The 66411-nt window shown below is 40.0% G+C and overlaps 1 long non-coding RNA gene across 1 annotated transcript; it reads right to left on the bottom strand.

Annotated features, from left to right (window-relative positions):
- Window positions 1-5764: 5764 nt before the first annotated feature.
- On the bottom strand, window positions 5765-56155 carry LOC307112221. Its single transcript, XR_013814682.1, has 3 exons — window positions 56114-56155; window positions 20104-20350; window positions 5765-5885 (listed from the first exon to the last, which is right to left on the bottom strand). It is a non-coding gene; the product is annotated as an uncharacterized lncRNA (long non-coding RNA).
- Between the last annotated feature and the right edge of the window lie 10256 nt (window positions 56156-66411).

Here is a 66411-nt window from a genome sequence, read left to right as displayed (position 1 = left end):
GGTGAGCTTTAGAAATACCAATAACGTTTCAATGCTGAATTCTGGTGACTATATATTTGTCTGTTTCATCACAGGGATAATTTCATCCACTCGCCAGATCTGAAAGACCGGCATGGATCACGATGCTAAGGGACTCTGACTTTCTGTGGCATTGCTTCATCGGGTCTTCTGCTGCCCCTGGGACTTGGCTCTCATGGATCCAGGAACTGTTTTCCCATCTGCAATCTCCTCCAAGCTCTATTGATCTTATGCCATATGTCCTGCCCCAGGTAACACGGACAGAGCACCCTCCAGCTCTGAAGATCGAAGATCGGCCCTGAGGACGTACCTCTCTCCACTTCCCACCCTCAATGTTGCTCTCAGCCCCAAACACTGACTCCTACAAGGTTTTCTGCTAATGTGTCAGCTGGGTCTTTGGTGATGAACATAGAAATGGAAGCAAAATGCCTCCAAGGGTGTAGATACCTAGGAGTGGGGAATTCAAAGGACGGGTATTCACATCTCAGGGCAACAGAGGAAATGAAATCTCACTTCCCTGCTCTTTCATGTTCTACCCTCCTGTCTCCCATCCGGTGTCAGTGCCTTCCAGCTGCCCCCACAGCTCTGCAGCCCTTCTCAATACTGGTTGCTTCCCTATGAAAGAGGCTCCCTTCTTTTCTCTTTCCCCAGCCACTGTGCTCAGAACATTCGACTGCAAGAATCATGCTGTGATACAGCTGTGACTCTCAGCTACAAGAGGTAGAAACCCAACTCACACTTAAACCACGAAGGGAATTTACATAGATGGGAAGTTCCAGGGCAATCTAACTCCAGGAATAGATGGATCCAGGCTTCCGACAATGTCTCCTGAGATCTATTGCTAGTCCTAAGCTCTGCACTATGGTCTGGGCTTCATTTTAGGGTGCTGCTTCCCTATGGCAGAGAGAACCACCAATAGCTGTAGATTTGCTCCACTCTTACAGCTAGTGGTCCCAATAATTTGAGTGAAAATCCTAGGTGGGCTCTGATTGGCCTGGCTTAATCATGTGTCATTCCCCCAACCCTTTATCATGGGTGGATTGTGGCAGTTGGGATAGAAGACATTGTTTCCCCGCTGCTGGCTTATGCACTACCGTCTAACTCCCAGTTTGGGCATCAGTTTAGTGCCTCCCATAACTTCTCCACCACCCAAAGGCAGGATGTGACATGGTCTAACAACACAATACAACCACTAAATTTCTGTTTCTCAAAGTGAACCATATGGACAGCCCAGGTGGTTGTTAAAATGCTGATTTCTGGGTCCCACCTCAGACCTATTAAATCAGAATTGGGAGAGAGTGGGACCTGAGAGTCTCTAGTTTAACAACGCCCCCAGGTGATTCTTGTGTACTCTGAAGTTTCAGATCTACTGCCCAGATCTCAGGGGCTGGAAAATGGCCACTAGTCATTTTTTCCTCCCCCGTCTCTCCTCTGGCTCAGTGCGAGGACTCACCTGCGCCCCCTACCACATAGTCGGTGAATGGGCCCGAGGCAAATCTCAAGCACGCCCAGAGGACACTGAGAGTGAGGCCTGGAGATGAAGGTCAGCAATTGGTTGTTAGGAAAAGGAAGTCTGGGGTGAATACAGGAAGCTAAATTGCTGTCATAAAGGGGGTTGGAGCTGGAGAAGCAAAAAGCAAGCCACTTTGATGGCTGTGTGGCCACAACTAGGAAAAATCTGGCTGAATTCCAGAGATACAGGGCAATGCTAGCTGGCTTTTGTTTTGTCTTTTTAAATTTGTTCTGACTGGGTATTTATGTATGACTAGCTTATGTTTGCAGAAGCAAAAAAAAATAAAAATAAAAATGTGTTTATACAGCAAAAAATTGTGTTTATACACAATGTAGAGAGAGAAGAAGTTTCTTATTTGTTCTATTGGGACCTGGAACAGAGTAAAAAAAAAATAGCAACAAAAAGTTTCCTAATAAACAGAAAGAATAGATACAGAATTAAAGGATGGATACTGTAAGAAATATAACTAGGAATCAAAACAAGTATCTGACCAGGCACTCACACTTTCTTAAAGGGGACAGGTCTTCTCTAATTTTATCAGGTTTGCTCTCCACTTGGTCACACTCTGACTCTTCTGGTCCTGCCAGTCTCCTTTGCATTCTGGCTTATGGTTCCAAAACTTTAATGCACCCTAGCCGGTTTGGCTCAGTGGATAGAGCATTGGCCTGCAGACTGGAGGGTCCAGGTTTAATTCCAGTCAGGGGCACTTACCTCAGTTGCAGGCTCCTCCCTGGCCCGGCCCCTGGTTGGGGCTTGTGCAAGAGGCAACCAATCGATGTGTTTCTCTCACATCGATGTTTCTCTCTGTCTTTCCCTCTCTCTACACTCTCTAAAAACCAATGGAAAAATGCTCAGGTGAGGATTAAAAAAATAAACAAACAAAAGTTTAATGCTCCTGAGAATCACCTGGAGGGCTTATAAATCAAGGTTTTCTGGTCTACCCACAAAGTTTCTGATTCAGGGGGACAGGGGTGGGGCCTGAGAATTTATTTTAAATTTATCTTTATTGTTGAATGTATTACAGATGTCCTCTCCCCCGCTCCCCATAACCCCCACCACCCTATTTCTATCCATACCCCAGGCCTTCCCCACTATTGTCTGTCCATGGGCTATACATGTATGCATATAGTTTATTGGTTAATCTCTTCTCACAGCTCCCTTCCATCTGAAATACATACATCTGTTGCAAACTTCAATGTCTCTGGATCTTTTTTGTTCAACAGTTTATTTTGTTCATTAGATTCCACATGTAAGTGAGATAATGTGATACTTGTCCTTCTCTGACTGGCTTATTTCGCTTAGCCTGATACTCTCCAGATCTCTCCATGCTTTCTCAAAGGGTCAGAGATCCTTCTTTTTTACAGCTGTATAGTATCCTACTGTGTAAATGTACCACAGCTTTTTTTAAAAAATATATTTTATTGATTTTTTACAGAGAGGAAGAGAGAGGGACAGAGAGCTAGAAACATCGATGAGAGAGAAACATTGATCAGCTGCCTTCTGCACACCCCCCACTGGGGATGTGCCCACAACCAAGGCACATGCCCTTGACCGGAATCGAACCTGGGACCCTTGAGTCCGCAGACCGACGCTCTATCCACTGAGCCAAACCGGTTTCGGCTGTACCACAGCTTTTTAATCCAATCATCTACTCATGGGCATTTGGGCTGTTTCCAGATCTTAGCTGCTATGAACATATGAGTGCATATATTCTTTCTGATTGATGTTTCTGGCTTCTTAGGATTTGCATTTTTCACAAGTTCCCAGTGCTGCTGCTGCTGCTGGCAGGGTCCTCCTTTTGATTAGCACTGGCCTAATTTCATCCCTTTAAGCCACTTAACCCCTTTATGCCTCAGGTGCCTCATGTATACACTGGGGATAAGAACACCTATTTGATATGGTTTTTGTGAGGATTAAATGAAGTTGTTCCTCATAAAGTGCTTGGAACACTTTCTGGAATTTATTAGTCCCTCAATACCTGTGGACCAAATGAGAGGGGGCTGTGATAAGGATGCTCTCAGCTATGTGTGCTATAAAATCCTCCACACTTGCTTTGCAGAACTTAAGTGGTCTCTCCAAATGGGTTCTTTTCTCCTCCTTGCCCTCATCAATACATCCTTTCAAACTATCCTACCTAATAATCCTACCTAATAATAGACAAATATGCAAATTGACCGCACCTTTGCGATACCCAAGCCACGCCCACCAACCAATCAGGATGAGTATGCAAATTACCCCAACAAAGATGGCGGCTAATTTGCATATCAAGACAGCGTAGAAAGAAGCCAAGAGCTGCAGAAGGGAGCAAAGCTGCGGAGAAGCAAGCAAGCCGGGGGGAGGAGAAGGGAGGAGTGGAGGCGGGGCTGGGGGAGAAGGGAAAAGCAGGCGGGCTGGTGGAGAAGGCGGGCCGGGGGACAAGGGAGAAGAGCAGGCGGGGCGGGGTAGAGTGCAGCAGGAAACCCTATTACAGGATTTTTCCTGCAACGGGAACGCTAGTACTACAAATAACACCTAAAAGTGATTTGGTACCCACTATGTGCTAAGAATATGAAGCACTTACCATGCCTCTTTCTGTCACCTTCACAACAATCCTGTGTGACGGGACTACCACCCTACTGCTGTAGGCAAGGAGAATGAGGCTGCAAAAGAAACTAGGTGTCTTAAGCATGTTGCTCTATGTTTCACAAGCTCTAAGTGGCAAAGCTGGGATTTGAACCTCCTAATAAGCCCATTGTCTGCAGAACCCATGCCCTTCACCACCCCAGACATAGCAAATACTGGTAGGTTTTATTATTCAGTCATCCCATCTGCTAGCAGCTGCCTAGGGCACAGGATTCTGAGGCCTAAATATCCTGACACAAGGGAAAAGATTGCTGGAATTGATTAGAAATATCTAGCTGCCATGCAAGCTAGAGAGGGGTGTCAAAACATAGACCAGATATTTGCTGCCCCTGCACTTTGCTATGGCAACACAGATGGGGGTAAAGGTTTCCTAATTGTATTGAAGATTATATTTAAATACACACAAATCAGGTGAATGCTCCCAGGAGGTGCTAATGATTTCAGATCTGTAGTCCAGCTCCCCTGCTCACTGTAATTGAATTCGAATGCTATGTCAGTGCACACCAACGAAGGCAAATAGCTGTGTGACTATGCCATATCTGTAGGTGATCCCAACCCATTTTTCTTTGGTTTTAGAGTTTTAGTTTTGGTTTTAGTTTTCTTTGGTTCTAGCAGGAATATGGTGCTTTAAAGTTGTCTATAGACTAACTGACGTGATTGATAGAGACTCTGGCAAGTTTCTGGACAGTACACATGGATTTAAAGAGGAGAGAGATATTGCATTTTCAGGTAAAACCTGAAAAACACCAAGGCTCTAACTTTCTGAAGGTGACTCCTGATTGTGTGAAGGTATTTTCCACTTCCCTTAAGACCAAGGTTCTCAAACTTCATTGTATGGGAAAATTGGCATTAGGAAGTTTGTTTAAAAAACAGATTGCCAGTTCCCTGCCTTATCAGGATTGTCAAGGATGGAGCTGGGCATTCTGTACTTTAAACAGGTACCACAAGGTCTAAGGACCATACCTGGGAAGCCCTGCCTTCAGCAACAGAACAGCAATTCCCTGTTTTTTCAATATGAGGAAACCGTTTCTACTCAAATTATTTCTCAGATATCACTTGATAGCAGTTGAGAAAATGCAGAATGGCAACAAAACAAAACAAAACCTGCCATTCATTTTGTAGACTATAAATAAATGTTCTATTTACCACAATAATGTGTACATGAATATTTGAATATGAGTAGAAACTGTGTATAAGGTAGTGTTCAATCCATCTATATGCAATGTTCAGTGCACATACAGATTTAAAATATTTGCAGATAGCCCAGTCAGCGTAGCTCAGTGGTTGAGCGTCAACCTATGAGCCAGGAGGAGGTCATGGTTCAATTCCCAGTAGTAGGCTCGACCCCCAATGTGGGATGTGTAGGAGGCAGCTGATCAATGATTTTCTCTCATCATGGATGTTTCTATCTCTCTCTCCCTCTTCCTTCCTCTCTGAAATCAATAAAAAAAAATTTTTTTAAATATTTACAGATAATTCTGCAAACCTTTCATCTACGCCTCTCACAATCATGCCTGCCCACAGAGGTCCACAGGCCAAGATGGGGAACCATTGGCTACAGTTTTGATTCCTCTTACTCTTTAGCATGGCCATCACTCACCTGAGTGGGAGGGGAGAAGAAAAGTCACAGTCATTGGGGACTTATATGGCAGGAGTGGATCCATATTAGCAGCTTTACATACATATTTTCAACTTAAAAGCAGAAGTCCAATTCCTTCTTCTGTCATCTACACTAACAGAGTAGAAACACAAATTTGATTAATACATTCTCATTTTACTATAAAGTCAAATATCTCTATCTCTTATATCTCCATTCTAGTAATTATGCTTTATGTGGCTAAAACCCACACTTGTAAACAACATTGAACCAATGAAAGATGTTGGGCATCTACTGTGAGCAAAACACTATACTGAGTACCATAAATACCTCATTAAAAATTAACTTGGGCTGAATACAGGGGATTCTCATCATTAAAGAGGTAAACATTTGGATATTTTTGGTTGGTACCTCGTCTCTGTTTGCCAAATTCAAAACTTTTATCAAGTTTAGAAGCTGAAAAACAGGAAGGCAGGATTGTCTTTCCTTACTAAAAAGTCACTGGTTCTAACAGATGTGGCTTAAATAAGATTATGATCCCAATCGCCTTTTGCTTAAGCACACGTTCAAATTCCCTGAGAAATCCCTGAGTAGATGGTGGGAGATACTGGTCTCCAATTCAAAATTCACAGAGAAAGTCTATAAAGCACATGTGGACAATAAAAAAATAAAAAAGCCCAATGAATATATGTATAAGACAAAGAAAGATACCACAATTATCAATATCCAAGAAGTGTTTGCTCAGCGTCATGGTCTTGCCCAGCACTGAAGGACGGGCTCAACATTACTGCCTGTTTGCTTGATGTTTTCATAAATGGTAACAATGAGGACTGGGAGTGTGGTAAAAGCACAAACTTAATAACACAAGGACAAAGGCACTCAGAAAGCGGGCTTCATCGACTCAGTTCTGATCATTTCTAGCGAGGCTACGCTTGGATTTAAAACCTAGATGATTGAGCTGTAGTTCATTAAGAAATGCTTGGAGGGTGATGAGAAAGGAGAAAATGAAAACTGCTTCATTGGGAGAATTTTTTTTTTAATGCCATTTGTCTTCGTGACACCAAGGAGAAGCACAAGGAGATTCATCGGCTGCATTGAGTTCGCAGTGACCTTTCACCTCTGTTGATCTCTGACCCAGCTGTTTCAATCACACAGACACAGAAGCTAGGACGCTCGACAAGATGTTTTAGGAGACGGTTTTTCTTTGTCGCGTGGCGGAAGGGAAAGAAGTTGAGTAGAAAATCTCTCCAGCAAGACAAATTGCGCCTGTGTGTTAGCAGACAAAGGGTTAACAGGACATCAGGGCCAGTTTCCTGCTCGGCAGTTTAATTGCTGCAGGCCAAGGAAACATTTGAGGGAGAGAGGGCTGTTAGTGGGGACCTCATTTTTCAAAGGCCTGTCAGAAAGCTAGTCTGCTGAATGGGTTTGATACAGAAAACAAGAATTGGGTCTGTTTCCCAAATTCGAAAGACTAGGCCCCTACTGACTTGTCCCTCGCAGGAATTCGCTAGCTGGTGGCTACCATCGTTCTTTCATCTGTTAACAGATTGTTTTCCAAAAGAGGTATACCGAAAAGAGGGGTGGGGGCAGGGTGGGGGATGTGCGTGATTTGTAAAGCAGAGTTCCCAAAATTGAGCGGGTGTCAGAATCACTTGGAGTATTTGATTCAGTAGATGGGGTGGAGCCCAGAGTTTGCATATTTAACAATTCCTTGGTGGTGCTGCTGGGTGTGGACTTAGAACCAGTGTGTGAGGAACTGGTTCTAAAATATACTTCCCAAGTCCTCTTTCTGCCTTAATAATCACACTTACTCACGCACACACCAGCATAATAAATGCTGCATATTATGTTATAAAATATCAATTATGTCCTAGCTGGTTTGGCTCAATCAGCCTGGGAATGAAAGGTCCTGGGTTCTATTCCGGTCAAGGGCACATGCCAGGCAGGAGTTGCAGGCTTAATCCCCAGTAGGGGGCATGCAAGAGGAAGCTGCTCAATGATTCTCTCTCATCATTGATGTTTCTATCTCTCTCTCCCTCTCCCTTCCTCTCTGAAATCAATAAAAATATATTAAAATATCAATTATTATTATTATTATCACTGTTATTAATGGCTACTTTGAGTAGCAACTGTGTGCCAGTGTTAATCTTCTAAGGCAGGTATTATTGCCCATTTTACCAATTAAGGCCTGATCCAGCCCAAATATCACTCCTAAATTCATGCTCTTCACCACTTTAATACTCTCTTAACAAGTAATAAAACATGAGTCAGAATTAACCAACCTATAAGTAAATGAATTTTCTATATTCTAATAGAAAATATACTAACTCTAAGTGGAAGAATATAAACTTTCTTTTTCCTTATGTCACTTTGAGCTAAAAGAAGGAATATCTGAAGAATACTGCAAAATCAGCCAGCCCCCAAATGGGTACTGACTTCTCCCTAGATGCTTGAGGACCACAGGGCAAGTCAGCTTCCCCACCCACGACACCTGAAACAATATGGGCATAGTCTCCAAGGTCAGTGTCAATGTCAAATAGGAGTGCCACAGGATCTTTCTTCTTTTTCCTTTCTTGCCTTGACACATAGTAGTTAATTGCAAGAGATAATGTGGCACCAAAACAGTGTCTTAGAGCAGTGTTTCCAAGCTCTGCCCCAGCATCAGGCCACCTGGAGGGCCAGCTGAAACTCACGCGCTGTCTCCCCAGTTTCTGATTTCGCAGGACTGGTGCCGAGCCCAGGAATCTGCACTTCCCAAAATTTCTCCAGTAGTGCTGAAGCTGCTGGTCCAGGGACCACATTTTCAGAACCATTGTTTTAGAACAAGCCTTCCTGGATTCCGACCCGTCTTTATTCATTGATTCGGGATAGACTGCTATGTGTGAGGCCCCTTTCTAGCTCTGAAGATAAAGCTGCAGCCCAAGCCAACAAAAGCTCTGCCCTCACAGAGCTCACCATCTAGGAGGAAAAACTGACCAGAAATGAAAATCCATAACGTAAGAAGAAAGACAAAGCAATAAACCTGGGCAGATGAAGGGATTCTGTCTTAGCAGTGTGTTCACCCGTCTGAGGGGATGGTATCCATCGGAGCATTCACCTGAAAGGTGAGGGGGCAGGCAGTGTGGATATCTCAGGGAAGAGAGGGCCAAAGAGGAAGTACAAAGGCCCTGAGGCAGAAATGTGCTCAGTGTGTTTAAAAAGAAAGGAGACCAGTGGCAGCAGGGGAGTGTGCAAGAGAGAGAACAGTAAGAGAGGAGACTCAGATTTAATAGGAATCTGCATTGTTAAAGAGCTCTGCAGGAGCTTTGGAAATGACTTCGCAGATGCACTTATTTCTAAAGTTCATCCAACTTTCCGTAATGTGCATCAACACTATTTTGGTACCTGATCTGAGAGTAGACACAGCTCTGGAAGAGGAAACAAAGAATGCATCCTCAGAGGGTAAGGCTTTTTGACCATGCCCAGGGACAGTTTTGCATAATTTTTATTCAAAGAAATCCTTTCTCTCTCTTAAACAAGAGCCTGAGCCAGCCTTACATATTGAGTGTGGAAACAGAGGAAAAGGGCTGAATCCAAAGAGAAAGGAGCAGCTCTTGGTGACAAACAGGATATGGAAGGCAAAGGGGGGAAAGAATGGCTGTGCATGACTCTGAATGGGGATTTAGAGAAGGAACGGAATTCACATGGATGAGGATGAGTCTGATTTTATACGTGTCTATGGGAATCAAATAAGTGTGTGTGTGTGTGTGTGTGTGTGTGTGTGTGTGTGTGTGTATGCACGCGTGTATTGGGGTGAAGGTGAAATACTGAGACTTGGAAAAAAGGTCATGGCTGTACACAAATAGGTGACAAATGAAGCCCCAAATTAAATAAGTTCCCTGGAGATGTAACTGCGGGATGTGGAGAAGGGAAGGCCAGGACTAAGCCCTGGTGGGGAGATATGACCAGGAGCGAAAGAAGAGATACAGGCTCAACAGCACAGTACAAGACAAGGGCAACAGCCCACCAGCCTGTTAGCCCAGATGACTGTTTCTGACAGAGCTGCAGCAAACACAAAACGGGCAAAGGTCAGTCCTCCTGTCCGTCAAGCACATAGGTATGCAGCCAGCTGGCTTTGTGAAAGGGAGGTTGCATTATGCAGAACACTTTACCCCATAAATAAGTCAGACTCAATTATTTTATATCAAAACAATATCTTAGCTTTTAACGAGCACAACTGCCAATACCCAGAGTCACGCATTATAAATCACTATTTGCTCCTTCCTACACTTTCTAATTTCATGCTAAGGAGACAGGGCTGAATGGGGTCATTAATCTGAATTAGAAATACTGTGACCGGCTCTGCACTCTGCTTGCTAACATTGTGCGGCTGCGCTGGAGCTGTAGGGGTTTTACTTCCCTTACAGTTCTGGGGAAGAGGTGGGGAGAGGAAAATGCTGAGCTAGTCTTAATTTTTAAGCCCTTTTTCATTGCAGACCCCATTTGGGCATCTCACATTGGGCTTTAAAATCATTGCTATTGTTGCAATGCTTTTCCTGAAGCCCTGGTCCAATGACAAGCTTTGCTCAGCCTCTCCTGGAACTCTAGAAGACTCACCTATGCAGCCTAAACTAATGCCCCCCTCTATGAGAAAATGGGGGGGCTTGTATCTTTTTCTGGCAGAAATGACACTACTCATGGACGTTTCACTGATGAGGCCGTGGAGGGAAGGCTCTGAATGAAGCAGGAGCTTCTGCAAGGCAGCCGTGAGTTCAGTAAGTCTGTCCACCACGGCCTGCTTGCTTTGGAGGAAATGCAATGGATGGTCCTTGGAAAAATGTAACTGCAAAGCCGTCAGTCAGAGCTTTCAGATATTTATTTCACTTACATTAACTATTTACATGTGGGTTGGGAAAATAGACAGAAAACTCAAGTTTGGGAAAATAGACAGAAAACTCAAATAATTTACCTTCTTCTTTAGGATTCTGTTAAGAATATTGATGAAACTGCTGGGGCTAACAGGAATCGGGAAGTATCTGAAGATTCAGAGGAACATCAGCCTTGTGCTCCCCACTCCCCTGAAACAGCACAGATGATAGCAGACATATAGTACTGCAACTTTTGGTCAAAATATGCCTTTCTTGACTCACCCCATCTTGTTCTGACCCCTGATTGGTCACAGTCATTACTGCTAACAATATTATTAGTGGAAATGCACTAAAAATGAAAGTGGGTTCCAAAAGGGTTGGATACATTTCCAGCAGGCAGGTCTGTTAGGGTGTGTCTGCAGGTGAAGCTGAAACTTCTAAGATCATCATGGAGAACATCTACACCTACACACACCACCCCCCAAGTCACATGTCCTCCAAGACCCAGAGTGCAGAGCTGAAGGAACTGGGTCTGAGCTAAGGGTCATTCATTTGTCTGTCCTGTCCGCTGGGCCCCATCACAACATTCCAGAGTCCTTGGAAGCTGGGAGCATGGGATCCTCAAATTTCCTTTATGGCTTGTGCTTGGAAAATGTTCCCTCTGACTCATCTCCTGACCCCCACCCTCCCTCCCATGGTCCTGGATAGTGAGGGGACTGAAATAGTCCCAGTTGCCACTTTGCTCAGAGCCTCTCAAGCTGACCGGCATGCCAGTGCCCCCTCCACCTGTCCCACCTCCTCCTGGAAGACCCACAGATGACTGTAGTCAACTTGCTTCGGAGCCTTGTCAGAGCCTTGGTTGGGCTTTGGGTGTTTTGTTGCTGCTCTAGAGCTATGGAAAATTGGAGTAATTTTCTGTGATCACAACCCCAGGGTCCCAAGTCAGTGTAATTATAAGTCAATCACTTCGCCTCCAACTCGGGTTCCTCTTCCCTTTGGGCAGGTAAAGTCATTACCATAGCTCCTTTCTCCTTGCACAGGCCATTTACCTCCTGTTTCATGACTCTTCTCAACTGAATGTTATTGTGGGGAGGGGAGAAGTGGTATTTATTTATTTAACTCAGAACAGCAGAAGGCCTATCTGTCATCCACTTCCCCACCCTCCACAGCCTAGGGCTCCTTCCGCTTCCCTGAATGTGAGTGCAGGGCAGGTGATACCCAGAAAGAACCCTTCCCAAGGCACAGCGCTGAGGCCCCAGCATGCAGCCCTCAGCCCACTACAGTCAGGACTGGAGAGGAAGCAACACTCTTTTCCAGGGAGGCACAGGGCAGGACCAAGGCAGAAGGCTTTATGTACACTGAGAAATGTGAAGATTCCCTTCCAAACAGGTCCCCATCTCCCTCATACACTAACAGCAAAGAAAAGAGGGAATGCCTTCTCGAATTGAATGAAGCAGTTCCAAATACAGGGTGGGCATTTATGAGTTAGTTTTATTGAGCCAGAATCAAGGGAGCTGTTTAAATTCTCCCTGGACACCCCCTAATTTTCTTTTCCCTCCCTGCTCCATGAGTGATCCCGCCAAACAACCCCACAGAAAGTGTTCATACTAAGACTCTTCATGAGGAGGAAGGGATTCCCACCTTGGCCTAAATCCAGCCCACAGAGCTCAGCCCTGGGGAAGTTCTGTGCCTGGAATGCCCCTCCATCTCTGAAACTTTAAAATCCCCCTGTGAGGTGCATTTCCCGGCTTCCAGGTTTGCAAGTTCCCGTTTCTGATGGCACAATTTTGCAGTGAACTTGGAACTGAATTCACTGTCCATTCCTGCCCCTCTGGCACATACCTCAGAAGCTTGTTGCATTTTTAATTGAGTAGGTTAGCTGCTGTCAGCATTTCCACAATCATTTCTCATATCCTTCCTTCTGCATTTTACAGTATAGCAGCAATTCCCTAAAGATGATGTCAATAAAGCAGCAGAAAGCAGGAGAGGATGGCCACAGTCTGGGGGGCCTGGGTTCAAATCCCAAGTTAGCAGCATATGAACTGTGGGGCCTCAGGCAAATTATTCAATCTCCCCAACTTCTAGTGTCACCATGAATGAAATGGGGGTGATACCGGTACCTACCTCATGGAATAGCTGTGAGGATTAAATAAGAAAATGAACAGAAATATTCATCCTGGGTTTGGAGCAGCACTACCCAATTGATATAAAAATGTGAGCCACATATGTAATTCTAAATTTTCTAGTAGCTTCAATTTCTTTTTTAATAAAAAAGGAGAAGCAGGTGAACTTAATTTTACTTATATATCTATACTAATAAAAGGATAATATGCTAATTAGACCAAGCATCCTTCTGGAAGTCCTTCCGGAGAAAGCCATGGTGGCAGGGGTCGAGGCAGAGGCGATTAGGAGCAACCAGGCCGGCAGGGGAGGGCAGTTAGGGGCGACCAGGCAGGCAGGCAGAGTGGTTTGAGGCAATCAGGCAGGCAGGTAGGTGAGAAGTTAGGAGTCAGTGGTCCCAGATTGTGAGAGGGATGTGGGATCAGGCCTAAACCAGCAGTCAGACATCCCCCGAGGGGTCCCAGAATGGAGAGGGTGCAGGCTGGGCTGAAGAATCCCCTCCCATGCATGAATTTTTGTGCACCAGGCCTCTAGTTATAAAATATTATCATTACAAAACACCAATATAAAATATATAAGTGAATCTATCTTTAAATTCTTTTGGTGTACTAAATCTTTTGAAATCTCCCATGTGTTTTATCCATCCCAATGTGGACTAGTTACATGCCAAGTACTTATGGATGGTGGCTACAGTATGGGCAGCACAGGTCTAAAACCTGGTAAATATTCAGTAAAGGCAAGTTCCTCTCACTGAGACTGTCTTTCCATGCCTCGGAGTTTAGAGGTATTTGGAAATAAACTCAGATCACCTTTACCCCCAGTGCTGAAAGGCTGTCTTTAAGTTTCAATGTTGGTCTTTTCCTGCAGGAGAGCAGGCAGACTTGGTACCCAGCCACCTCTATGAAGATAGAAAGTTTTGTGGATTCTCTGCTCTATTCTCCTGATCTTGCCAAATGGGTTGCTGTTGTTACTGTCCTGGTTTTCTGGAGCCCTGTCCCTCCGTGGTCTAGACTAATCTCTTACTGGATGCCCAAGCACCTTATACAAAGCCTATGCTCATCCCTCAGCCTCTTGAATGCTGCCAGTGATGAGCAGCTCACCACGCCTCTGGGAATGACCTTTCCCTTTCAGATGGCCGTGGTTATAAGAAACCTCTTTTAGAAACTCCTTCTTCTCTGTACCTTCTATTCATTGTCCTAATAACCAACCACTGGAGAGAGAAAGGTCAAAGTCGTCCTCCGTATGACAACTCTACCAATATTTTAAGTTGGCTCTCAGGTACTCTCTAGTTCCCACTGTGTGGAGGATAACCAGCCCCAGTTATTTTCATGGTGACTGATAGGACAGTATGTGAAAGTCCCTCTTCATGCTACGTGTATGTGGTAGTTGTTATGTGTCCTTTGCAAAGAGCAGCCCCCAGAACTAAACATAAAATGTGCAATCTGGGCCTTACAGACAAATGTTCCTGATTGTGGGCAACCTCGTCACCACTGCCATCTTTGCCACAGCCTCACTGCACCCTCAGCACCTGGTGGCAGGCAGCCTCTCAGCCCAAATGAGGCCCTGCATGCCCAGCTCCATGCCGGATGCCAGGCACTCTCCACCTACCAGCTGGAGTGTTGCCCTGAGGCTGGCTTCTCTCCCTTCCAGCCCATTGCAAGGAGAACCAGTTCCACCTCTCCTCCCACATGCCGGGGTCTCTGAGCCCTTTCCAGCCACTTCACAGTTTCACACAGAGGCAGGGAGCCTGGAGCTGCCTCAAAAAGTCCTTTCTCTGGGGGCTTAAGGTTGCACCCCTGCACTCCTCTGGCAGTGGGCAAGCCCATGGCCAGCTTCCCTTATGTGATATGGAGATTCCTGCCTTGCCAGGATCCCAGCACTGGGGCTGCAGGTTTGGCCCCTCCTCTTTGCGGGAGTGGGGGGGTGGTGTCGGGGGGTCTCTAGATAGCTCTCTGCCACCATTAAATTCACACCAAACTTCTAGTAAGGTCTAGTTCAAAGAGTGGGGTGAGCAATGTGCAGGGATGTTGGATGAAGCTAAACACACTTCTTCAGAGATGTGGAAGAAAAGGAGCAGCTGCAAGAGAAGATTAAGCTCAGCCTCGCTCCCATCAATCAATAAATCAGTCAATCTTTATTGAGCTCCTCTGCCTGCACATGCTCATTAGCCAGCATGGGCCCAAGAGTTACAGCTCTGATTCTGGGATTTGAGGGGGAGGAGAAGGCCTCTGGTCAAAATATTTTCACTTCCCAAAGGTCAGTGGTTTCCCTGTAAGGTCATTAGCTAATTCATGCTAAGGTGTTAATGACTTACAAGCTTTCATCCTTTCTAAAGGGACTTCATCTTGGGGGCGAGGGGCCTGGGTAAGGATAAAGGATGGAGAAGTAAAAGCTAATGGCAAATGTCTCTTTCTTGCCATTTTCTCTAAGGCTTGGCATGCTGAATTTTAATTAGGATCAGAACAGAGAGTAGGGCCTGGGCTCTGGTAACAGTACTGTTTTCATTTCCCAGCTCTTCCCTTACCACATGGGACCTACAGCTGGCTACTTAGAGTTTTCAAGCCTCTGCCCTCTAACCAGTATAAAGGGAGTGTCTGCCAAATAGAGTTGGGAGGATAAAGCACTTAGTACACCTCTCAGTTTAAAACAAGACAAATCACGGTGGTTACTTTTGTTCATATTGAATTAAACCCAGACTAACAAGAGCTATGGCCTTCAGAAAAGGGGATGGATGCTGGATCTTCCCTGGCCTTCACCTATAATAATTCCTATCATCTAGGCCTCATTTGATAGCCTTTTATGATACTGCCATTTGCAAAATTGTCCAAATCTTTTTTTTTATATCCATTCCCATTCATTTATACATCCTCCTTAGGTTACCTCTTAATTAATGTCTCACAAGTTTATTGTTCTAAAATCACCTCCCTGAAATGTCAAAGGCAGTTTCCCTAGCCCAGTGTTTTGGGATTTGGTGACCAAACTGAAATTTTTTAATTTATAATTTTATATATTCTGCCAGTGTCTTAGCTCAGGCTTTTCCCTTTGTGGATCCTACAATGTGCCTACTTCATATTATTTATTCTTCATTCAACAAACATTTAACTGGGTTCCCTTTAAGTGTTGCTGATAAGGGAAGAACCACAAAGGTGGTCCCTTTCCTCAGAGTCATTACATACTAGTAGGCAAAGACAGACAAGAAATAGGTAAACAAGCAAATGAATAAAACAATTGCAGTGTAATGAAGGGTAAAAAAGTATGATGAAGAGAACAAACAAAAGGCTGAGATGGAGCCCACTGGAGAGAAAGTTGTCCCCACTAAGGAAGAGGTGAAAGAGCTCCTGAGACACTGTAACTCAGGGGCCTACATCCCGATGAGCTTGGGGAAGGAAGACAGCGAGTGGGGTGAAGGGATGGGCTGGGGCCAGATTTCAAAGAGCTTTGTATCCAGCTTCTCTATTTATTTTTCAAAAGGAGCCTGAACTTTATTTTAAACGTGTTGAAAAGTTGTTGAAAGATTTCACTCATGGCAGTAACACAATCAGATGCATGCTCTGAAAGACTAGCTTGGCCATCAACTGGAACATGGGTTAAGTTTGGAAAGAGGAAAACATTGTAAATTTGGAGTCTGTTGCTGTAATGTAAATGAGAGCTGATGGTGGCTGGGACCAGGGAAAAAAAGTAGGTAGCTTTCCAGGCACACTTCCGAATCAGGAGAGGACTGACAGGATTCGCTGATGGAAGGCCACCAAGCAAGTAGGTTGAGTGAAAAAATGATCAAGGAGGAAGCAGGATGAGGGAACAAACTATCAAAGGTGATTTCTGAGTTTCTCCATGGAGTCAATGGGTCAGTGTATGGCGGTGTTATTAATGAGATGGGAAAGATACAAAGCAGAGGGTAGAGAATCAAGTGTCCTTTTTCAGACACACATTAATTTTGCGATGTCTGACAAGTGTGATGTGTCACAAAGGTGGATGGGTATGTGAGTCCGGAGCTCATAAACCTCACCAGACATGAATTTGGAAGCCATAGCATGAAGATGACCTAGTAATCCACAGGAGTTGATCCCCTCACCTCCCTCCTGCTAAACCTTTCAGCTCCTCTCCCTCCCGAAGACACAATCCAATGCTATTATATTTGTTGAGTGGCCACCAGGACTGGGCTCACAGTCCTGGTATTTAAACTGAATTACTTGAATTCAGTTTAAATACCATATAAACCTTAAGTGTTTGTATTTTCCCTATGAATACGTTACTGTTTCTGTTAGAAAGATTTAAGTTCTCATTTATTTCTTTGTACCTAATCTCTGCCCATTAGATATTTTTTAGCTTCTGATGTTTGGTAAGTTGCTTACTCTCTAAGAAGATTTCTAACACATGCCAATTTAATATAGACATTTCTAATGTATTGATTTTCTAGTTAACATACAAAGAAAATGTGGGTGAAAGAGAGATTTCTTGATCTTTTTCTTATGGTAGTACATGTGCCTAAGCAAGCCAGAAGCTAAAATTAGAAATGTTCTCTCTGACTCCACAAAAAGTACACAAAGTTTATAAAAGGCCTGGGAATTGAACAGAATGGGAATAGAAAACTAACAAGCCATGATAAGGAAACACTTGATGGCCTGGCATCAGTTTGTGGAGATGGTTGGGTTCACTCTAGTTGTGTACAAATCCCTCTTGCTCTCCTGGTTTCTATCTGAGATGTTGATTACAAAATCATAATCATAACATGCAGGTGTCTCAACATAATTGTGGGCTTTTCATTTCAACTCCATTAGTGGAAGATTTTTTTTTTCACAGTCAGAGAAGAAGGAAGCATACTATCCAAATCATCCAAAAGAAAAACAAACAAACCCTTTAAGAAGTATCTCAAGAAACTTTTCTCAGAAATGCTTCTTGACACAAAACATCTTAATAAGAATATCAATTCAATAGTGGGTCAGAGATAAAATGATGAAACAAAAGTGTTAAGAAAAAGAAAATGAAGACCTATGGAAGCAAATTGAAAACCAGAGCAGTATGATTAAAAAAATAACCAATGGATTGGAAAAAGCAAGGAGCTGTATAAATACCACTGATAATCAAATTATGGCATAGAATAAAGGCTTGAGATAATTAAGGTACATGCATATTTAAAAAGATAAAGCAATAAAAATACAATTTATATAAGAGACATAGGATAACTGATATTACTGAAAAATACTAATATGTGGATTAAATGTTAAGTATTAAAAATACAAATTTAAAAAGAAAGTTTATCTGAGTTGAAGAAAAAAATTTAAAATTATCTATAGTTGGAAAGAACATGTGTTCTGAGAAAATGAAATACAAGACTCTCTTCACCAAGAAACATTCTGGTTAAGCTCCTGAATTTCAGGAATAAAACTATTTCAGGCATTTGGACAGAAAAAGAAAATAATCTACAAGGGATGAAAATCAGGCTTCCTTTGATCAATGGAACAATTGTTCTGAGGTGAAAATGGCATGACCCAATAATGTTATACCCAAGATGGCAATCAAATATAAAAGCATTATGAACTGTGAAAGGACTAAGGGATCATGCTGAAACAATCTAGATAATGAAAACCTGCCAATTCATTTGTAATCAAAATTTAAAACTCAGAAATAGAGAAGGTCTGATTTTAAAAAAATACTTATGGTAAGCATTCAGTCCACGTAAATATTAACTAATAAACATAGGTAAATTAAAGTTACAGGGAAAAAATGTAATGTCATAAAGCCAAACAATGTAAAAATAATAAAACACAAAAATTAAAGGTAAAAAAACCCAGAAAAATTGTGAAAATATGTGACAATATTATTCTCCTATTCTTTCATTGCAAGGAGTAAGTTTAAAATGTTGAAAATTAAAATATGTAACTTTAATATTTTTAATTCCAACATCACTATTTTTCATGTTTTCTTAACTTTAGAAAGCCCTCTTGTGAAATATTTCTTGAGATGAGGAAATAAATATTGGAAGTTCAATAGCTCCTCTAGTCTTAATTTCTATAGATTTAAGTAACATTAAATTAAATAATTTGTTATTTTAAAATAGCATTTATAATTTTATAAACATAATAATAAATTACTTTTATTTTTAAAATGACTGGAAGCATATATGCCAGGACATTATCATCTTTTTAAGTAATAAAATAGAGATTATTTTATTTTTGCTCTTCTTCTGTAATTTTTTTAATTAAAAAAAAATTAAAGCAAGAGTTAGAACTGTACCAGAGGTATCTGATAAAAATTTTCTCTGATTTTTCCCAATTCTAGGGAGAATTTTTGAGCAACTGAGGAACTTGTAAAGCTAATTATATACTTAATCATGCACATATTATAATATGTATGTATGTTTGTATAAATGTTTTTACTACTGGAAAAAATAATTTTTCATTTAATGTCTACTCCTCCTACTCTCCTCCACTCTTCAAATCATGACTTATACCTGTTCTTTCCTTTGTTCAGTGGATTGAAGGAAATACAAGGTGGTATAATGAAAAGGTTGGCTTCCTACTTCCTCACTTAGCCTCAAGTTAGTAGCTTCTCTTTCCAGGCATTCTGCCTCATCTATAACAATGCCTGATGATAGGACTTCGATAAACTACTCTGAAAAGACACTTGGGTTGGAATTGGGGAGCATGAAAAAGAACTGAATATTCTCAATCAGACTACATATCCAATCGGCCACAAGTGGGGCACCAGGACCATTGGTAGGTAGCTGGCTTGTAGCTGAACCAAGATGCTTAGCCCTGAAGATGAAGGCCAACAGCACAAACACATTGGTTACTTTTTAAACTCTTAAATTTTCCTATTATTTTTCTTTCTTTTTTGACTTTAGTAGTACATTTAATTTAATTTCCTATTCTTTTTGAAGGACTTACAAGGGGGTAAGATTGGGAGGACATAGTACAGAAAGCAAGAAAGCATATTCCATAGCTTTATTATTATGCAAAGAAAAGAGAATTTAGGGAGGGACAAAGGTGCAAAGTAGCCATTTGAGAGCTCTTTCAGTAAAATCCTTGCTTAGCTCAGGACTTCACCCCTGCACCTTCCTTTATCCTCACGACAAAGAGTTAAAGAGAAGTGTCATCACTGTGGTCCCCATTTTACGGTATAAATAACAGGGGCTCAGCCCAGTCAGGGATTTCCCCAAGGTCACTATGATAGTGAGCGAGATAGTAAGGATTCCAAGCCAGATCTGCTTACACCGAAGCTGATGCTCTTTCCTGTACTGCCGTCTTTCATAGATAAAGCCATTACAGCCCTAAGTTCATTTAGCAAATGAACAAAGCAGAGAACCTGAAGAAATACATGAAAACAGCTTTCCCAATTTCCTAGTCCCGTGTAGTGAAACCTCTCACTCCTGACTTGACCTGTACCTTTTTCTCCATGGAAAGCATTCCATCCACCTGCTTGGGAGTCCTCCACACGAAGTACACAGGGCTCAGCTGGAGCTGATGCAGAGGAAGTGAAATCGCTTGTGGGGAGGCTGTGGAGTCACACACATGAACTTGCCCCTGAGAACTTCATTCCCCATATCCTCTCATGTCCATATGTATATGACTTAATTGATCTGCTTGCAGCCTCGTCAGCTCACCAGTCGGTGCCATGGAATTATTCTTACATCTAAACAAAAGAATAAAGTTTTTAGAAAATATTGATGTGCTATATATTTCTAGGAAGCTGGGGAGAATTTAGTTCTCTGTCTTTTCAAGTATCCCTTTTACACAGGGGTTTTTATATTTTAAAAAAAAATAGATCCTAAGACCACAATACCAAGCTTCACTCACACCATGGCTTTTGGAGATTAAAAACCAGGTTAGATTAGATTAGACTCATTACAAACAAATTCTTTTAAGAAGTTAAATATCCATTATTTAATTTCTAGTTGGATCCCAGGTGAACAAATGACCTTTGACCTTGATTTTAGCACCTCCACCACCATGACACAACTAATTTAAATTGCACAAGTTTAGAAGCTCAATTATGCTTCCCGATATTATGCAAGTACTTAAGAATCTGATCAGTAAAGACTTTTACTTATTGTCATTTCCTTCTCTCTCCCTTTTTCTACCTGTTTCTAACTTGTGGCCTCATTTTTTAGCCAGCAAAGAGTCTCATGCTCAGAAACACCTATCAACATTAAGACATTTTCTTTAAAATTTTTCTTTTGGTGCCCAATTGATAAGGAAAGGCCAGCTAGAAATGGTGATGAAAACAGAATGGAAAGAGGATGGTAAAATTCAAATTTAGGAAGGATAAGAGTGAGACAAAATCCAATGAAAGGCAGAAAGTTTGGGGTCCAGATGTAGCCAGCCCTTAAGCTCAGTGTACAGAATTAGCATCATCAGTAAATTGAGCTGAAGATGAAGTTAGCCACTTAAAAATCCATTCCAATCAACTTTTTTACTTGGCCAGATAAGCACAAGCTGGTTGAGATTGCTATGAGGTTTCCTTCCCTCCATTTCTCATTTTCTACCTAATTTCTATCTTTGCCCAATATATTTCTGAGAATTGCTTTGGCCATTTTCAGATAGAGAGTGTTGTTCCACTGGGTCCTATTCAGAATTTCTATGAGTGCTTTGAAAGAAAAGGGGCTGGTTCACAAAGCAGAGTTTGGATTGATCTGGAGACCTTGGACTCATAATTGTGATATTTTGGTCTGGGTGATGTCAGAGGAGACAATTTTTTCTGACACAACAAATAGAGCCTTTCTACCTTTAGTAGATTTTCAAATGCCAATTGTACATTAAGTGGCTAAAAACTAAGGCTGATAAACTCTTTATTCTCCCATAACAACAACAAAAGTAGAGTACTCATAATAAAAAACTTCAGTATTCAAATGTCATTTTCTAAGAATACTATGTCCTTATAATAAAAAAAAAATTAAGAAATGAACAGTACACCAGAGCTATTTCTTCTTTCTTCAAATTTTCCAAATATAATAAAAAGACTTTCATGTTTAGGTTTGCCTTCTTATAGTCCTGAAATGATTCAGTCTGCCTAGTTTACATTCCCAACCCCACCTTCCGGAACCCCACCCCACCCCCCACAATATAATGATTGAAAGGAAGTTCCTTTGCCTTTAATCTCTTTAGAAAGTTACATTTGGTCTCCAGATCTGCAGTATTGCATAGATGATCCCAAATATGTGTGTCTTATACAAGAGACAAACCATAGAGCAAGACCACTAGAAGTGTACCCCGTATTGATATTAAGCCAAACAAATCTCATTTCCTCTTTTACTTAACAAGTAAACATTTGACAAAGATGAAAGTTATTGTTCCCTTGGATGGCATCAGCAAGCTACATATTCAGGGAGGAATGCATTTGTATAATGTGTGGTTAGAGGTTAATCAATATTTCATTTCTATTTCATGGCAACCAAATGCTCACATAGGTTATTTGGTTGTTCTTCGGCATTTTTTAGTTAAATGAAATTAATTTATTCCACAACTATGTATTAAGTGCCTACAACAGTCATTGTTACATAGTAGGCATTTAGTCACTGTTGATTCATGGAGTATTTCTTGAGAACTTGCTAGATGCAGACTCAATACTGAGTTCCCTGGCTGAAATCATTCATAAGCAGGCATGAAAATGTTCCCCTGTCAGAGCCCAGAATCTATGACTATGAAATCATTTGCATATCGAGCATTCCTGGCCTCTTCCTTCTTCTACCCGCAGCCATTCTCACCACTGCTAATGAGACAAGTGATCTGATCTCTTGAGCAATGTGCCCGTAAATCCATCTCTAAGGCTCTGCTCTACCGTCTGTCCTCCCCTGGGCCCACTGCAGGAAAATAGGCACCATTTGAAACCTGAACCATCCGCTGCCATAGAAAAGCACATGAATCAAAAGCCCACGGCAAAGTCTGATGCTCGCTGGCTCATTCTCTGTGTAAGTCCAATCATGGATGTCAAAAGAGCAAACTCATCAAAAGCTACCACCCCAACAGCTCTTGTGCTACTGGGGAGCTTAGAGGTGAAAATAAGCCTACTACTCCCCTAGAGGATCTCCTCACCTGGGCGCCTTCCTGGACCCCCCTTTTCTTCAGCAGAAACCCATGTGTTCTTTGTGCCTCCCCCTGCACTTCAAAAAACTCTCAGAAATACCAATCATCACATTCTAATAAAATTATTTGTTTGCATGCTTCTTGAGAACAGGCACTTTGGCTTATTCATCTTTGAAGCTTCAGCACCTCACATGGATGGTTTTCAGATAGATTTTCTTTGTTCTTAATAAGCCAATGAACAAATATCTCTTAGCCAGAGCCCGTAAGCCATATAGACATTGGAGTATCTATTCAACCTGCTGCCTACCCACCTAACAGTCCTAAAGGTCCTTGCTATATCATCAAATTATGTAAAACCTAGAAAATATTTTGCTCAATTATGCTATTAAAATTAAACCACGTAACTTTTGAACAGGTGTGACCTTGGATCTACTACAAATCCCTTAATTACACAGATGAGGAATCTGAAGTCCCAAGAAGTAAAATCAAGGTCATACAGCTAATGAATGGCAGAGAGAGTATAGAATGCAATTCTCCCTGCTCCCTGCCCAGTGCTTGGCTTACGGTCCACAGTCCAGAATCAGCCTGTTGAGGTTCCATTTCTGAGAGGCTTGTGAAGGAGCGTGGGGAAGGCACTGGCAGTTGAGCTAGATTCACACAGAGGGAGACAACCTCCACCAGCTTCTCTATTTGTTTTTCCTTCCCAAAGGCATAAACACTGGCCAAAAAGCTGTCTTGGTGCAAAGAGTAAGAAAGAGGAGAAATCATGGAAATCTACATGATATGCAGCTAATGACATCTAAAGAGGCACCTTAGGACAGTTTCAGATTTATAATCAAGGATCAAGATGTCTGTCTCCGGGTCAGATCTTCCGTAGTAACTGAGCTCCAGAAGAGAACTTTGGACCTTCCCTGTTACGAATCTGTGTCCCTGAGACGGATCTAAAATGTGTGTAGCCCATAAACTTTGAAAAGTGAGAAGGAAACACTTCCTGAAGCTTTCATCATGCAATACTTCATCCCTCAACTCACCAAATGTCCATGGAGTATGTACTACCAGGCAAGGAGGTGAGCACTGTGGCTACAAAGATGAATAAAACAGAATCTCCCTCTGCTCTAGGGTGCTCATGGTCTGTGATATCTCCCACCGAGAACTCTTTAGAGAGCCTAGTATAAGTCACACATGTGCACACACATACACACACCTACACACACACATACAATGTATTAGAAAAACATTAGAGTCTCGCTCACAACTCACTATTTGATACTCAACACCTACACCCAGAACCCTAAGCTTTCTGTCTCACTGCTTAGGCTTCTCCATATCTCTTGTCCTATGTCTTATAAAAAAGGCAAGTGTGTCCGAATGCTGTGAAGGTTTATGGATTGTGTCGCTGCAGAGGTCGAAATGGACACTGCTTCAGAACAGAGGAGGATTTGAGCAGCAGAAGTCCTTAGGCAAGAGAAAGGGCAAGTTAATTCCCTTACCAAACCTTCCCTCTCAGACAGAATGAATGCGATCCTAACATAACCGAGAGGTACTGCTTCTCTTGCGGTACCAAATTGTGATTCTGGAGGTATTCACAATCAGCACTATATTTGAAATAGTCGCAGACAGAAGTTGAAGAATATTTCACATAATATGAATTTATCCTTATGTAGATATGGACATAATACATGTGAAGTATAATAAAAATTATATTGGCAACCAAATGAACATTGTGGTGTTTTTATATTTATAAAAATAGCCAAACATAAAAGTAAAATTTAAATGCCAGCTTTATCTAAAATTTGTTATTTTCATTGATTACAATTGGTTTTTACCTATTATTTTTAGTAAATCTTGAATATTTTAGGGTGCATGTAATTTTTAAAACATATGATAATTTTAATTTTTTTATCTTTACAATTACTCTAACTCATATTTTTTCAAAATGTAATGAAATTTTACACTATTGAGGAAAAATACATTTTATCTCTAATCCTTTAGTTTATTTCTATAAATAGAACTTTAATTATGAAAAATATTAAGTAAAACAACATAACTAGTGATTTTGCTATAAAGAGAAAGATATCTTACAGAATAAATACATTATAATTGATGAAATATGCATGTGTTTTATTCAATCAGACATCATTAGCCCATAATAGAATACCAGGACATACACAGTGATAATTAAATTTAGTCATCTTTAACATCATGCCAACTTTTTTATTATATAAAAACCATGGCTTCACCCACATTCATTTTATTCTGTTATTATGAAGGAATATCTGTCAAAGTAGAAAGAACAAATTTCATTTCACAGTTTGTTAGCTTGATTTGGAACCTCTGTGCATGTATGGTTTGTGGGCCTCTGTTTGTCCTCTCATCCCAAGTGCTGAAATGTTAGGGGCAGCCAGTGTATAAGTCACCAAAAGTTAACATAAAATGATTGAAGCTCCAAAGTAAGACAACAATGTCAGTAGGAAAACAAGCCTCTTCCCTCTTCTTGAAGTCAGGACTCCTTTTCTTGAATACTCAGAGTCTCAGGTGGAACCTCACAGGCACACAAGGCCACGGAGACTGTTACCTCATGGAGCCGGTATCAGAGAAAGACTGACTGGCTTTGCCTAGTGTTCCTGGGAGGACTGCTCTATGCAGACAGAGGTAGTTTGTGTGGTTTAAGGGTTCCACAAAGTACAAAAAAATGCAAATATAACTAAGGGATTTTCAGGTTTAGAGGCTCTGCCAGTGGTTGCCGTGTCCTGATTGCCCTGGGACTTCGGGGTGATCAGCCCTGGAAATCCCCAGCTTGGCTCTAATTGGATGGTCTCGGTGGGTCTGCTCCATTGCAGCTTTCACAATGATCTAAGCAAGGCTATAGTGAAACACAATTATCCCATTTTTTAGTTTTCATTTCAGAACCCTTGGAGAGAAATACATTAATCTTCCATTCATAATGTCTTACAGTTTCTTTACCTTTTATGAAGCTTTTGGTATGTTTCTTGACTTCTCCATTTAATCTCCCAAAACAACCTTACTCTTAGATTGTACCTCATTCCTCACAAACAGACATGATTAAAGTCTGGTACATTTTCTCTCTTTGGCAAGTTTTATACAGTTATTTTGAAGTTAGCTAAAATGTCTCTCAATGGACACAGGGTGGCCTGTGTCTGCTTCATGCCTTAATCACCTTTCACATTATAGAATAGAATCTTATATTATCAGGCACCCACTGATCTTATGAAAAATTAAATAAACAAACAAAAGAGGAAGAGAATAGCAGCATGAGTAAAAGGGAACCCTATTTAAATAGTGCAGGCAACACCTCCCTGCCCCCCTTTCACACACACACACACACCTACACTACCCCCCATCCCATACCACCCAAAGAACACATGCTTGAATGAGCCTGAGTTGGGAACCTTGAATCTGCCATGTCCCATGTACTGAATATGATTCTAGACATTATTTTCAGACATTATCCCTAAATGCAAGCCAGCCACACAGGAGAATCAACTGCAGAAGCAACATTCTGTTCCAAAGTTGGAGGAAAACGACCTGTGCTGAGGTAAACCTTTATGTAAGCTATGAAGTATAGTTCTTTTTAAAATATATTTTATTGATTTTTTTACAGAGAGGAAGGGAGAGGGATAGAGAGTTAGAAACAACAAGGTGAGAGAAACATCGATCAGCTGCCTACTGCACACCCCCTACTAGGGATATGCCTGCAACCAAGGTACATGCCCTTGACCGGAATCGAACCTGGGACCCTTAAGTCCGCAGGCCGACGCTCTGTCCACTGAGCCAAACCAGTTAGGGCTGAAGTATAGTTTTAAATGCAGCCCCACCTGCCTCTAGGACCTTAGTGAATAGCATCTGTATTTGATCCATCCTTTGTGTCCCCTTCAGCTAAACACAGTGCCTTGAACTGAGAGGTGTGTGTTTAGAGACACTGTTTTGAATGAATGAATAAAAAAATAACTTTCCAAGTATTGAAAAGTGTGTCTCTCTCGTGGCTTCGGTGATCCATGTAATGAAATGAAATGTTCATCAGATGGCTAATACAATATTGATACTAGCTATTTCTAAGATCCTGCTAAAAATAGCGTTTCTCCAAACGTGGTCACCAGATCAGCTGCTTCAGAATTAGTCATTTAAAATCAAATGCAGGGGCCCATCCTACGTCTCTTGATTAAGCAGCTCTGGGAGGGAGGCCCAGAGCTTGCGTTTCCTCACTCTCGCCCGGTGATTGTGGCGCACCGCAGAATTTGAGGCCCAGTGTGTAGGTGGCTCTCAGCAGTGTCTGTGCCTTAGAATCACCTTGGGAGGTTTTGTTTAACTAACAATACCTGGCCCACCGCAGACTAACAAATCAGAATCTCGGTGATGGGCCTGCCATCATCATCATGTGTTTAAAGCTTCTCGGTGATTCTAACGTGCAGTCAAGGTCTGAGAGCCACAGCTTCAGATGCATCTTTCTTCCACTCCAGCCCGCTTACAGTCTATAGTCTCAGCTACATTCAGCAAACAGTGGATACTAGGCGAGAACCAGAGAGGAACAAGGAAAACAAAACGTACAAATGTCAGAGTCTGTGGGAAAGCTCAACTCTGGGCAAACTGCCTCTCGGCGCAGGCTTTCAAAAGCAGTCAGCAAGACAGTCAAAATCACTGTTTCTCACCAAGCCAGTAAGAGAGCGACATTTGATCGAGGCACCGTAAAGAGGTTCTTTGATACCGTATGCATGTTACCTATTAATAATTAAATTGAATTCATGTCACTATTCTTTGGACTATTTCATGGTACATCTCGTTGAAATTAGAAAAGAGGAAAATTTAATCTATTTTAAAGGACAAAATGTTTAACTGTTCTCTGAAGAAAATAATACTTATTTTACATAAGCAGTTGGTATAAATCTATGTCTATTGCTTCTTATGAGCCTCCCAATCACTATGAGCTGTAAGAAGGAAATTGCTGCTGTCCCCATTTTAGACACAGTAAAACTCAAGTGGAAAAGGTTAAGTATCCTGCCCAAAGCCACATACTTAGCAAGTGTAAGAGACAGTATACAACCCAGGCTTCTGACCCAAATCAGGTTATTTCTTTATTCCATTCAAGTTCATCAATACTATCTTCCACTAAAAAAGAAAAAGGATTCAGATTATATAGAAAAAAATCCCACTTGCCTGCATCACCCTTATAATACTTATTACTTTCTGTTTTGCATTTTATAATTACTTACAGAGCCAGATCTGTCTTGCTATTCTGCTTACAGAGGAATGGTATATGTCTGATTCATATTTCTGTTTTCCCACAATGCCTAGCTCTGAAAAATCATAGGTGGTCAACACATTTTTCTTGGATAGTTAAATGAAAATAAGAATAAAAATTTTTTACATTTTCAAATTGCAAAGCCTTCATCCCAGAAAAAACATAATCCTGTTAATTACCAACTAATGTTCTTTTCTTTAAGAATATTCCTCTGTTTTCCTCTTACAGTGGTATTACCAACATAATTACTAATCTTGTTGTCAGCCCAAATTTTAACCAAAGATGGTAATTATATACCAGGAGTCAATATGGTTTAAGAAATCAATGTTTTAATTCCAGACCAAAATATTCTTTCTTTTATTTTTTAGAATTATTGAGGTATAACTGATTAATAAAATTATAATATATTTAAAGTGTACAACATGATGATTTGATATACATACACATTGTGAAATGATTCTCACCATAAATTAACATATGCATCACTTCAGATAATTACCTGTTTTAGATACAAGTTCTACTCTCATCTAATTTCAAGTGTACAATTCAGTATTATCAACTATGATTACTATAATATAATTAGATCCTTAGAACTTAACATCCTATAACTAGAAGTTTTTATCCTTTTACCAATCTCTCATTTCCTCCATTCCCCAGCCCCTGGCAACCACTATTCTACCCTCTATTTCTATAAATTTGACTTTTTTAAAAAAGATTCCACCTGGAAGTGATACCATGCAGTATTTGTCTTTCTCTATCTGGCTTATTCACTTATAAATGAATAAAAAGTAATTACATTTTCTTTATTCATTTATCTATTGATGGACACTTTGGTTGTTTCCTTACCTTGTGACTACTGTGACTAATTCTGCAATGAACATGACAACAGATACCTCTTTGAGATAGTGAATTTATTTACTTTGGATATATACCCAGAATGGGATTGCTGGATGAAATGGTAGTTCTCTTTTTAATTTCTTGAAAAACTGCCATATTGTTTTCCATAGTAGCTGTATCAGTTTACACTCCCACCAATAGTATCAAGGGTTCTCTTTTCTCTACATTCTTGCCAGCATTTATCTCGTTTTGTTTGTTTTTTCAAAATAGACATTCTAATTGGTGAAGGTGACATTGAGTTTTTGTTAGTTTTTTTTACTTGTTGCTTCCAGTTTTATATATTACATATGAGTGAAATCATATGGTTCTTGACTTTTATTGTCTGGCTTATTTTACTTAGCATATTCTCAAGGTCCATCCAGGTAGTCACACATGGCAGTATTTCATCTTTTGTTATGGCTGAGTAGTATTCCACTGGATATATGTACCATGTCTTCTTTATCCAATCATCTATCAAAGGATACTTTGGTATTTCCATGTCTTGGCCACCGTGAATAATGTTGCAATGAACATTATTGTGGTTTTGATTTATATTTTCCTCATAATTAGTGATATTGAGCATCTTTTCATATATCTGTTGGCCATTTGCATGTCTTCTTTGGAAAATGTCTACGCAAGGCCTTTGCCCATTTTTAATTAGTTTTATTCCTATTGAATTGTATGAGTTCTTTGAATATTTTGAATATTAACCCCTTATTGGATATGTGGTTTACAAATATTTTCTTCCATTTAATACATTGCCTTTTCATTTTGTTAATGGTTTTCGTTTTTTCTTTGTTGTGCAGAAGCTTTTGAGTTTTATGTACTCCTTCTCGTCTATTTTGCTTTTATTGCCTGGGCTTTTGGCCCAATATCAAAGAGCTTACCCCCTATGTTTTCTTTTAAGAGTTTTACAGTTTAAGGTCTTACATTCAAATATTTAATCCATTTTGAGTTGATTTTTGTTTATGGTTTGAGTAGGAGTAGAGAGTCATTATTTTGCCTGTGGATATCCAGTTTTCCCAGAACCATTTGTTAAAGAAACTATTCTTTCCCCATTGTATATTCTTGGCTCCTTTGTCTAAGATTAATTGACCATACATGCATGAATCTATTTCTGGGCTCTCTATTCAGTTTCATTGATCTGGTGTTTGTTTTTATGTCAATTGCATATACTGCTTTTATTACTATAACTTTGTGATGTAGTTTGAAATCAGGAAGTATGATACCTCCAGTTTTGTTCATTTTTCTCAAGATTGCCTTGGCTATTTGGGTCTTTTATGATTCCATACAAATTTTAGGATTATTTGTTCTATTTCTGTGAAAAATGACATTGGAATTTTGGATAGGAATTGCATTGCATATGTAAATCACTTTGGGTAGTATGGACATTTAAACAATATTTATTCTTCCAATGCATGAATGTATGAGCACAGATGATCTTTCCATTTATTTGTATCTTTCTTCAATTTCTTTCATCAATGTTTTATAGTTTTCAATGTACAGATCTTTTACCTCCTTAAATTTATTTATCAGTATTTTATTCATTTTGATGCTATTGTAATTGGGGTTTTCTCAATTTTTCTTTCAGATAGTTTGTTGTTAATGTAGAGAAATACAATTGTTTTTGTATATTGATTTTGTCTTCTACAACTTCACTGAATGTGTTTATTAGTTCTAACAGTTTTTGTGTGTGGAGTCTTTAGAGTCTTCTGGATATACTATCATGTAATATGCAAACAGAGACAATTTTATTTCCTCCTTCCCAATTTACTTTCTTTTCTTTGCCTGACTGGTCTGGCTAAGACTTCCAGTACTATGTTGAATAAACAAGGTGAGAGTACACACTCCTGTCTCATTCCTTGCCTTACTCCTGATCTTAAACTCTTTCAAAAAATAGAAGAGAAGGGGACACTCCCAGACTTATTTTATGATGCCAGCATTACCCTGATATCAAAGCCAGACAAGGACACTACAAGAAAAGAAAATTATAGGTCAATATCCCTGATAAACATATATGCAAAAATCCTCTACAAAATATTAGCAAAACAAATTCAATATTACATTAAAAGGATTGGACAACCATGATCAAGTTGCATTTATCCCAGGGATGCAAGGATGATTTCGCATACACAAAACAACAAGTATGATATGCCACCTTAACATGTAAATGATTAAAATCATAACATCATCTCAATAGATGCAGAAAAAAATTGACTAAATTCAACATCCTTTCATAATAAAAACTATCCAAAAAATTGGGTACACAAGGCACATACCTCAACATAATATAGGCCATATATACTAAGTCCACAGCTAACGTCGCCTTCTTTCTGGACTTTACAAAATGATTCCTACATTGTTGTTGTTTTTTAGGACACAATTTTTATTCTTGAAGCTGGAGGAAACAAATTCAACAGTTCGAAACAGCCAACAGTAACACATGCTCCTTTTCCAGTAAAGATCCCTATTTGACAAAAGCCAAACTCCTTGGCTCTGTCTGGTGGGTTCTAGAATAATAAAAAAATTCACATGTTGCACTTAAAATCCTTGTCAAGAACTGTACTCTGGTTCTGGACAGTGTGGCTAAGTTGGTTGGGCATCATCCCATGCATCAAAAGGTTGCCAAGTTCCATTCCTGGGTTGCAGGTTCGATCCCTGTTAAGGGGCATGCAGGAGGCAGTTGATAGATGTTTGGCTCTCACATAGATGTTTCTCCCTCTCTCTCCCTCCCTCCCTCCTTCTCCCTTCTTCTCTCCATAAAAATCATTAAAGAATTATTTAAAGAAAAAAAAAAAAAGAATGTACTCTGTTCCCAGACAACTCTGAAGTTGCAGGCATTGAGCTTCTTCTGATGATGAAATGAGTTCCTATTCCCAGTAGTTAGGATAATGGTACATGAGGCCAATAAAACGTTTTTGCAATTCCATTAATTTCAGGTAGTGTCTTCATTCCAAGTAGGTTATGAGATCAAATATATGGAAATGATACTCCAAATTTAAAACAGAACATTCATGCACATGAGTAAATGCTTCTTCTCTAAGTTAAGATCTGGGGGAAGTTTTTAAATTTCAGATGGATGTTTTCCCTTTTGATATCAATGTCTGCCAGTAAATAAAAATTTGGGTTGCTCCAAATCAATATATTGGATCTAGAAAACATTTTACCTCCCTCTCTATCTCAAACCCATTGAAAGAACAACAAAGATACACAAAAAGAATAAAAATCATAAAAGTTCTAAGAACTGAAGAATAGGACATAAGTGGGCCAAAGATGTGGTAAATTATCTTGAAGATGAATGGCATATGAGATTACACTAATGGAAAAAACAGAAAAGAGAAAAGGGTACAACTTGGAGTATAAGAAAAGGCACAAGAGAAGGTACAGTGAATGTGGGAGCTGCTATTCCACAAAAAGACCTCTGAAATTGGAGGTCTGGAAGTGAGCAGACACTAATGCGGCTGATTGAAGAATCTATGGGCTGGGCTTCTAGGTGGTGCATAACGAAGAAGGCTATGTTTCTGATGTCAACAAGAAAAATGAAAGGAAACTAGAAATTCCAATAAAAATAAAATGCTATACAAAACATCATGGCAAAAATATGAAGCATGATTACAAGAAATTTGTAGAATCTAAGAAAAGAGAATATTGAACTTGGAACTTGAAATATCCTACTTCAAACAGTCTTGATTTAAGAACATAAATTATATTGCCTCTCTAGCCACACTCTGATTCTGCAGTGAATAATATTAAGCAATATTATAATATTGTCAATGATGCTGATTACTTTTTGGTTTTCAGAATCAATGTGTAGATAAAGCAGGAAACACTTAATTAAAGTTACCATTCAGAATGTTAATGTTGTCAACCTTGGCAATGTAAAGATAACAGAACTGACCGACGGTAGGTGTTACAGGAGGGAAAGAGATGGGAAAGAATGTAGAAGTGATTCACTCCATCACATCTTACACCATGGGTAGTTATTCAGTATATCTGAAGCTGGTGGGAACAAGAAATAAAAGTATAAACAGTAAAAGAGACAAAAGAAAAAAGGGGGGAGAAGGTACAGTGAAAAGGAAGAGGATGGCCAATGAGAGCTGATTAGTCATTTCAGTTATTTTTTACAGCAAGGACTTAAAAGACAAGCTTGAATTTATAAGCTAAGAAATAGATATTTAAAATTCCATGAAATAGATATTTAGAGATATAGTGGTAACCTCTAGAAGGCTAAAAACAGAAAATATCACAGCTGGTGGCCTCCTGGGAATTGGGCTATAGCTAATGGAAAGACACAGACTTTTCATTTGGCACCCTTATCGTTGATCAAAATTTTATTCCTATGAGCATGTACTTTTAAGATTCTCATTCACATGCTGATTTATAGCACCCAAAGCTTTCCATCTTTCCCATTTTAAGGCCCTCAATCAATGAGAAAATGACTCCATACAATGATAGAAACCTGACAGCAGGTTACATTTCCATGGTCTTCAACTCCAAGGTCAGTGGCCACCTCATGGGAATTCTACAAGTCTGCTATGTGTAACTTTCTGGGGTGTAGGAGCAGATCTTCTGAGATATCACCAACTACTTGTTTTTCCTGCCAGAATCAGCATTTTTCTATGGATGCCATCTTATCTTACAACCAAGCATCATATATCTCTCTCTGTATTTCTCTTTAATAATGTGTGCTGGTCAAGTCCAGGAATTCCTTGCTTTTGAACTACCAGAAAAGAAAAAGCTGTCAGAACTGACATCCTAAAAATAAGACACTTCTACTTTGAGCTCTAGCAGAGGGTACACTTCTGGAGCACTCTTAGAAACTTCTGAATTCTAATGACAAGGATGGAAAAATGGCTATTAAATTCTAGAAATAGTCCCTCTGCCTAGTTTAAATGTCAAAGCCAAGTGCTAAAGAACCAAAGGATAAAATGGAATGCTGTGCAATCTGCTTCAGGAGATGAGATGTTGCCCTATTTTTCCTCCACTCCATCTTCCTCCGGCCTCTAAGCTTATCCCTAACTTCACTTGACTTTGCTTGGTTTAGCATACTCCTAGCATCACTTCACCTTATTGGTTTAATTTGTCTTAGCATCACTTCATCTTATTTGAACACATGATACAATACTGAGAGAACAAATTAAATTATCAAAATTTCTTAAAAGAATAGACATTCAATTTGACAAAGTTGTTTAAAAGCACATAGATTTTTAAGGAATACAAACTTATTGTAGGGTTTCAAATTAGAAAGTTTAAATAAGTTGGGTAAGGGCACACAGCCTGCAAGTATTAGAGTGCAGCTTAGAATTGTTGTCTTAACTAAATAATTAGGCATATGAAGAGATAATAATCTCTATAACACCTCAAACCGAAACATCTACAACAGACTTAGCAAGCATTGCCTGACCTGAAAATTGATGATGGTACAAAGTTTTTCTACATATTGGCAAATTTCTACTGAGGTTTATTCTAAGCTTTTAGGGGTTACTTAAGTTCAGGGAAATAAAAATTTGTATTTTTTTTTCCCCTTCAGATAAATCACAAAGAGATTGGGACAAAAAATCATTCTGTCCGATTATACCAATCCCTGAGAAAATTAAACAGCAGTGTTCTATTCTGGAATAAAAAGGATTTTTTAAAAGGTTAACCTATTTTCATTCCAGTATTGCAAAATTAACATAAGATGTTTTTTTTCTAAAATGTGTCAACCTCTTAACCCAATTTTTCTTCTCTTTATATGGCTAAATGTAAATACATAATGTCTTAATTATTATGGACAACAGTCAAAAATTTTAAGAACACTGCCGTAAATCTACACTGACCATTTTCATAATTTCTCTCTCTCTATTTTACCTTAAACCTGGTCTATATTACCTGGGAATTTATATTGCTTGCTAGAATTAATCTGAAAATAGATTATGTTTTACCAGGCAATACCAAGTGGTAATAATAGTTGCTTGGAGCACTGTGTTAAGAAGGATTTTAATGTTCCAAGTCCAGTGGTAAGAAAGACCCTAATCAATTAATATATTTACTATGGAAGCAAAAAGAGTAAAATGACATTATGTGTTTGTTATTCTGTCAGGTGCTCAAATCTAACACAGTTTTAAATGTTAAATAGTTGGTATTTTCTAAAATAAAATACAATTTCATAAATTGAAATTCTGTAATATAAAAATCTATACTGAGTCTTCAGAAATTACCAAAATTTTCAGTTACCCAACTGCCCCCAAAAGAAGATGGAAGTAATCCAATATAAATATCAACTTGTCATTCAGAGTCCTGGAAGTTAAAGTCATAGGAATCATATGACATGGTAACTTAAGTCCTCTAACTTAACACCGTCTTTTTCTAACTCTAGTTGATTTCTCTAGGGATTATTACTATACATACACTAGAAATATTTTCTTTATTTTAAAAAAATATTTTCTTTTGAATAAATAGGGTTGCCTAGTAACAGATCCATGTAAATATATCTAAACTACATATGATCAAGGAGATATCACAGATCAGTGAGAAAGGGGAGGATGATTCTGGGACAACTAATTAACTACTTAGCATTTTTTAAATGTTTCAGTTAGATCCTCATCTCACAAAAATATTAAAATCAATTCCATATGGATTAGATTTAAATGTGAAAGGTTATATTATTTTTTCATACCTACAAAAAAATAGGTGAATTTTTACCTAATCTCTGATTAGGGAAAGAATATTTAAGTTGAAATTCAATGGACATAATGACAAAGAAAAAGATCAAAGATAATAACTGTCAGTGTTGTTTTTTCTTTAACAAAAACTAGAGGCCTGGTGCATGAATTCGTGTACCAGTGGGATCCCTCAGCCTGGCCTGCGGGATCGGGCCGAAACCAGCTCTCCAACATTCCCCAAGAGGTCCCGGATTGCAAGAGGGTGTAGGCCAGGCCGAGGGACCCCACCAGTGCATGATTGGGGCCGGGAGGGATGCGGGATGTTGGCCAGCTGGGGAGGAACTGCAGGAGGGCTCCAGGGCGTGTCCAGCCTATCTTGTTCAGTCCCAATCAGCCAGACCCCAGCAGTAAGCTAACCTACCAATCAGAGTGTCTGCCCCCTGGTGGTCAGTGCACGTCATAGTGAGCAGTTGAGTGGCCTTAGCATATCATTAGCATATGATGCTTTGATTGGTGAACATACGACTAGATGACCAGACACTTAGCATATTAGGCTTTTATTATATAGGACTAAAGGTTCAGTGCATGAAATTCATGCACTGGGGGGAAGTGTCCCTCAGCCCAGCCTGCACCCTCTAGCAGTCTGGGACCCCTCGGGGGATGTCCACCTGCCGGTTTAGGCTCGCTCCCTCTAAGCCAGCAGTTGGACATCCCTCTCGCAGTCTGGGACCCCTTGCTCCTTACCGCCTGCCTGCTTGCTGCTCCTTACTGCTCAGCTCACTGCTCCTTAGCACTGCTGCAGAGGCATGAGAGGTTCCCACCACCGCCACTGCTCTGGCCAGCCATGAACCTAGCTTCTGGCTGAGCGGTGCTCCCCCTGTGGGAGCACACTGACCACCAGGGGCAGCTCCTGCGTTGAGCGTCTGTTCCCTAGTGGTCAGTGCGCATCATAGCAACCGGTTGTTGTTTGTTCCTCCGTAAGGGTCGCTTAGGCTTTTATTATATATTAATAAATTTATAAAGAGCTAATTTATAAATAGCTGTCTCAAATCATTAAAAATGTTAAAGCATACATTTTTTCAAAACACCGAAAGCAAAAACTGAAAACACACATACCTAAAGGTTAAATAAATTGCTCTAGTTAAGAATGTTTTGGTTTAAAGGAACGGTTATCTATTCAAATGATTTCCTAAGGAAAACTTATAGGGAATCTAACTGAAATGAAATATAGGAAGCATAGCTAGATCTCATGGGAAGAGGAAAATGATTAGGTAGCTCTTCTCTCCATCTCCATCTCTCTCCGATGCACCTGGTCTTCTTTTCTCTGGTCCTCGGCACACCTCTTGTGCTTTTCTTCTGAAGGAAACAGTGCCCACTCCTCCTCTATAACTTCAATTTATATGGGGCTTTAATTGGTCTTCGTGCCAATTTTAGCTCCAGAACTCATTACCATCATACTGACTCAGTCTTTCAGTATCTTAGTCCCAAACTTATGGGAAGAAGATATGATAGGCCCAACTTGGTCATGTTTCTACACATGGTTCCATCAGGTATGCCCACTGGGCAAAAGGGTGTCTCATGGACATAGAACTGGTGAGGCCCACCTATTATTCAGTAGGTCTGGGTACAATGCAACTCCAAAGATAGGGACATATGCCCTCACCGGTTTGGCTCAGTGAATAGAGTGTCGGCCTGCGGACTGAAGGGTCCCAGGTTCGATTCTGGTCAAGGGCATGTACCTTGGTTGCAGGCACACACCCAGTGGGGGGTGTGCAGGAGGCAGCTGATCGATGTTTCTCTCTCATCAATGTTTCTGACTCTCTCTCCCTCTCCTTTCCTCCCTGTAAAAAATCAATAAAATATATATATATTTTAAAAAGATAGGGACATGGTGGGCAAGCACCAAAGACACATCTAAGTCACATGTGATGGTACTGTGATGTTAACATAAAGCTTCATAATCAGTAGTTAAGCAAGAAAGCCTACTGCAAAGTTTTATGGTCAAAATCATCTCCAATGTGTGAAGAAAAAGAGCATGGCTATGTTAGCAGGACTATACAAGGGTAACATTTTGTGTTTTGGGTGTTTTTTTTTATACTTGTTTGTACTTTTCAAAGTTTCTAACACAAACATGCATAATTCTAATAATCAGGAAAGCAATAAAGTAAAAGACCAAAGAAAAGCCAAAAATGTTAGAAAAGAAGTGGCAAGTAACCAAAGAACTTGTAAGTATATATGCATAACCCATGGACACAGACAACAGTGTGGCGAAGGCCTGGGGCTGGAGGCAGGGGTGGTCTAGAAGGGGTTAGTGGGGGGGAAAAGTGGACAACTGTAATACTTTCAACAATAAAGATTAAAATAACAATAAATAAATAATAAATAAAATTAGGGCGAAAACATCTTTCACACAGAGTTGACTTAAGGATTAAAGGTGAAATATATAAAATGGTTGGCACATAGGAGTTTAATAAATGGCAGCTATTATTCATATTGGGATTATTAACTTGATGATGAAATGGGCAGGTAATACCTGGAGATTTGTATACTAATGGAAAATACATGGCATTCGAATTATTTTTCAAAACTGATTAAAAGGGATTTTTTTTCACCAAAGTCACTAATCTATATACAGGCAGTCCTCGGGTTACGTCAGACTCAACATACGTCGTTTCATGGTTATGTCGCCATCTTCCATTTTATTATAAAAAAAAAAAAGTTTCGTCATTTCAATGTGTGTACATATGTGCTTTATGTTTTTTATTATTTACCACAAGTAGAGGTCAGGAATTGTTATCTTTCTTTTAAATTTTTTTTACTGTTTCACTTCATTACTGCTGTGTATGTGCTCCATGTGGGTGACGTAGGTGCTTATGTAGGTGGGTTCCGACTCACAGCGAAGAAAATCGCGTTACATCGCGCTGTAGGAATGGATCTCTGACGTAACCCGAGGACCTACTGTATATAAAAGGCTAAGTGTCCATCTGACTGGTAGCTATGACACACACTGACCACCAGAAGGCAGACGCTCAATACAGGAGCTGCCAAGCTGTGGTGACTTGGCAGCGGCGGTTCTCAGGTGACACACTGGAACCAGAGAGGAGGGGCCGCGCTATTCCACCTCGGCTGTGGGTTATGTTGTCGCTGGGGCACTGTCGGCCCCAAATCTGATTTACTGCACACTTGCATTTCCGGTCAAGGGCACATGACCCAGTTGCGGCCTCAATTCTCCCAGTAGGGGGAGTGCAGGAGGCAGCCCATCAATGATTCTCATTATTGATGTTTCTATCTCTCTCTCCCTCTCCCTTCCTCTCCCTTCCTCTCTGAAATTAATAAAAAAATATTTTTTTTAAAAAAATGGAAAATCTTTATCTAGAGGATGTGAATTTGAATTTTTTAATCAGTCAAGTTCCCTTAGAGCTTTCTGGTAAATAAGATGAGTGGAAGAGACTGAATTCATCCACTCATTCATTCAACAAATACTTAGGTTGACAGTGACTGTGTGCCAGGCACTATTCTAGGTGCTAGATTATTTGGTTGGTCCAAAAGAAAATGTGACTATAAAGCAAGATGATGGGCTTTGTTATGTGATGCTAAACTGATTCTGAAGGGTTCCAAAGAAGTCTCACACAATAGCTGCACCAACAAAACAGAAGCAAAGCTTGAGAAAATGACCACTCAGGGTGTAGATGTGGAGATCCTGGCATCTTTGTTTTTAAAAGACAGGTTTCAGCCTTTTCTGATTCCACATTCTATAAATAGATTCTCTTGGGTTCCCAAAGAGGCAGGAAGGAGAGGGGTGCTATAGTGAGATCTCCTCCCAATTATTCTGGACATTGCAATGTGGGAAATGAGTGAGCCTGCAAGTTGAAGCTGAGACAGTTTGGGGGTTCACAGCGACAGGGGAAACAATTTTAAGATATAAGTAAAAATCCTAAAGACATACATGTGAATATATATATGCAAATAAATAGCTTATATTTGATATTGTTGTTTGTTTCTTCCCACTCAGGGTCCAGAACAGAAATTACTTGGTTGGTAATCCTGGCTTATAATACAGTTCTTTAGAACAAGATGATCTAAATTGAATCCTAATGGTGCTAAATACTTGTCTACACCTAACAGTGCTTGAAAGTTCTAGTCTATTGTGTATGTGATAAATTCTACAGCCCGGCCAACTCAGAATTCATCAGTACCAAATTGTGAAGCACCAGATTTTGCCTTGCCTTTCTCTAAATGACTGTCTTTGCAGGTTCTTCATTCCCCACAACACCTTGCACTTCGTGTTTAGTTACAAAAAATATTTCTCCAGCAACTCCACATGGGAGCCTTCTGGTAGAAATTATTTTTGGTGGCTCCCCTGCTTCCACAACCTTTCGAGTACAGCAGACCCTGAGAGCCGGATGTCCAAATTATAACAGTTAAATCCACATGGCTGCAGGACCCATACAGCGGTGGCTTCCGTCAGCTCTTAAATAAAATATTAGATGTGTGCCTATTGTTTGTGAGCTGTCCACCACCCCTTGTTCAGCTGGCTGGGGTTAAAGGGTATGTAGATTAGTTGGCCAGCTGTTTGGTAATTGTCAAAGCCAGTTACTTGGTAACCCATAGAATACCATTCTCTGGAGGTAGAGTCTTTGTTGCTAAGCGGTAAATCCAGGTAAAATAACCTTTCCCTAGTTCTTATGTCCAGTTTTAAAACACAGGGTATAGGTTGGCTTGTCTACACTACAGGCTGTCCACCTCTTTTGTTTGTTTGTTTTTTGCCCAGGCCATGAAATGAGTGCTGATAACTTGGTCAGCCCTCGTGTGCTGGAACTAGTTCACTGCTGGTGCAGGCTGGGAAGCAGGCAAATGACAGGGGGCAGGTTTTGTGGGTCATGGTATCTCCCCTGCCAGGTAAGTACGGAAGGGGGCAGGTTTTATTCAGCTGTGCTCACAGGTTGCCACTGGAATAATGTACCTTCCAGATCTTGGTTTGTGATTGGCCAATATATCAGTCAGATGGGCACAGAGAAGATCAAAACAATTACAGAGATTTAATGAAAAGGAAGGAAAGTGTGTGCCTGATGATATAACAACTCTGTTGCTATTGTTGTTATTATTTGTTCCATTTTAAAATAGCTATTGCCCTCAATACTTACATAAATGCTTTTTTTCTTTTTCTTTTCTTTTTTTAATGAGCAAGAGCACTGAGAAGGAGGGAACTCAGGCAGGAAATCCTCACTTCAGTCTCCAGAGACTGAACCAACTTCCACCTCTAAGGGGTTGATTGCATACGAGATAATCAACCCCCTCCACAAAACAACGATACCTCTTACTACCTCAGAATTTTTGAGGAGGTCAGGAAATAATGTTACAGGTGAACATCTCAGGTAAATTCCACTCACTATTTTTATTGTCTCATCTGGCAGCGTTTGAGTAAAAGAGATATAAGAAAGTGGTGTTTTGGTTTCCTTAATCAACTATGAATTCAAGGACATTATGTTAACTGAAATAAGTTAGATGGAAAAAGACAGTACCTATGATTTCACTTATATGTGGAATATAAAACAACAAAGTAACAAACTAACAATATAAAACAAAAACAAACTCACGGATACAGACCAACAGAATGGTGGTTGGGGGAAGGTAAATTGGGATCAAATATATAGCAACGGTTGGAAACTAGACTTTTGATTGTGAGCACACAATAGAGTACAAATATATATGTATGTGTATGTGTATGTGTATGTGTATATGTATATGTATATGTATATGTTAGTATATATATGTATACTAGACCCCCAATGCATGAAATTCATGCAATAGTAGGCCTTCCTTCCCCTGGCTGCCGGCACCGGCTTCCCTCTGGCACCCAGGACCTGGGCTTCCCTCACAGCCCTGGCTTTGTCTGGAAGGTCGTCCAGAAGGACATCTGGAAGGACGTCCAGTCTAATTAGCGTATTATGTTTTTATTATTATAGATATCAAAATATAGTGCTGTACATCTGACATTTATATAATATTATTAACCAATGTTATCTCAATAAATTTAACTAAAATAAAACCTATGAATTCAGTTGAGCATACTTGCCACTTGCCTGGAAAGTCACTGTCCTCAAAGACAACGTTTGGATGCTGCCTGAAATTCTCATTTGATGGGGCCTTACCTTAGGTAGATCCCATTCATTAGTACCAGACCTGTCCTAACAGATAATTTAATAGGCAAACATTTTCTTTCCCAAAAGTTATATTCATATTCAAAAGGATTCACAAAAATTCCTCCCAATAGCAATTTTCACTAATAGGTTTAAAATGTGTTTCCTCTTTTTTTTTTTTTCATTATAAACTAAAATGTACACAAGGATAGAAAATTATGGGCTTTCAACATAGTCAGGGTCAGTACAGAAGCCATTTCCACAAGGATAGCCTCTCTCAAGACTCCCAGCTGGAAATGAAGGGCCTTTGCCAGCTGCCACTGCTACTCCACACTGGGTGATGGGTAAGAGTAATAGGTACTGAAATACAATTCCCCCATTTATTAACTGGACAGCCTTGAGCAAGTTACTTGACCTCTCCCCACCTCAATGTCTTCATCTTTAAAATGGGCATAAAAGTATTTTTTATTTAAAAACAGGTTGTTGTGAAAACTACATGAAATAATGCATGTAACCCCCTCGCCACACATAATAATTGTCAGCTTTGGTTATAATTACTTCTCCTTTGGTGGCCACATTGTCTCAAACTAACACTAACAGATGCCTATTGAGTGTGCACTGTGGGCAAGTCTCTGTGCTGGTCACTCAGAATCATGCTAGAGTTAATGAAGATAAAACATTAAAACAAAGACTTCTTTGGGCATTCATTACTTAGTGAAATTACATGTGTTGTTGTTTTTTGTTTTTTTGAGAAATGGGACTGTAAAGAGCACAAAGGAGCAACACGGCAGAAGCCTCGTCGGTGAGTGACACTCCTCCAGCTGGGCAGCAGCAGCGTGGACGCCTGTGCTTGCTCAGCAAGTTCCCTGTACTGGGAGAGGGCACCAGCACTTAGCTTTGCAGCTTCCTCTCGCCCAGGAAATCACCAGCCCAGAGTAAGTGGTCAATAAACATTTGCTCAAGATGTTGAGTCAGGAAAAGATGAGGCAGAGAAAATGAAGAGGCCAGGTTCAAAGGTTTTCCTATACCTTTTGCTGTTCTTTTCTTGTCTATTTCCCTTTAGAATATAAAATGCTCACGGTCCTTTATGGACTCCTTCGCAATATGGGTAAGTAGAGAGGCATCTTACTATCCCCAGTGCATGGAGGTAAGATTATTGAGGCAACATGCAACTGGACTGGAGCCCCAAACTCTTAACAACCACATAAACAACAAAACATTAATTTGAACAAAATTCCATGCAGGCCTCCCATACCTTCACAGAGTTTCCCCTGAAATGTCAATTTAGATAAACCAGTGCTTTGTGCAAAAAAAGGAGATACTCAGAGACATTCAATAAAAGGATCTTAACCGTAAGAAGAGAGAGAAGTATTTCTCTGAGCACAGAAGGGCCAAACGCCCAGGTGGGCTGGCCAAACTCCACGCGGACATGCCCCTTGCAGCTCCGTTCTACAGAATCTTCTTTGGACAGACCCTATTGAAAACCTGGACCAAGGACAAGGGCCACAAAATAAAACTGACAGAGGAAAAAGACAGAAAGAATTCCCCAGCATAGAGTAGTTGTTTTGGGTTAAAAGGGATTCTTTTAGCCATGAAGTAAGCTAAAGAAGCCATTATACTTCTCATCTGCAATGGGTGCGTGGTGAATGTGTTGGTTGATGACTCTAAGTAGAACTCAAATGAAAATATCCTGTCACCTGCATAACACGCTCAATTGTTTTTGTTCCGAAACTTCACCCTTTGTTAGATTGATAATCAATTGTCACATAGGATACAAAAAAATATGTTTAAAGGACTTTTACAGCCTTTTCATGCCTTATATTTGCACTATAACCTTCTTACAACAATGTACTCATTGTAACAATCTCCTTGTATATTGGGATGAGCCTTTTGAATAGCATTACCTCATAAAGAAGTCACTTCCCTATTTCAGGAATAAAACTACCTTTGGATAGAGTCCAAGAGCCACTGCCACTTTAAAACAAATTGGTCTTTGTGACAAGCCATATATTAAGACTCCTGTGTGCTTTAACGTGAGTCCTAAAGAGCACTCTATCTCTGAGGCTCACATGTCAGAATCCCAAACTAAGACGTTCACTTTTTGCTATGCCCTGTCTCCAAGCATTAAAAGCCACAATATCTTGACAATGGAGGCACATTCTATATTTATAATTCACACAAACACGGCACATGTGCACATTTTAACACAAAAATAAACCTAGATAAATATCCCTTTCTGCCTTGTGCATGTCATTCAGCCAAGGAGGCATAATTTTTTGCCTCCTTATTCTAGTTTTTTGAGCAAGTTGCATTTTCACTAAACTTTCTCCTTTTTTTTTCTGGAGTTAGCAGTGTCTCCTTGCCCTGCACAATTAGAGGGCATCGCCCTCTCTGTACATCATTTCTACTTCCTGAACCTACAGCTCTTCAGAGCTGGGGACAATTCGTTCTTATTTTGAGACAGGGTATATTAAGAGACAGTAAAGGGCCTCCCAAAAGTGGGCTCTTTTTCAAACATGCTTATCCTTAGCATGTTACAAATCTGCTTGATTATTTTTACCTAGACAAAACTCTGATAAGGATATTTTTTGTGAGGTTTAGGTTTTTTGTTTTTCCTTTTTCTGTCTCACAAAAACCAAGTGTTCTCCAGCAATGAGGCAACGGAAAAAATCAATACTTGCCATGTACCATGTAACCAATAGAATAAGGGGAATGATTTATGTATGGATGGATGCAGCCTGAATCAGCTGGGGCCTCGCACAGAGAGTGAGAAAGAGAGAGAGAGAGAGACCGAGAGAGAGAGAGAATAGGGGGAGGTGGGGGGCGAGCCAAACTGCGGAGATTATTTCTACAGTGCGGCCAGATTTTTTTTTTTTCCCTGCAGTAATAATCCCCTTCTCCAGCTCTGCAGGACACAGGGAGAACCTGCAATCTGTGGAATAGATGATGGCTCAGTTCTCCCTTCTTCCCTCAGAGTCATGATGCCATGCTCATATTAAGGCACACTGAGAAGAAGAAAATAATGTATGGCCTGCAGCCCTTCAACCTTCCAGTCATCTCCACCCTAAGAAAGGCTAGCGATGGGTCGCGAGCACTAGTTGACAGAGAGGCAAATTATCAAGAGGATTAAAGAAATGTTCCAGCACCGCTTCAGAAGAAGACCTGCGGGAAGGGCTTACAGAGAACTACTCCGGACCCCAGGAGTTTCTGCTGGAAATAGAGTTTGAATAACTGGAAATCCAGGCGCAGAAGCATTTAAAGGTATTTCATCCTGAAGGTAACTTTTAGGGGAGCTGAGACTCTTGCTCAAAGCTTAGATATTAACTGTAGTTACGTGCTTGTGGTCTGAAGGTGCAAATAGCACCAAACCCAGCTACCTTCCGGCTGGATACGTGGTACTAGTGTATATTATACTCTGTGGTTGTGACTTTAAGCTAAACCTTTGCGTTAGAATTGACATTATGTATATTTTTAAATGACAAAAATTCCTACTTCCTGCTTCAAACTCGGGTGAACCATATAAGACTTTGTAAAAGGCAAATTTGACCATTTCTTTGGAATAACTTTGCTTTTTTGAGATGTGTTTAAATAGATCTAAATGTATAAGTTACCCTTCTTTCTACATTGTACTTGAAACTACAGGAAGCTTGACAGCTTTATATTTCCATCAGTCTGTTGAAGAAGACTGAATTATGTGCTTTTATGAGGACACGGATACTGTGTGATTTTTTTACAATGTTTTTGCATCCGTTAAGCCAGTTACAGTGTCGGTGTCAGTGTTAGGCATTCCCCTAAAATATCCGGTGTTCCATATATGATTCATTACACTGTACATTATGCATAGAAATATATTACAAATATAGAGTGTGGCAAAATAATGCCATCCCATTCATGAATGCTTAATTCGGTACTGGTAGTGTTAATACCCATAAGCTATGAAAATAGCATTTCCTCCCCTTCAGTTGAAAGTGTCCATTCAACTCAACATTATTTGTAAACTTGCCTTACACAATGCTGTTATTTTAAAAATATGTATGTTAACCTTAAACAAAATATTTTTGAACTCTCTTGATAAAATGCCATATTGTTTTTAAATATGTGTGTTAACCCTATAAAAATTATCTTAAAGTCTCTTGACAAAATCCCATGTTGGTTTTTAAATACACATATTTAAAGTGTACTGGATGGCAATATTTAGCATTTTTCCTCATATATGTTCACTTTTTAATTTTTTCTTTCATTTAACACATAATTATCTTTTTTGTTCCTGGCATATTGTATTTAATTCCTTATTTACATTGCACAGTTTGTAAGTTTATTTAGTAGTTAAGTGTGCATACATAGGATTAAGGATTAAATGTAAAGTGTAGATAACTAAAAAAATATAAAGAGCTATTCTCAGCAGTCTGCATTTTTTAAATGACTCTTCATACTTTAATACATTTTTATAGGTGTTATTGAAGAGGGCTTAACTTGAAGCACTATTAGTTACAAATGAGTAAATATTCTCATGTCTTCACTTAAATATCTAGTCAAAATTATTTTGGGAAGATTTCTATGGAAACTAAATAAATAGATATGATATCTTTCCTCTAAGGAAAATTAGAGTAATAAAAAATGCACTCCACAAGTAAACTACATGTAGTAAAATAGCTTTCAATAGTTGTAATACAGAATAGATGTACTACAAACCAGCAGACACTATACATAACCCTTTTGAAAAGGGGAGACCAAGTAGATATCTGCTGCCTCCACTTACAGACAAAATTTTTTACCTTTTGATCTTGATATCATTTTCTCTCTCGCTCTTCTATTGGCCCAAACAGGTAAGACAACAGAAACCCACTACCATCTTCACTTTTGGTCCTGCTGCCTCCGACAAGCTGTCCAACGGGGGATTAATAAACACAGGAAACCTGGTGATGGTCCAAATATAGTCAGGACCTTGAAGACCAAGCTCAACCCTCTGCCTGAAGGAACGTTCTTCGCGCCTTACAAGTAGGTATGGGCTCACGGAAAAGCTAAAGCACATGGAAATGAAGAAGTGTGGTCACAAGCAAGGTGCTCCGAACTGTAAGGTAAGCACAAGCAGGACCTTTTTGCAGGTTTATTTTTAGAGATGTGTTACTGCCATTAATGAAAAACTGTTAACTGTAGCAGAGAAAAAGATTAAAAGCCTGCCAAAGACCACAAATAGTGTTTAATGAGTCCAGCTGCATCTGGTATATTATTTCAGGTGCGTTTTATGACTACCTGGCACGTTGGCAAACAGAGGATCCTGGCCCTAACAATAGGAGAAATGCACAAAATGAGTGATAAACTAAGTGTAGGCAGGAGAGAGCTAAATAAGAAGCCCGGGAACTGTATTTCATTGTTAGTTAACAGAGTGCCAACATCATCTTTTTGTTTAAAAAGTTTAAGTCTATGAAACATAACTTTCCAAGTTCTAACAAAAGCCAAATAATCCTTTCCCCAATATGAGATAAATTTCCTATAAATGTCTGGAGTTAAAATGCACAAATGAAACTCATGTTGGCATCTTCTGCTATGACAAAAAAAGCAAACCTTATTGTGAACAGGGTCTCCAGTGAACACCTGCTATGGTTTATTCTTTTCCATCGGTGGTTACAATTTCACTGATGAAATACCCATTAAAAAGAAAATCAATATCTGAGCTTAACCGCCTGCTTTGTTTTAGTAACTCAAATTATTTTAAAAACTGATTAACATAAAGGACTCACTATTTAGGAAATATAAGTGAATGTTTCACAATGCTATCATTCCTTAAAAAGAAAGAAAAGATATGGTTATCATTTACTTAACAATTCATTCATCCACTTAAGAAAAATAAATGAAAGAACTAATAAAAACATGTACATTTTTACCTCGCAAAGTCTAATTTCTTCCTTGCATTAATATAAAATATAAATGAAAACTAAAGTGAATATACATAAAAACATTCTACTGTCAAAAACAGATATTACTTCTAAGTATGTCTGCTTATACCTAAGAGATAACTTGCAGGCTCTCCATAAACACACACACACACACACACACACACACACACACACACACACACACACACACCTGCTTCCTACTCACTTTATTTCTTTTTCCTTCAATTAGTCTCTAGCAGCCAGAGCATTTGGGTGAGTGTAGTTTAATCTGAACATAATTGGATAGCAAGTTTCTATTTTCTAACCTAAACAAACTCACCTTAAAATGCATAGAATTTGGATTCTATTTAACAGAAAAGTTAAATAAGGACAACAAAATGTGACATTGCATTTCTATTCACTGATACACTGTTTAATATGATTCCCTGTACTTTCTAGACCTTACCAAGGCACAGAAGCACAGACAACAATCTACTGAAAATATTAACAGAAGGATTCCCAAGCCTGCACCTCAACCAGCAGCATGAGGTTTCTAGGCCCTTGTCCTGGCTGCTTGCATTTGCATCTTTATAGATTATATGGAGATATAGATCCTTTCATCTCTCAAAAAGCTGTCTAGTTCTAGGCACAACTTACATGGTTTTACTATATGGGCTGCCTCATGTATTCGAGCAGAATTTTTCTCTCATAAGATCTAAATGAGAGCACATCTACCTCCTCCCCAGGGAATAATCCAAGAGAAAGGAGGTTCTTAATAAAACAATTAATTGTGATAAATTTCTGATTTTTGCTCCTTCGTCCAGGGCTATTTCCATGGCAACATCCTCTCATCCTATTGTTGGATTGTTCTTCATTCACACAGCAGGTTAAGCCCAGGGCAGCCAGGGCAGGCCGATGGTCAGCCTTTATTTTCTCTGGCCCTTCAACAAAGGTTAGTTGAGGTCACCAGAAGCCAAAGGGTAATTACTTTTTCTCCACAGGGTTAAAGGTACACAGATTGCTATTGGGACAACTATATGGATGACCTTCAGCTCCTAATGTTCAATCTTCTTTTCTTTCATCACAGTGAATAAGTATGATATAACAGTGGCAATGCAACCCCACTGTAATTTCTATACCGTAATTCAGAATAGAAAGCCAAATGTCTTTTTATTTTAGAAAGCTACTATGTATTAGCATAATATACTCTTGGAATCAATTGGAAAACCCAATGTATAAAAGGTTTCCTATCTCTGAAATAGAAAAAAAAAAAACCATGGCAAAAATTACAGCCATTTAGTGGTGTCCTTATTCAGTTAATCTGATATTCATAATTTCCCAGGCTTCAGTCATTTTCCTGAGAGTGTGTTCTTTAAGACTGAGAAGAAAATAGAAGCTTTCCTGGCTCCATGAGCACCTGGGGCTCTATTTTTTTCCCGTTCAAACACAATTGTGGTCTTGTCCCTCTGAACTGATTAAGAGTTAAGTCAGATTAAAATTAGTTTTTTCCCTTTGCTTCTCTGTTCTCAAAGAAAGACAATAGTTTAGGGCAGAGGGGATCTTTTGAAACTGAATACTTAAAACATTTTTCCCACTCAATTTGAAGAGCCATATGGAGATTTCAGTGCTTTAATTTAATCTGGAATTTTTTTAAAGTAATCATTATAGGCTCCAAAAACAGAGCCAGCCACCAGCCCTATGGATGTATTTGCTGTTGTTCTACCTGGACATCATGGCTTTGCTGATGGTTCACCTCAACAGATACACTGAAGGGAGTATGAGCCCCTTCCTGAGGGAGGGACCAAGATGATTAGAAAGAGCCACATGAACCTAGCCAGCACGGCTCAGTGGTTGAGCATCGACATATGAACCAGAAGGTCACTGTTCAATTCCAGGTTGGGGCATATGCCTGGGGTGCGGGCTTGATCCCCAGTGTGGGGCATGCAGGAGGCAGCTGATCAATGATTCTCTCTCATCATTGATATTTCTATCTCTCTCTCCCTTTCCCTTCCTCTCTGAAATCAATAAAAATATATATTTATTTTTTTTTAAAAAAAAGGAAGAGCCACGTGACCCATTCTGCAGCTTTAGCCAGAGGGAACCATCCCCCTGAGTCTCATCATCTTTGCCTAAGAGGTTGCCTTGAATAAAGGAGGATAAGGAAAACTGAAGGAGACCCCTCATCCTGACCCTAAGAGATGGAGACATTGTTTCTGCCCATTTTTCAGATTCACCCATGTGTGATCTGAGAGCAACCGGACTCTTTGTTTTCCTCCAGTCCTGTCTCCCTTGATCACACTGACCTCCCTGTCTCTCCAGCCCTTCCCTCACACTCCTCCTTTGAAGTCATCCTTCTGCTTGTGAACTCACTGGGGACTCTCCAGATCCACCTCCCAAAGCTACCACTCCAGGTGTCTTTATCCCTTGGTCCCTCCATTTGGCTTGAACTTAATGGCTCAGTCTTCCCTGATAAGCTACTGGGACTTAGTCAAGCAGTCTGTAGCCTCATGTGCGTGAATTCACCCTCCCTGGGCTTAATGCCATCCCCTCTAAATGCCGATCCTCTCTTCCTATTTCTGCTTCTTTTAAAAATTGTTTTAAAATTTAGTTCCTTCAGGAATCACCCCATATTTTAACCTCTGCTGAATTTAAATAAATTAAATAAATACATTTAATGGAATATAAATTCCATATTGTATGTCTATTGTATATAACATATACATACATAAATGTACAGTGGAGTGTAGAAAATAAATCTAAATATCTAACTCATTAAATAGCAACTTTAAAAACCCAAAGCCTTAAATTACTCCCATATACAAATTCTGGGGCCTCTTACAGCACTATTGTTTCACATAAGACAATTTATTACATAGTGTCATCAGTATTTTTAAAATATTTTTATTGATTTCAGAGAGGAAGGGAAATAGAGATAGAAACATCAATGATGAGAGAGAATCATTGATCAGCTGTCTCCTGCATGCCCCACACTGGGGAATGAGCCCGAAACCTGGGCATGTGCCCTGACCAGGAATAGAACCGAGACTTTCTGGTTCATGGGTCGATGCTCAACCACTGAATCACACCAGCTGGGCTCATCAGTATTTTCTTTTTTGGCAAGTCCTATTTTATTCACATTATTTTCTATTGTCCTTTCTACATCTCTACAAAATTCTCAGGGCTGTCATTCTTGAGAGAGAAACATTTTGGTATTATATCACAAAATCCCAAGATAATCTCTTTCCTTTTCTCAATGACCATGAACTAAAATGTGCTAACTGATAATTAAGGAAATAACAAAAAGTAAAACAAAATATAACCACCCCCAGGGATATTTTGTTTAAGAAGGGATTTCTGAAGGCTTCAAGACCCAGAGAGCACAATATTTGGAAAAGGAGATAAGAAACCTAAGGAGGCATGTATCAGAGTCTGGCATGTGACCTGGCTGCATATACCCAGGTGAGGGAAAGATCTATCACTGTCCACAGCTGGTGCACAGCAATGCCCTCACTAGTAAAAGAAATTGCCCTTTTCTCAACTACAGACTATAGCCAAAACGACCAATTGCCTTCTCTGATCAGGGCTCCCTAACCAGAATTTAATGAAGGCAAAGCTGTCAATTCCTAAAGCTGGCTCTAGGCTGGTTATCTGGGGCCTAAGGCAGTGTCAAGAAGAGTCTTGGGTTCACACAAGGTAAATCTTAGGAAAATGATCCTTTTCCTTTCTGCATAATTTCTCCCTTTTCTGATTCCCTCCCTATCATCCCCACATGCCCCAGTTCCCCAGACTTCCATCTGACATGAGGGTTTTTATCATCAATAGACCATATTTTCCTCAGATCTGTTAAGAAAGGTACCTAGATGAAATAGATGTAAACAATGCATCTCTAACAAAGGCATTTCAGGCATTTTGGATTTTGGTGAGGGAGATATTCAGAAGTATCACCTTCCCAGATCCTGCCAGATCACCCTTTGAGTGCTCTCTGGGCCAGTGACACATTGAAAGCAAAGTACCTGAGATGTAGTAGATAGAAGCTTCAGGCAACCAACAGGTCACACACTCATTCATTCCAAAATGGACATGAACACTCTTCCTCTTTAGGCCAGAAATTCAAGTATTTGCCCTTGGCTTCTTACTATTTCTTTAAATTTCTCTTATTTTTCCTTGAAATACAGAACCATTGGGTTCTCTGTCCCAGAGTAGGCTTCTCTTTTTGCCATTTTGTAGAGAAAGAGTTACTAAAAGGTTCAACATAGAATTTTCACAATCACAATAGATTCTTCCTCACACACCAGAAATAGATATGACTTGTCATCTCTTCTAATTGGTCTTTACATGCGGGCTGTAAGGGTGTATGGAACCTGCAGCAGAAACTTCCCCAGCAGCTGTTGAGTAGGTACAGAGTGACGGGGAAGTGCCATGGTCCACAGCACCAGGCCTCGGTGCCAAATGAGTGGTCAGTGCTCAGGGTTCCAGCATTGACCACCTGGCATCTCAGGGTGACATGGTATTCCAAAGCTCTTCCAGGCCTGACATACACTGGGATCTGGGAAGAAGACTGTCACAGTGCTGCTTGAATTTTAGCACACTTAAGAAACAGATTTCCAGATCTCACTTCCCGAGAAGCTGACTCAGTAGGCCCCATGTCTGCATCAGGCGATGATGCCGCTTGGAGTAGTATGCACTGTGGTTGATTTCGTTTGTCTGGGTTTCATGCATCACACCTCCAAAATGGACCACCATTACATTGGTAAAAGGGTTTCTGGCCTGTTCAGAAATGCTTGTGATTTCTAGACACTGCTCTTTCACTTTTCTGCCTCTCTATTCTAGCTTTCACTTCATTTTGACATAGCCCTTTCATTTAAATAGATTATATGGGCCCTTAAGAATAGCGCTTTTCATATTTTTATTCAACCACAAGGCAACTCCTGTTTCCTGCCGAGACAGGAAAATATTCTTGGTCTTCACCAATCTTCTGTACCCCGAGAACCCCTTTCCACCAATTCCAAATCCTCTCTATCAACCCTTAGGTGATCCTTTCTCTTCTTAATGAGGAATCTCCAGATGAGCTAAGAGATTGCCAAAACATAGCAGGAGACATCATCCCTTTCCCAGGAAGTTTGAACTGTTGGGTGGTAACTTGGTATAGTGGTGAATCAGTGCATGGGCCCCAGTGCCAGATGGACAGGTTTGGTTCAGGTCCCAGCTCTGCCTTTAATTAGCTGTGACCCAGACAAATAATTTAGCTTTTCTTAGCCTGTGTTTGCTTTTCTACAAAGTGGGAATAATGATACTAATATACTATATGTCATGGGGTTATGACAATATTTGAATAATATAATGTATATGAAGAGTTTAGGCCCGGTACCTGGGACACAGTAGGACCTGAATAATTGGTAGCTATTATTTGTATAAAGCCCACATTATGAACAGATGGTATCAGCTTTAACAGTCCAGCTCAGCAGCTTTCTTGTTAGGTAATTTTAGGCAAACTAATATATCTTTGAGCCTCAGCTCTTCATTTTTAAATGGGGATAATTCATCCACCCTCCAGGATTGCTTATGAGGCTTAAATTTTCTAGCACTGTTCCAGAAGATAACCAATGACTACTACAAACAGTAGTAGTATTTAACATGTTTTCCTTCACCCGGTTAAGGTCAGAATATAAGTCCCGCCTTTGACTTTGAACACCAGGCTCTGAACAGCTCCCTTGACGAGTTTCCTACCGCTTTCAGCCTCCAATTAAAGTAACACCACCACTTAATTCCTGTGTTCATGGGAGCCTAGCCAAGTCATTTCCATGGGTGGTTCCAGATTTGGGGATTTCACACACCAGTAAACTTATATGTGTATTTTTTTTTTTTATCATGGGGCTTAAAATGGAGAACTGACATTTTTCCCAGCAAAGAGGTTTTTATTTTTGTTTTAAATACCATTTATGAGAACTGTAGTTTCATGAAAGAAAAGACATTCTGTCATTAAGGAATAAAAACACAAATCAAGAAAAAAAAAAAGTCCACCTTACACACACACACACACACACACACACACACACACACACACACACACAGTGTTGTCTTTTTATTTTACCATTAATAGGGAATACGTTACCATGGAATGCCAAGGGATCCACAAACTCCACAAATGTGAGTGGGATCCCTGACCTACATTATCTTGGAGCTGGCCTCACCTGCACTCCAGGGGTTTTCCTTACTGTTCCATAGCTTAGGTAAGCGGGACAGGGGCGTGCTTCTTCCGGGTCTGACACCCCTTGACCATCTGCCCTCCAGAGCCTCTAAGGAGCGGAAGAGTTGAAGCCCCTCTTCTCTGTAGTTGTGCAGCGTCCCCACATCCTCTCTGAGGTTGACTCCCCTGTCCAACCAGGTGCATGCTGCTCTTTTATTGTTTCCAAACAGTTCCCATGCCTCCCGACAAGTCTCACTCACATCTGCTCGTTAAGCATTTTGCAGAGAGATGCTCACTTATATGCAGGCTGTTGTCCATATTATTATTCCCTTTCATGATATATAACTTGAGGTCCTAGGAGGTCAAGAGGCTTTCCGCAGGGACCCAGAAATGAGTCCCTCACTATTTCCGATCTGAGTCCCAGGACAGGGTAAAAACAATAAGAAATGGATGTCTAGTAGGCAACAGTGAGGCTGCATGAGCAGAACTTTTGTCCAGTGTCACCAGCTGATACTATTTTGTTCCGTTCAATCGATGGGCATTTACTGAATTCCTGTTAGATATTGTGCTAGGCCTAGAATACAAGTATGAAGAAATATAAACTCTACTCTCAAGGCAGCAGTGTATAATTTATTTCTTCCAATGGCCCAGGGAGAACCTTGTGTAATTTTCATTCAATATGCCAAAGACCCAGACTGGCAGGTGTGATCTAAGTGCCTCAGGTAGACCAGAAAAGTCAGCCACAGCGAGTAGACTCAACATGAAGGGCTCTCAGAAAATTTCTGTGTTGTTAATCTATGTGTAAGGACAGATTTTACATAGTTTTTTTTTTCTGAAGGGCTCTTTCTTCTCCCTGAAGACACATGATTTCCCCCCTTAAAGATATCTGAAAGATTTTGGCAGAGTTTTCTTCATGTTAATATTTTCATCAAAAGCAAATCCTACCGACTGAATAAACAGAGGACAGTTGGAGGAAGTAGAAAGACACTAACCTGGGGTTATGTAAACAAGTTCTACACTTGGCCCTGCCACCAAGCAAATTAATGCCTTGTGCAAATCAGTGTACTTCTCCAGACCTCAGTTTCCTCATCTGAAAAATGAGTCCAATGAACAAACTATACTAGTAACATCTGCTTGTTAATGAGTCCATTGAACAAACTATACTAGTAACATTTGCCTCACTGTTGCCTACTAGACATACAAACATATAGCACTTACTGTGTGCAGGTTCTCAGGGCTCTGCACATATTACCTTACTTAATCCCCACAACTCTATGAGATAGGGGAGACAAGAGAAGATAGAGCATTTTAGTCCCTACTTTACAGATGAGGAAACTGAGGCACAGAGAGATTTTTTTAAAAAAAATAGTCTTGCTCAAAGTCATGTAATGAGTAAGTAGCAGAGATGGCATTTAGACACAATCTATTTCTAACATCTCTTGATCACAATGATGAGCTGCTTTTCAACAACTGAGAATTAGATGGTACTAAAGTCCCTTTTATTGTTTAAATTCTGTTGATCTATGAGTTTAAGATGGCCCCCAAAGGCTCTGATTCTATATTTTAGACCAGTGGAGCAAAGAGCTTCTAAAAAACAATTCATAATCTAAGAATCAAAACTTGCAGCTCATACTACATTAGGAATAAAAATGTTCAAAGTACTTTCACAGATACGGTCACTTTAGGGCTTAATTAGGTATTGCTTACTTAGGGAAGGTACAAGCACCATCCACCAGACCTGAGAAGGAAGCCCAGAGAGGCTGGACTTAACTAAGGCACTCAGTAAAACCAAGGGAGGAGTCTTATTCTCAACCAAGACTGGAGCCTTCAGGCTGGTGTCCTGGGCCCAGCCAAGCTGAGTCACACATTTCCTCCAGGACTTCCTCTTGGCTTCAGAGAGACCCACTGAGTTCTGAGTAACCGAGAAAGAAGCCCTTCCCTCGGAGGCTCTGCTCTGTGTCCCTCCAGTGCTGGGACCCTCACAGGGACACCAAGATATCTGGCTCTGCAATCAGGGGGCGGGGCGGGCGGGGGGGGGGGGCGGAGGCTCAGCTCACACAACCCTACACAATTCAGATGCATAGGGTCACTGCAGAATGAGCTGCTCTGGCCTTAAACTTCATTCCAGGCCTTTTAAAGAGCTGGCTGACCTCACAGCCTCTGCTAGCTCTGCTCCTCCTTCCCCAGGTCTACAAGGCAGCATCTGCCCTCACCCAAAGGAAACTGCACACTCAAACAAAACCTGTGACTTCCTGGTTTAAAAAGCAGCTGCTTGTTCCCTTAACCCCACCTGGTGCTTTCCCAGCACTGAGCCTCTGATCACATCTGCCAATCCCCGGGAATATGCGTCCCACCATCCTGCCTTCAGATCCAGCCCAGGTTTGCAGACTTACCTCAGACGTCACCTCTTCCAGGAAGCCTCTCCTGGTCCTTCCAGTCAGACATGATCTATTTTCCTTTGACCGCCCATAGTACTCGCACCTTTCTTATCACACACTCAACTTCTGCTTTTTCTATTGCAGTTGGGCTTTCACTTTCTTATCTCCTTCACACTCCGGCTGCTTTTGACTTCTTGGGAATGCCAGGAGCAGTGCCTCGCACTGATAAATATCTGCTTGACCTTAAATTAATCTTCTCTCACTCCAGTGAAGGGTTTACTCTGCAAAAATATATGGCAAAGAAAAGGGATCATTAGACTTTAACATCTTTCCCAAATTTCACCAATTGATTTTTTTTTATCAATTCCTGACTGACAGAGCTCAGCCCCAGAAGTGAGAACATCCTTTCAGTAACTGCCATGTAGCCTGTCTCCAAAGAGGTTTCTGAGTGTGAACATGTCAGTCTAAGACTCTGTTAATTGGACCTGCAGCTGCTCTAGGTCCACAAGGCACAGCTGCTGTGTTACCCCAGCAATGGAGAGCTGGGGATGATGTAGGCAAAGGAGACGGGATCAGGAAAATGTCCTCGCTCTTTCAGGGCACTCAATTTTCACTTAAACTCATTGTCCTTACAGAGGGAGGAGGTGGGACCAAGGAAAGGTTAGCTGATGCGTTTCGGTCTCTTCCTCTCCCACACTTCATAGTTACAACGTATTAGAGAAGGGGGACTGTTATTTGGAATGTTGACATTTGCAAAGAGTTTAAGTTTAAATTATTCTGGTGGGGAAAAAAAACCAAACCATTCCTTTCTCCTAAAGACAGTAAAACCGGCCAGAATACAAATGCTCCCCAACACTTTCAAGAGTCTCTTTTTACAAATAACCATGCATGCTATTCTATACAGTAGCTCAAAATACCACGACTAGTATTTGACTGGTTATCAGCTCACGAACACGTGGATCTGGAGAACCGGAACCAGTGCTTTGCGGATTAGGTTTGGAGGAAAAGAGAGTCTCACGGGTCTGTCTACCTGCCCACATCAAGGCGAACCCAGAGCACCTCTGGGACTTAGACACCATCCACCAGAAAGTGGGTGAGTGTCTATTGTTCACTTGATCAAATCAGGTGCTTGGAAGAAAGTTGAGAAAAAAGACAAAATGGGCCCTCCTTCTTCCTCACAGAGTAGTGTTTCTTCATTCTTTTTTTCTTTATCACTCCTCTAAGAAGTCTTTTTAAACTTTTATCCTGATTGCTCTTCTTGATAATTTCATGCCACAGCTGTGTACTGTGACTCTTGGATGCCACAAGCCATTGTCATACCTCAGAATTTTGTGTCCTTCAAACACTGATCCCACCCCTACCGCCCGGGGGTGGTGGGAGGGGGTTGACACCCTTCCCTTGAGAAGGTATGTCACAGACCTGCCCTGTGGGTTGAGAAGCAACTGGACATTTCCTGGGAACCACCCCTGGGCTGCCTTTTCCTCTCACGCTTCCCTCAGACTCAGTATGATCCTTGCAGACACAGAGCTAGAAGTTCAAGGGGACTGGGCAACTGCTCTATGGAACCCCAAGATGACCGGGTGCCTGCTCTGTGGAATGCCATGGCAATGTGAGGGCATCAAGGCAGAGAGACTAACACCAAGTCCAGAGAAATGGCATGTTTCAGTAAAACCCTAGGTTCCACAGTAGCAAGTGTTGTGCTAACAAACACAAGACATGAATTAATGGGTAAAACTCTGGCATAAATTTATCCAAAGAATAGCATTACAGATTTCAGAAACTGGTTATTCCATTGCCCCTTTTATCAGCAAAAGGTTATTAAATTATTTTTTTCCTTCCATCTAATTCATTTTTCCAATATTACAATTAACTTGAAAAATACACCTCAACTTCTGCACCTTCCCTTTTGCCTGAACACTTTATAGGCACATCTTAATGATTCCAGTAATTAGCTCACTTTAGGCCAAAAAGAAGAAGGATAATAATACATTAACATTTCCATTATCAATCAGAAAACTGCTGGTCAGCTCTTTAAATGATATATTGTTCAGCACATTAAATTCTTGAACTCAGCAAAAATGTATAAATACTTTTACTCCTGAAATTATGGTTTAAGAGAGACACATGGCAAGGTAAATGGGAAGTGAAGATAATCAATTTAGACTGGTCTAAATGGAAGAAAAATGGATTGCTATTTTTTCCTTTATCTAATATAGTAATTGAGTGCCCATGGTACCCATTTTGATACCCATCTGATACCCATTTTGGTATTAAAGAAGTAACAAAGAGTAACCAATCAAAAACTTCTCAGCCGTTGGCTTTGTGCTAGTGGTTAAGCATCTGTTCTACACACGCCACCTTGGGGGAGAGCCAGTGGATATTTATCAACTGATATCACTAAAACGGGGTTATTCTCCTCTCACCTGTGCAACACAGGCCTGACTTTCCTGTTTGAAATTCATGCCAACTCTGTACCAGTCACTGCAGATTCCACAGGTTTATTAAGCTCCTAAACATTCCTTACTGCCAGCATTGTGAGATCTCAACAGTGCTTCCAGGAGAATCTCCTCCCTAAGCTAGCTTTCTTCACAAAATAGAACAAAAAAATGTTTTTGTTGTGTTTTTTTTGTTTTGTTTTTTTGTTGTTTTTTTGGTTGGTATAACAGGGGTAAGCAAACTAAGGCCTGTGGGCTAACTCCAGTCACCCACATTCGCTTCCCTATTGTCTATGGCTGTTTTCCCTACAAAAGCAGGGCTGAGTAGTTAAAACACAAACTGTTTGACTTGCAAAACCAAATATAATTACTATCTAGCCCTTTACAGAAAAAGTTTATTTAACTCCGTTTTGTGACATGGATTTTTTAAAATAAAAATGAGGGGGGGGGGGATTAAAACCTTTTTCTTCTATAGTTTAGAATTCAGATTTTAGGATTAATTTTAGAGCAGAATAATATATAATTGTTTTTCTACTCCTGGGAAGAAATGAAATTTGGAAATATAAACCCAGAAACGTAATAAAAACATTATTGGTAATGATATGAGTTGTATATCAGCCATCTGTTATTTTTATTGAAAAGCAATATTAAGTTTTCTCTTTGAACAATAACCATATAAGCCCATTATAGAACAGACTGGCATTTTCCTAAAGCATAGATGTTCTCTTAAGCAAGGAAGCATGTTTGAGAAATGGACATAAAGACTTTTTTATACCTGTATATAAATTTAACAGTAATATTCCAAATGATTTCTTAAAGAATGTCAAGGCAAAAATATAGTGCAATTAATGTTATATTGTTGCTGAATGTGATATTATTTAAGGAGAATCAGAGATCTGAGAACATGAATATAGCAGTCAGTGGTTGCACTCACCGGTACAATAGTATGTTTACATCTAAATCTTTTTAAGCAATATATACATTTAACCTGCTAATCTTTATTAAATACCTACTATTAAATATATTAAGTATATTAAATATCTACTAAGTAGCACTAAGACATTCCTCTGTTCTCAGAGAACTTAAAATATAACAGAGATGCTAAGATTTGCAAACATATTCCCTAAATGCTATTTCACATACTTTTTAAAATTTCAACATATTGAACAAAGCTAAAAAAGCTTTATGCTTGAGTTATCAATTACATTATCATAACTTTAACTGTATAAAAAATGCCAACTGCAAGTGCCCTTAAAAAATTTATCTTTCCTTTCCAGGTGCTATAATGATTAAAATTCTACTATAGTGTAGAAATTCACTTCCTAGGCATATTTAGGTACTGGCCTTTTTAAATATAAAAATTGTGCAACCAATTATTACAATAGATTACTTTTATTTTTTCTGGTAACCTCACCTAAAATGGAATTGCCTATAGATGATTTAACATGTTGTCATGTTATTTACCAGATGACTTTCCACTCTGAGAAATAGGACTCCAGCTCCAGCTTTATGTGAGAGATCATGAAAGAGACAACATACAGAAAGTGGGGGTGGGAGGGGGGAACCCAGTAAAATAAGCTTAACTCCTCACAATTTATCAAGACTCGGTGTGTGTAAGGAGTTAATGTTTCCAAGAAAATCAAGAGTCAGAAGCAGAGAGAAAGGTGATCTTCTCAGTTACCCCCACTCTCCTAAAAATCAATCAGAATCAATAGTTGTATCGAAGTGGGATGATGGTGATAAAGGGATAGAGAAAAAAGAGAGATTTCCCATAAATTGTACGTTATTGATGACTGACCACACAGAGGCTAATATCCACAACAGGAATAAGCATTTATAAATTCATGCATTAAAGCTCTGGTCTGCTCTAATGCAAAAATAACCCTTTGCTAACTTAAGATTTTTAAGCCAAAAGCATAATGCAAGGTACTAAAATCAAAATATAGTTATAGGGAATTCAAATGCCTTATTATTCATTAATAGGTATTAAAAACTATAATAAAGTAGAAGACTTCAATGAACGTATTTTAACTGACATTGAGTAAAAATATGACTTGATTAAATGACTGTTAATTGCCTGTCCAGCTATAGCTAATAAGTCTCCTCCAAATCTTAGCAATACATGTTATTTGCTTTCTGTTTATTTGTTGTATTTATGAATATTTGGTTATAACATATAATTATCTTGCTGGGATTGTTTTTCTTTTTGTTTTACTGTCCTTGTGTCCACGTGTTTAGCTCTATGAAATTTTGTCACATGTAAAGAGTGATGTAACTATCACCACAATCAAGATACAGAATCACCAAGTGTTCCCTGTCCACCCTTCATAGTCACAACCTGTCCCTAACACCTGGAAACCACTGATCTTGTCTCCATCTCTATAATGTTGTCATTTTCAAAGTTATATAAATGGAGTCAAACAGGAGATACCTTTTTGTGAAGATTCAACTATTTTTTAAAGTATAATCACATACATATATTTACTTGGTATAATATTGCCTCGGAATTTATAAAAGTGTTGTAAGTTCAATTTGAGTTTATGTATAAGACATTAGAGACAGCCCTGGGGATAAAATTGCCAGTGTGGACGGAAGGGTGAATCATTCACCAACAGACAGCAGAGCTCTGTGCCTTTTTTTTTTTTTTTTTTAAATCAGGGAAGAGCCTGCAACAGAGGTACATGCCCTTGACAGGAATTGAACCCCGGGACCCTTTGGTCTGCAGGCTGATGCTCTATCCACTGAGCCAAATCAGCTAGGGCGGAGCTCTGTGATTTAAAAATGGCTCATGTGCTGGCTGGGTAGCTCTGTTGGTTAGAGCATCACCCTGATACACCAAGGTTGCGGGTTTCACCCTCGTCAGGGCACATACAAGAAACAACCAATGAACACACAAATAAGTGGAACAACAACTTGATCTCTCTCTCTCTCTCTCTCTCCTCTCTGTTCTTTCTTCTCTCCGTCTAAAATCAATCAATCAATAAAAATGACTCAGTAGCTCTGAGAAATTGAATTTTACAACGAAGCTCAAAAGCACCTACTATCAGAGTATCCGGAGCAAACCTCCACAGCCTACAGCGCTGTCTTTGGGAGGTACCATTGGAGAAAGGCAGCTTTGCTTCCCAAGTGCAGTGTCCACCTGCCTTCACTCGGATTTTCTAGCAACAGAGAAGCCCCACGAGTGATTTTGTGAGAGAAGGTGAAGATAAAGAGCTAATGACTTCTAACCTGGCCATAAATTAACCTGTTTTTTAACAAATCTGAAGAAAGAGGTGCTCAGCAGGACTAATGAACACACACATCTAAAAATAGCTCCTCATTTAATTAATGGACCACTACACAGCCACTCTAATTAAAGCTGCTGGCCAGCCTGAGGACAATCAGTTCCGTGTTTTTCACCTTAAAACTTTCACTGAAATCATTTGAATTTTGTGTGAAAATAGAAGGTAGGCGGCTGAAGAGAAGGGTGCCAGAGGGGGAATTAATTTCATTTTAAGCAAGAAAGAGTCAGTAGACTGAAAGTCAAGCTGTGTAGAAGGTTAGGGTGATAAAGGGAGCCAGAGTGGCAAAAAGCTGATGTCCATTTTTAAGCAATTCCCTCCTATGGTCTTTGAAGGGGGAAGGAGCCAGCTGACACAGGAAGTATCCACCTCCGCCCCTCCGCCTTTGAGAGCAATCCTACTTGGAGGAAGAATAGGTAGCTTTTCAGAGTGGATGGATTTCAAGACTCGATTCTAAATGACAATAGTCAACATTTGTTGGGTGCTTATTTTGTGCCAGGAATTGCATTAACTGTGCTTATGCACATTACCTAGTGTAATACAACAAACCATTACACAGATGATAAAACTGAGGCTTTAAAAGTTATGTTCCTTGCTGAAGGTCCGGAGCAAGTCAGTGGAGGAGCCAGGGAATAGACATAAGCCAATTGAGACACTGTGCTGCCTTACTGAATAGGAACAATACCTACTTCCAGATCCCCTGTGACAATTCAAGAGGGCCTGACCCCTACTAGGTGCTCAATAAATGTTCCCAAAAAATCTCCTCCACTGGCCAATGTTAAACCCTAAAAAAGTCTGCCAATGAAAGTCGTTCCCTTTAGAGTAGACTTTGTGTCTCTAATAGCACTCTGAAAAACAAACAAAATACAAGCAATATATATTATATGCATACAATGTTTCTGAAAACTCCTACCAGATTTGAAAAAGGAAAGGTGGAACAAGAGACTTCTGTGCTCTAAGAAAACTAAAATATTAGGAAATACACATACCTCTTGTAGACCTGGTCTTTGATGGTATCTTTTCTACATTTGACACAGTCTCTTTAAGTTTCCAGCTTAAATCCCAATGCGTGGCTAAATAAACCTAACAAGTGTTGCACTGAATGACTTCAAGCTTTATAACATCAATAGTAGCTCTTTATCGTTTCCACTCATTTCTATAACATTTTAAATTGAAGAAGTAACAGACACATATTCACCTATCACCCAAATACTGAAAAGACAGTAATACTCCCAAATCTAAATTGGCAGTGCATCAGCTTAAAATGTTTGTTCATCATCTTAATTCCACAGGAAAAAATATGCAGTTCATGCATATTGATATTTAATATACAGTGAACTTGGGAGAGTCATGTATTTCATTAAGCCATGCTACCAATTGCTACCTCTGGGATTTACATTTGTTAGGTTACAAAAGCGAATGACTATAGATTCCAAGCAAAAATGCAAATAATAAGGCAGGTGAGGTATAAGGCATTAGGGATGGGTGGAGACTGTGGCAAACTTGGGCAGCACCTACCTCTCTGAAGAGGACAGCTGATGACTGCCAGTAGGAAGGGTAGGTACAAAGATACGTACCATTTTCTGGATTTTATGTGAAATTTCTTGATTGTTAGAACTTAGTAACTAATAATTTAAAATAATTAAAACCTGTGCCAAAGAAAATACTTCTGAGGCCAGATCCAACCTGTAGATCAGGAACCTACATCCTCTAGTTGAAAGGCACCTAAGGATAAATTTTGATTGGCTGAAAAGGAAGAAAAGGTGGGCAGAGGGGATGGTGCCAGGGACCTGGAGTGACTGTGAGCCCTCCCCCCACCTCACGTCAGAGCATCCCAAAAAGAGGCAGAGAAGGCAGGAGAAATAAAAGGTGAAAAGACAAAAGAAAGTTTTGTTTCTTCAATGCATAGTGCTAGCAACAGCTGGGGATGTAGAAAGAAAAATGTAGATGGAAAAGGCTAAAGGTGTCTGTGAGCACGTCCAATATGGTGAGGAACAAGTTGGAGGAGTGAGAGGAAGCACTTGCATTTCGCCTGAGGATGAGCTGATGACAACCACAGCAGTCGATGTTTCTGGGCAGCACTGTCTTGCTCCATACTGGGTGCTTTATTGGGATTATGACACATTCAATCCTGATAACAGAATCAAGTAAATACTAGTCTCCCTACTTTACTGATAAGGAAACTGAGGGCTAGAGACATGAAGTATCTTGCCCAAGATCATAAAACTGTCAAATGGCAGACAAGGCATTGAACCCAGGACTGTCTGACTTCAGAGTCTGAGCTCTTAACCAGTGTCCACTATTGTTTCTCCTGCTGGGCTTGAAATGGGGCCAGAAAATGGAAGAATACAGTCTTTCTGAAATGTTGCAGGTGCTCAACCCTCCAGGAGCTTAAAAGTCTAGAGCGAGCTAAGGAAGCACATGTCCTCTTTTCCTGATGGAGGTGAGAGCAATGTACCAACACGCCAGCATTCCACGGGCCCTCCCTCCAGTGCCACTTCTGTGTTGTGTGATCCTGGCCAGTCCACTGGAGAGCCTCCTGAAGCTCTCTGGGATTGTTCCTCATCTGTGCAAGAAGAACAATACTGCTTTAATTGCCAAAGAAAGGGGGCCCCAAGAGGATTTCTCAAGTCCATCCCAGTATATTTTCAAAAAAGGCAAACGGCAGCCCAGCATTGCTAAATTCCTTCAGCATCCTTCTGTTACTCTTTAATGCCCCCAAAGAGTTCACTGCAGTGTGCTCCCTACAGATCCCATCTGATTCAAGAGACCATAACCCAGTCAACAGTCATCTTTGTGTCTGAATTTTAGCTTTGCTTCCTTTTAACCAGAGGAATGGTAGAAAGTTTTACAGAGAGTAATAAAGGCGAGTGAAAAAGACAAACATGTAGAATTGTTTTTTAAAAACTTCTTTCTAAAAGTTTTGCTAACATACCAAATCACATCAAAATATCCACTTAGCCACCGTTTCTTGAGGTGAGGAAATGAGATTATCTGAGAAAAATCATTCTTAAATCAGCCAAAATTAAAGTCCTCAGTGGTAACCCAGTATAATGACATACCTGAATATCCAAAAGTAGAAGCTTAAATAAATGTATCTTAATCTTGGTGATTAAGATAAGTAATGCTAATGTTCAATTAATATTAAGATATGTGTCATATTTAATATTCAATGGCACCAGTAGTTTTTGAGAGCTAAATATATTCAGTGTTGAAATTTTAAAACTGACTTTATCCCAGTTTTTTCAACAAATGTATTGGGAGGGGAAAAAAGAAGAGAGAAGGGAAGCCTATATATCAAAAGAAACTTTGAGAAACATACAGAGTGCAATGCATACCAATGTCAATTAATTATAATTTTTAAAAATTAAGAGTCAAGGAAATTTAAATGTTGTCTGGATATTTAATGATATTAAGGAATTACTGTTAATTTTTAGTTGGGATAATGACATTTTGCTTATGTTTTTTAAGACATTTTAATCCTTTAGAGATACATGCTAAAATGTTTATGTATTCAATAATATAACATTCAAGTTTGCTTCAAAATCATCCTGGGACAGAGGAGAAATGTGTGGGAGTGTTTTAGTCATCACAAGTTTGGGTATGGGTTGAGAATTGGTAAAGTGAAGTGATGGTAAGAGGGGGTTCTTTACACTATTCTATCTCTTTTGTATATGTTTAAAATTTTCCATAATAAAAAGGAATAAAAAACTTTTTGTCAGTTGGAAGAGACATTTGAGAGTCAGGGAATTCTTATAAAAAGAATGCCCACACATTTTATGTAACCTACGAGCTTTTTTTTTTAAGTGACTTAGGCAGAGATTCTCCCTTTGGGCAGCCAACCTCCCATGAATCTGAGCTACAGATCTTCCCAGTGGCCTGTTTGTGTATCTCCACTTGAAGGATGATCTGAAGGCAGAGAAACTCATGTCCAAAACAGAATTTATTATTTTCCAACCAAACCTACTCCCTCATTTCTTATCTTAGTATAGCGAACTCTATCCACTCAGCAGCCCAATCTATATGCCTAAGAGTTATTGTTAATTTCGCCCTCTCCCTTACCTTCACATCCACTTAGTTGTCATGTCTAGTCAATTCTAGATCAGAATGGTACATCAACAATGGAATGGCCTAGAGTTACAGAACTAAAGGAGGAAACAAAGGCTCTGTTACTCACCTGGCCACATCTAAACAGCCCAAACCAGTGTAGTCAGCTGCAAGGCACAGAACTACAGGGAAGATCAGTAGTGATGATGAGTCTGCCACTTTGAGTGAAGGTACCCCTAACCTCTCGGAAGGCCTTGATACTGTAAGAGCTGGTGGGGCATAACCTCACTCCCACCTACCAGAGAACTCATGATGAAAATGTGTATCACTCAGAAAGTGATGAAAGTGTGACTCACTCAGAGAGAAAGAAAAAAACAAAAACCTATCCCATAATAGGACTAAATATCAACCTGCAGACTAAAAAATAGAGAATGAAAAATGCTGAGCTACTCTATCGGCAAAAGGAGACATTAACAAAATATAAAAATAGCAAGGAGAGTAACAGTCACAACTCAGTTGCTATCTACAAACAGCATCTGAATCTATGTGG

This window comes from Cnephaeus nilssonii, assembly GCF_951640355.1.
Source record: "Cnephaeus nilssonii genome assembly, chromosome: 15".
Classification (NCBI taxonomy): Eukaryota; Metazoa; Chordata; class Mammalia; order Chiroptera; family Vespertilionidae; genus Cnephaeus; species Cnephaeus nilssonii.
The sequence above is the reverse complement of the archived record's forward strand: the minus strand, read 5'-3'. Positions and strand labels throughout refer to the sequence as shown.